This window comes from Myxine glutinosa, chromosome 4 (assembly GCF_964187855.1).
Source record: "Myxine glutinosa chromosome 4, kmMyxGlut1.1, whole genome shotgun sequence".
NCBI classification, from domain to species: domain Eukaryota; kingdom Metazoa; phylum Chordata; class Myxini; order Myxiniformes; family Myxinidae; genus Myxine; species Myxine glutinosa.
In genome coordinates, this window is record NC_136264.1 from 90843700 (window position 1) to 90915788 (window position 72089).

Sequence of the window (72089 nt, forward strand, 5' to 3'; positions counted from 1 at the left end):
AGATGCTCATCCGCCCTTTGACAGGTCTTCTTTTTACTCCTGGCAGGGTGACTGTGACACCCCGCCAGGAGTAAAAAGAACACCTGGCAAAGATGCTCATCCGCCCTTTGCCAGGTGTTCTTTTTACTCCTGGCAGTGTGTCATAGTCACCCTGCCAACCAAGTAAAACTAGTTTCGGGTGAGGGTTTAGTCGCCGATAACCCAACCACGTGGCAGGTAGCAGTGGGTTACTTGTTACCACTGGCAATCCCTCAAGACCTGGCAAAGGGCGGATGTGACCAGACTGATGAATGAAAAACAAGAAGGAAAATAAAGCATCCACAACAATGCCCACCAAAGGGAAAAGTTGACGGGCCCCAACCCCGCCCGTCAAAGTGATGGACATCCATTGTGATTTCCATCAACACTTCAACGATGAAGGAAATTGTTGAGGATGTTTCACCTACCTTGAACCAAAATAAATTTTCCCACCGCAATTGGGTGTTTTTTTTGGAGACACCATCTCTGTGCTGGATGGCCGTTGGCTCCCAAAGGTAGTTCATCCGCCCTTTGCCAGGTCTTCTTTTTACTCCTGGCATGGTGACAGTGACACCCTGCCAGGAGTAAAAAGAACACTTGGCAACGATGCTCATCTGCCCTTTGACAGGTCTTCTTTTTACTCCTGGCAGGGTGAATGTGACATCCTGCCAGGAGTAAAAAGACCACCTGGCAAAGATGCTCATCCGCCCTTTGACAGGTCTTCTTTTTACTCCTGGCAGGGTGACTGTGACAGCCTGCCAGGAGTAAAAAGAACACTTGGTAACGATACTCATCCGCCCTTTGACAGGTCTTCTTTTCACTCCTGGCAGGGTGACTGTGACACCCTGCCAGGAGTAAAAAGTCCACCTGGCAAAGGTAGCTCATCCACCCTTTGACAGGTCTTCTTTTTACTCCTGGCAGGGTGACTGTGACATCCTGCCAGGAGTAAAAAGAACACCTGGCAAAGCTGCTCATCCGCCCTTTGACAGGTCTTCTTTTTACTCCTGGCAGGGTGACTGTGACACCCTCCCAGGAGTAAAAACAACACTTGGCAACGATTCTCATCCGCCGTTTGACAGGTCTTCTTTTTAATCCTAGCAGGGTGACTGTGACACCCCGCCAGGAGTAAAAAGAACACCTGGCAAAGATGCTCATCCGCCCTTTGCCAGGTGTTCTTTTTACTCCTGGCAGTGTGTCACAGTCACCCTGCCAACCAAGTAAAACTAGTTTGGGGTGAGGGTTTAGTCGCCGATAACCCAACCACGTGGCAGGTAGCAGTGGGTTACTTGTTACCACTGGCAATCCCTCAAGACCTGGCAAAGGGCGGATGTGACCTGACTGATGAATGAAAAACAAGAAGGAAAATAAAGCATCCACAACAATGCCCACCAAAGGGAAAAGTTGACGGGCCCCAGCCCCAGCCATCAAAGTGATGGACATCCATTGTGATTTCCATCTCCACTTCAACGATGAAGGAAATTGTTGAGGATGTTTCACCTACCTTGAACCAAAAGAAATTTTCCCACCGCAATTGGGTGTTTTTTTTGGAGACACCATCTCCGTGCTGGATGGCCGTTGGCTCCCAAAGGGAGCTCATCCGCCCTCTGCAAGGTGTACTTTTTACTCCTGGCAGGGTGACTGTGACACCCTGCCAGGAGTAAAAAGAACACTTGGCAAAGATACTCATCCGCCCTTTGACAGGTCTTCTTTTTACTCCTGGCAGGGTGACTGTGACACCCTGCCAGGAGTAAAAAGACCACCTGGCAAAGATACTCATCCGCCCTTTGACAGGTCTTCTTTTTACTCCTGGCAGGGTGACTGTGACACCCTCCCAGGAGTAAAAACAACACTTGGCAACGATTCTCATCCGCCGTTTGACAGGTCTTCTTTTTAATCCTAGCAGGGTGACTGTGACACCCCGCCAGGAGTAAAAAGAACACCTGGCAAAGATGCTCATCCGCCCTTTGCCAGGTGTTCTTTTTACTCCTGGCAGTGTGTCACAGTCACCCTGCCAACCAAGTAAAACTAGTTTGGGGTGAGGGTTTAGTCGCCGATAACCCAACCACGTGGCAGGTAGCAGTGGGTTACTTGTTACCACTGGCAATCCCTCAAGACCTGGCAAAGGGCGGATGTGACCTGACTGATGAATGAAAAACAAGAAGGAAAATAAAGCATCCACAACAATGCGCACCAAAGGGAATAGTTGACGGGCTTGTCAAAGTTGTCAAAAGTTGACAACGCCCGTCAAAGTGATGGACATCCATTGTGATTTTCATCTCCACTTCACCAATTAAGGAATTGTTGAGGATGTTTCACCTACCTTGAACCAAAATACATTTTCCCACCGCAATTGGGTGTTTTTTTTGGAGACACCATCTCTGTGCTGGATGGCCGTTGGCTCCCAAAGGTAGCTCATCCACCCTTTGCCAGGTGTTATTTTTACTCCTGGCAGGGTGTCGCAGTCACCCTGCTAGGATTAAAAAGAAGACCTGTCAAACGGCGGATGAGAATCGTTGCCAAGTGTTGTTTTTACTCCTGGGAGGGTGTCACAGTCACCCTGCGCCCCGAGTAAAGCTAGTTTGGGGTGAGGGTTTAGTCGCCGATAACCCAACCACGTAGCAGGTAGCAGTGGGTTACATGTTACCACTGGCAGTCCCTCAAGACCTGGCAAAGGGCGGATGTGACCTGACTAATGAATGAAAAACAAGAAGGAAAATAAAGCATCCACAACAATGCCCACCAAAGGGAAAAGTTGACGGGCCCCAACTCCGCCGGTCAAAGTGATGGACATCCATTGTGATTTTCATCTCCACTTCACCAATTAAGGAATTGTTGAGGATGTTTCACCTACCTTGAACCAAAATAAATTTTCCCACCGCAATTGGGTGTTTTTTTTGGAGACACCATCTCTGTGCTGGATGGCCGTTGGCTCCCAAAGGTAGCTCATCCACCCTTTGCCAGGTGTTATTTTTACTCCTGGCAGGGTGTCACAGTCACCCTGCGCCCCAAGTAAAAGCTAGTTTGGGGTGACGGTTTAGTCGCCGATAACCCAACCATGTGGCAGGTAGCAGTGGGTTACATGTTAGCACTGGCAGTCCCTTAAGACCTGGCAAAGGGCGGATGTGACCTGACTGATGAATGAAAAACAAGAAGGAAAATAAAGCATCCACAACAATGCGCACCAAAGGGAAAAGTTGACGGGCCCCAACCCCGCCCGTCAAAGTGATGGACATCCATTGTGATTTCCATCTCCACTTCAACGATGAAGGAAATTGTTGAGGATGTTTCACCTACCTTGAACCAAAAGAAATTTTCCCACCGCAATTGGGTGTTTTTTTTGGAGACACCATCTCCGTGCTGGATGGCCGTTGGCTCCCAAAGGGAGCTCATCCGCCCTCTGCAAGGTGTACTTTTTACTCCTGGCAGGGTGACTGTGACACCCTGCCAGGAGTAAAAAGAACACTTGGCAAAGATACTCATCCGCCCTTTGACAGGTCTTCTTTTTACTCCTGGCAGGGTGACTGTGACACCCTGCCAGGAGTAAAAAGACCACCTGGCAAAGATACTCATCCGCCCTTTGACAGGTCTTCTTTTTACTCCTGGCAGGGTGACTGTGACATCCTGCCAGGAGTAAAAAGAACACCTGGCAAAGCTGCTCATCCGCCCTTTGACAGGTCTTCTTTTTACTCCTGGCAGGGTGACTGTGACACCCTCCCAGGAGTAAAAACAACACTTGGCAACGATTCTCATCCGCCGTTTGACAGGTCTTCTTTTTAATCCTAGCAGGGTGACTGTGACACCCCGCCAGGAGTAAAAAGAACACCTGGCAAAGATGCTCATCCGCCCTTTGCCAGGTGTTCTTTTTACTCCTGGCAGTGTGTCACAGTCACCCTGCCAACCAAGTAAAACTAGTTTGGGGTGAGGGTTTAGTCGCCGATAACCCAACCACGTGGCAGGTAGCAGTGGGTTACTTGTTACCACTGGCAATCCCTCAAGACCTGGCAAAGGGCGGATGTGACCTGACTGATGAATGAAAAACAAGAAGGAAAATAAAGCATCCACAACAATGCCCACCAAAGGGAAAAGTTGACGGGCCCCAGCCCCAGCCATCAAAGTGATGGACATCCATTGTGATTTCCATCTCCACTTCAACGATGAAGGAAATTGTTGAGGATGTTTCACCTACCTTGAACCAAAAGAAATTTTCCCACCGCAATTGGGTGTTTTTTTTGGAGACACCATCTCCGTGCTGGATGGCCGTTGGCTCCCAAAGGGAGCTCATCCGCCCTCTGCAAGGTGTACTTTTTACTCCTGGCAGGGTGACTGTGACACCCTGCCAGGAGTAAAAAGAACACTTGGCAAAGATACTCATCCGCCCTTTGACAGGTCTTCTTTTTACTCCTGGCAGGGTGACTGTGACACCCTGCCAGGAGTAAAAAGACCACCTGGCAAAGATACTCATCCGCCCTTTGACAGGTCTTCTTTTTACTCCTGGCAGGGTGACTGTGACACCCTCCCAGGAGTAAAAACAACACTTGGCAACGATTCTCATCCGCCGTTTGACAGGTCTTCTTTTTAATCCTAGCAGGGTGACTGTGACACCCCGCCAGGAGTAAAAAGAACACCTGGCAAAGATGCTCATCCGCCCTTTGCCAGGTGTTCTTTTTACTCCTGGCAGTGTGTCACAGTCACCCTGCCAACCAAGTAAAACTAGTTTGGGGTGAGGGTTTAGTCGCCGATAACCCAACCACGTGGCAGGTAGCAGTGGGTTACTTGTTACCACTGGCAATCCCTCAAGACCTGGCAAAGGGCGGATGTGACCTGACTGATGAATGAAAAACAAGAAGGAAAATAAAGCATCCACAACAATACCCACCAAAGGGAAAAGTTGACGGGCCCCAACCCCAGCCATCAAAGTGATGGACATCCATTGTGATTTCCATCTCCACTTCAACGATGAAGGAAATTGTTGAGGATGTTTCACCTACCTTGAACCAAAATAAATTTTCGCACCGCATTTGGGTGTTTTTTTTGGAGACACCATCTCTGTGCTGGATGGCCGTTGGCTCCCAAAGGTAGCTCATCCACCCTTTGCCAGGTGTTATTTTTACTCCTGGCAGGGTGACTGTGACACCCTGCCAGGAGTAAAAAGAACACTTGGCAAAGATACTCATCCGCCCTTTGACAGGTCTTCTTTTTACTCCTGGCAGGGTGACTGTGACACCCTGCCAGGAGTAAAAAGACCACCTGGCAAAGATACTCATCCGCCCTTTGACAGGTCTTCTTTTTAATCCTAGCAGGGTGACTGTGACACCCCGCCAGGAGTAAAAAGAACACCTGGCAAAGCTGCTCATCCGCCCTTTGCCAGGTGTTCTTTTTACTCCTGGCAGTGTGTCACAGTCACCCTGCCAACCAAGTAAAACTAGTTTGGGGTGAGGGTTTAGTCGCCGATAACCCAACCACGTGGCAGGTAGCAGTGGGTTACTTGTTACCACTGGCAATCCCTCAAGACCTGGCAAAGGGCGGATGTGACCTGACTGATGAATGAAAAACAAGAAGGAAAATAAAGCATCCACAACAATGCGCACCAAAGGGAAAAGTTGACGGGCCCCAACCCCGCCCGTCAAAGTGATGGACATCCATTGTGATTTCCATCAACACTTCAACGATGAAGGAAATTGTTGAGGATGTTTCACCTACCTTGAACCAAAATAAATTTTCCCACCGCAATTGGGTGTTTTTTTTGGAGACACCATCTCCGTGCTGGATGGCCGGTGGCTCCCAAAGGGAGCTCATCCGCCCTCTGCAAGGTGTACTTTTTACTCCTGGCAGGGTGACTGTGACACCCTGCCAGGAGTAAAAAGAACACTTGGCAAAGATACTCATCCGCCCTTTGACAGGTCTTCTTTTTACTCCTGGCAGGGTGACTGTGACACCCTGCCAGGAGTAAAAAGACCACCTGGCAAAGATACTCATCCGCCCTTTGACAGGTCTTCTTTTTACTCCTGGCAGGGTGACTGTGACACCCTCCCAGGAGTAAAAACAACACTTGGCAACGATTCTCATCCGCCGTTTGACAGGTCTTCTTTTTAATCCTAGCAGGGTGACTGTGACACCCCGCCAGGAGTAAAAAGAACACCTGGCAAAGATGCTCATCCGCCCTTTGCCAGGTGTTCTTTTTACTCCTGGCAGTGTGTCACAGTCACCCTGCCAACCAAGTAAAACTAGTTTGGGGTGAGGGTTTAGTCGCCGATAACCCAACCACGTGGCAGGTAGCAGTGGGTTACTTGTTACCACTGGCAATCCCTCAAGACCTGGCAAAGGGCGGATGTGACCTGACTGATGAATGAAAAACAAGAAGGAAAATAAAGCATCCACAACAATGCGCACCAAAGGGAATAGTTGACGGGCTTGTCAAAGTTGTCAAAAGTTGACAACGCCCGTCAAAGTGATGGACATCCATTGTGATTTTCATCTCCACTTCACCAATTAAGGAATTGTTGAGGATGTTTCACCTACCTTGAACCAAAATACATTTTCCCACCGCAATTGGGTGTTTTTTTTGGAGACACCATCTCTGTGCTGGATGGCCGTTGGCTCCCAAAGGTAGCTCATCCACCCTTTGCCAGGTGTTATTTTTACTCCTGGCAGGGTGTCGCAGTCACCCTGCTAGGATTAAAAAGAAGACCTGTCAAACGGCGGATGAGAATCGTTGCCAAGTGTTGTTTTTACTCCTGGGAGGGTGTCACAGTCACCCTGCGCCCCGAGTAAAGCTAGTTTGGGGTGAGGGTTTAGTCGCCGATAACCCAACCACGTAGCAGGTAGCAGTGGGTTACATGTTACCACTGGCAGTCCCTCAAGACCTGGCAAAGGGCGGATGTGACCTGACTAATGAATGAAAAACAAGAAGGAAAATAAAGCATCCACAACAATGCCCACCAAAGGGAAAAGTTGACGGGCCCCAACTCCGCCGGTCAAAGTGATGGACATCCATTGTGATTTTCATCTCCACTTCACCAATTAAGGAATTGTTGAGGATGTTTCACCTACCTTGAACCAAAATAAATTTTCCCACCGCAATTGGGTGTTTTTTTTGGAGACACCATCTCTGTGCTGGATGGCCGTTGGCTCCCAAAGGTAGCTCATCCACCCTTTGCCAGGTGTTATTTTTACTCCTGGCAGGGTGTCACAGTCACCCTGCGCCCCAAGTAAAAGCTAGTTTGGGGTGACGGTTTAGTCGCCGATAACCCAACCATGTGGCAGGTAGCAGTGGGTTACATGTTAGCACTGGCAGTCCCTTAAGACCTGGCAAAGGGCGGATGTGACCTGACTGATGAATGAAAAACAAGAAGGAAAATAAAGCATCCACAACAATGCGCACCAAAGGGAAAAGTTGACGGGCCCCAACCCCGCCCGTCAAAGTGATGGACATCCATTGTGATTTCCATCTCCACTTCAACGATGAAGGAAATTGTTGAGGATGTTTCACCTACCTTGAACCAAAAGAAATTTTCCCACCGCAATTGGGTGTTTTTTTTGGAGACACCATCTCCGTGCTGGATGGCCGTTGGCTCCCAAAGGGAGCTCATCCGCCCTCTGCAAGGTGTACTTTTTACTCCTGGCAGGGTGACTGTGACACCCTGCCAGGAGTAAAAAGAACACTTGGCAAAGATACTCATCCGCCCTTTGACAGGTCTTCTTTTTACTCCTGGCAGGGTGACTGTGACACCCTGCCAGGAGTAAAAAGACCACCTGGCAAAGATACTCATCCGCCCTTTGACAGGTCTTCTTTTTACTCCTGGCAGGGTGACTGTGACATCCTGCCAGGAGTAAAAAGAACACCTGGCAAAGCTGCTCATCCGCCCTTTGACAGGTCTTCTTTTTACTCCTGGCAGGGTGACTGTGACACCCTCCCAGGAGTAAAAACAACACTTGGCAACGATTCTCATCCGCCGTTTGACAGGTCTTCTTTTTAATCCTAGCAGGGTGACTGTGACACCCCGCCAGGAGTAAAAAGAACACCTGGCAAAGATGCTCATCCGCCCTTTGCCAGGTGTTCTTTTTACTCCTGGCAGTGTGTCACAGTCACCCTGCCAACCAAGTAAAACTAGTTTGGGGTGAGGGTTTAGTCGCCGATAACCCAACCACGTGGCAGGTAGCAGTGGGTTACTTGTTACCACTGGCAATCCCTCAAGACCTGGCAAAGGGCGGATGTGACCTGACTGATGAATGAAAAACAAGAAGGAAAATAAAGCATCCACAACAATGCCCACCAAAGGGAAAAGTTGACGGGCCCCAGCCCCAGCCATCAAAGTGATGGACATCCATTGTGATTTCCATCTCCACTTCAACGATGAAGGAAATTGTTGAGGATGTTTCACCTACCTTGAACCAAAAGAAATTTTCCCACCGCAATTGGGTGTTTTTTTTGGAGACACCATCTCCGTGCTGGATGGCCGTTGGCTCCCAAAGGGAGCTCATCCGCCCTCTGCAAGGTGTACTTTTTACTCCTGGCAGGGTGACTGTGACACCCTGCCAGGAGTAAAAAGAACACTTGGCAAAGATACTCATCCGCCCTTTGACAGGTCTTCTTTTTACTCCTGGCAGGGTGACTGTGACACCCTGCCAGGAGTAAAAAGACCACCTGGCAAAGATACTCATCCGCCCTTTGACAGGTCTTCTTTTTACTCCTGGCAGGGTGACTGTGACACCCTCCCAGGAGTAAAAACAACACTTGGCAACGATTCTCATCCGCCGTTTGACAGGTCTTCTTTTTAATCCTAGCAGGGTGACTGTGACACCCCGCCAGGAGTAAAAAGAACACCTGGCAAAGATGCTCATCCGCCCTTTGCCAGGTGTTCTTTTTACTCCTGGCAGTGTGTCACAGTCACCCTGCCAACCAAGTAAAACTAGTTTGGGGTGAGGGTTTAGTCGCCGATAACCCAACCACGTGGCAGGTAGCAGTGGGTTACTTGTTACCACTGGCAATCCCTCAAGACCTGGCAAAGGGCGGATGTGACCTGACTGATGAATGAAAAACAAGAAGGAAAATAAAGCATCCACAACAATACCCACCAAAGGGAAAAGTTGACGGGCCCCAACCCCAGCCATCAAAGTGATGGACATCCATTGTGATTTCCATCTCCACTTCAACGATGAAGGAAATTGTTGAGGATGTTTCACCTACCTTGAACCAAAATAAATTTTCGCACCGCATTTGGGTGTTTTTTTTGGAGACACCATCTCTGTGCTGGATGGCCGTTGGCTCCCAAAGGTAGCTCATCCACCCTTTGCCAGGTGTTATTTTTACTCCTGGCAGGGTGACTGTGACACCCTGCCAGGAGTAAAAAGAACACTTGGCAAAGATACTCATCCGCCCTTTGACAGGTCTTCTTTTTACTCCTGGCAGGGTGACTGTGACACCCTGCCAGGAGTAAAAAGACCACCTGGCAAAGATACTCATCCGCCCTTTGACAGGTCTTCTTTTTAATCCTAGCAGGGTGACTGTGACACCCCGCCAGGAGTAAAAAGAACACCTGGCAAAGCTGCTCATCCGCCCTTTGCCAGGTGTTCTTTTTACTCCTGGCAGTGTGTCACAGTCACCCTGCCAACCAAGTAAAACTAGTTTGGGGTGAGGGTTTAGTCGCCGATAACCCAACCACGTGGCAGGTAGCAGTGGGTTACTTGTTACCACTGGCAATCCCTCAAGACCTGGCAAAGGGCGGATGTGACCTGACTGATGAATGAAAAACAAGAAGGAAAATAAAGCATCCACAACAATGCGCACCAAAGGGAAAAGTTGACGGGCCCCAACCCCGCCCGTCAAAGTGATGGACATCCATTGTGATTTCCATCAACACTTCAACGATGAAGGAAATTGTTGAGGATGTTTCACCTACCTTGAACCAAAATAAATTTTCCCACCGCAATTGGGTGTTTTTTTTGGAGACACCATCTCCGTGCTGGATGGCCGTTGGCTCCCAAAGGGAGCTCATCCGCCCTCTACAAGGTGTACTTTTTACTCCTGGCAGGGTGACTGTGACAGTGTGACACCCTGCCACGAATAAAAAGAACACTTGGCAAAGATACTCATCCGCCCTTTGACAGGTCTTCTTTTTACTCCTGGCAGGGCGACTGTGACACCCTGCCAGGAGTAAAAAGACCACCTGGCAAAGATACTCATCCGCCCTTTGACAGGTCTTCTTTTTACTCCTGGCAGGGTGACTGTGACACCCTCCCAGGAGTAAAAACAACACTTGGCAACGATTCTCATCCGCCGTTTGACAGGTCTTCTTTTTAATCCTAGCAGGGTGACTGTGACACCCCGCCAGGAGTAAAAAGAACACCTGGCAAAGATGCTCATCCGCCTTTTGCCAGGTGTTCTTTTTACTCCTGGCAGTGTGTCACAGTCACCCTGCCAACCAAGTAAAACTAGTTTGGGGTGAGGGTTTAGTCGCCGATAACCCAACCACGTGGCAGGTAGCAGTGGGTTACATGTTACCACTGGCAATCCCTCAAGACCTGGCAAAGGGCGGATGTGACCTGACTGATGAATGAAAAACAAGAAGGAAAATAAAGCATCCACAACAATGCCCACCAAAGGGAAAAGTTGACGGGCCCCAACCCCGCCCGTCAAAGTGATGGACATCCATTGTGATTTCCATCAACACTTCAACGATGAAGGAAATTGTTGAGGATGTTTCACCTACCTTGAACCAAAATAAATTTTCCCACCGCAATTGGGTGTTTTTTTTGGAGACACCATCTCTGTGCTGGATGGCCGTTGGCTCCCAAAGGTAGTTCATCCGCCCTTTGCCAGGTCTTCTTTTTACTCCTGGCAGGGTGACTGTGACACCCTCCCATGAGTAAAAACAACACTTGGCAACGATTCTCATCCGCCGTTTGACAGGTCTTCTTTTTAATCCTGGCAGTGTGTCACAGTCACCCTGCCAACCAAGTAAAACTAGTTTGGGGTGAGGGTTTAGTCGCCGATAACCCAACCACGTGGCAGGTAGCAGTGGGTTACATGTTACCACTGGCAATCCCTCAAGACCTGGCAAAGGGCGGATGTGACCAGACTGATGAATGAAAAACAAGAAGGAAAATAAAGCATCCACAACAATGCCCACCAAAGGGAAAAGTTGACGGGCCCCAACCCCGCCCGTCAAAGTGATGGACATCCATTGTGATTTCCATCAACACTTCAACGATGAAGGAAATTGTTGAGGATGTTTCACCTACCTTGAACCAAAATAAATTTTCCCACCGCAATTGGGTGTTTTTTTTGGAGACACCATCTCTGTGCTGGATGGCCGTTGGCTCCCAAAGGTAGTTCATCCGCCCTTTGCCAGGTCTTCTTTTTACTCCTGGCATGGTGACAGTGACACCCTGCCAGGAGTAAAAAGAACACTTGGCAACGATGCTCATCTGCCCTTTGACAGGTCTTCTTTTTACTCCTGGCAGGGTGACTGTGACATCCTGCCAGGAGTAAAAAGACCACCTGGCAAAGATGCTCATCCGCCCTTTGACAGGTGTTCTTTTTTACTCCTGGCAGGGTGTCACAGTCACCCTGCGCCCCGAGTAAAGCTAGTTTGGGGTGAGGGTTTAGTCGCCGATAACCCAACCACGTAGCAGGTAGCAGTGGGTTACATGTTACCACTGGCAGTCCCTCAAGACCTGGGAAAGGGCGGATGTGACCTGACTAATGAATGAAAAACAAGAAGGAAAATAAAGCATCCACAACAATGCCCACCAAAGGGAAAAGTTGACGGGCCCCAACTCCGCTGGTCAAAGTGATGGACATCCATTGTGATTTTCATCTCCACTTCACCAATTAAGGAATTGTTGAGGATGTTTCACCTACATTGAACCAAAATAAATTTTCCCACCGCAATTGGGTGTTTTTTTTGGAGACACCATCTCTGTGCTGGATGGCCGTTGGCTCCCAAAGGTAGCTCATCCACCCTTTGCCAGGTGTTATTTTTACTCCTGGCAGGGTGTCACAGTCACCCTGCGCCCCAAGTAAAAGCTAGTTTGGGGTGACGGTTTAGTCGCCGATAACCCAACCATGTGGCAGGTAGCAGTGGGTTACATGTTACCACTGGCAGTCCCTTAAGACCTGGCAAAGGGCGGATGTGACCTGACTGATGAATGAAAAACAAGAAGGAAAATAAAGCATCCACAACAATGCGCACCAAAGGGAAAAGTTGACGGGCCCCAACCCCGCCCGTCAAAGTGATGGACATCCATTGTGATTTCCATCTCCACTTCAACGATGAAGGAAATTGTTGAGGATGTTTCACCTACCTTGAACCAAAATAAATTTTCCCACCGCAATTGGGTGTTTTTTTTGGAGACACCATCTCCGTGCTGGATGGCCGTTGGCTCCCAAAGGGAGCTCATCCGCCCTCTGCAAGGTGTACTTTTTACTCCTGGCAGGGTGACTGTGACCCTGCCACGAGTAAAAAGAACACTTGGCAAAGATACTCATCCGCCCTTTGACAGGTCTTCTTTTTACTCCTGGCAGGGTGACTGTGACACCCTGCCAGGAGTAAAAAGAACACCTGGCAAAGATGCTCATCCGCCCTTTGACAGGTCTTCTTTTTACTCCTGGCAGGGTGACTGTGACACCCTCCCAGGAGTAAAAACAACACTTGGCAACGATTCTCATCCGCCGTTTGACAGGTCTTCTTTTTAATCCTAGCAGGGTGACTGTGACACCCCGCCAGGAGTAAAAAGAACACCTGGCAAAGATGCTCATCCGCCTTTTGCCAGGTGTTCTTTTTACTCCTGGCAGTGTGTCACAGTCACCCTGCCAACCAAGTAAAACTAGTTTGGGGTGAGGGTTTAGTCGCCGATAACCCAACCACGTGGCAGGTAGCAGTGGGTTACTTGTTACCACTGGCAATCCCTCAAGACCCTGGCAAAGGGCGGATGTGACCTGACTGATGAATGAAAAACAAGAAGGAAAATAAAGCATCCACAACAATGCCCACCAAAGGGAAAAGTTGACGGGCCCCAACCCCGGCCATCAAAGTGATGGACATCCATTGTGATTTCCATCTCCACTTCAACGATGAAGGAAATTGTTGAGGATGTTTCACCTACCTTGAACCAAAATAAATTTTCCCACCGCATTTGGGTGTTTTTTTTGGAGACACCATCTCTGTGCTGGATGGCCATTGGCTCTCAAAGGTAGCTCATGCGCCCTTTGCCAGGTGTTCTTTTTACTCCTGGCAGGGTGTCACAGTCACCCTGCGCCCCGAGTAAAAGCTAGTTTGGGGTGACGGTTTAGTCGCCGATAACCCAACCATGTGGCAGGTAGCAGTGGGTTACATGTTACCACTGGCAGTCCCTTAAGACCTGGCAAAGGGCGGATGTGACCAGACAGATGAATGAAAAACAAGAAGGAAAATAAAGCATCCACAACAATGCGCACCAAAGGGAAAAGTTGACGGGCCCCAACCCCGCCCGTCAAAGTGATGGACATCCATTGTGATTTCCATCAACACCTCAACGATGAAGGAATTGTTGAGGAAGTTTCACCTACCATGAAGCAAAATAAATTTTTCCCACCGCAATTGGGTGTTTTTTTTGGAGACACCATCTCTGTGCTGGATGGCCGTTGGCTCCCAAAGGTAGCTCATCCGCCCTTTGCCAGGTCTTCTTTTTACTCCTGGCAGGGTGACTGTAACACCCTGCCAGGAGTAAAAAGAACACCTGGCAACGATGCTCATCCGCCCTTTGACAGGTCTTCTTTTTACTCCTGGCATGGTGACTGTGACACCCTGCCAGGTGTAAAAAGACCACCTGGCAAAGATGCTCATCCGCCCTTTGACAGGTGTTCTTTTTACTCCTGGCAGGGTGTCACAGTCACCCTGCGCCCCGAGTACAGCTAGTTTGGGGTGAGGGTTTAGTCGCCGATAACCCAACCACGTAGCAGGTAGCAGTGGGTTACATGTTACCACTGGCAGTCCCTCAAGACCTGGCAAAGGGCGGATGTGACCTGACTAATGAATGAAAAACAAGAAGGAAAATAAAGCATCCACAACAATGCCCACCAAAGGGAAAAGTTGACGGGCCCCAACTCCGCCGGTCAAAGTGATGGACATCCATTGTGATTTTCATCTCCACTTCACCAATTAAGGAATTGTTGAGGATGTTTCACCGACCTTGAACCAAAATAAATTTTCCCACCGCAATTGGGTGTTTTTTTTGGAGACACCATCTCTGTGCTGGATGGCCGTTGGCTCCCAAAGGTAGCTCATCCACCCTTTGCCAGGTGTTATTTTTACTCCTGGCAGGGTGTCACAGTCACCCTGCGCCCCAAGTAAAAGCTAGTTTGGGGTGAGGATTTAGTCGCCGATAACCCAACCATGTGGCAGGTAGCAGTGGGTTACATGTTACCACTGGCAGTCCCTTAAGACCTGGCAAAGGGCGGATGTGACCTGACTGATGAATGAAAAACAAGAAGGGAAAAAAAGCATCCACAACAATGCGCACCAAAGGGAAAAGTTGACGGGCCCCAACCCCACCCGTCAAAGTGATGGACATCTATTGTGATTTCCATCTCCACTTCAACGATGAAGGAAATTGTTGAGGATGTTTCACCTACCTTGAACCAAAATAAATTTTCCCACCGCAATTGGGTGTTTTTTTTGGAGACACCATCTCCGTGCTGGATGGCCGTTGGCTCCCAAAGGGAGCTCATCCGCCCTCTGCAAGGTGTACTTTTTACTCCTGGCAGGGTGACTGTGACACCCTGCCAGGAGTAAAAAGAACACTTGGCAAAGATACTCATCCGCCCTTTGACAGGTCTTCTTTTTACTCCTGGCAGGGTGACTGTGACACCCTGCCAGGAGTAAAAAGAACACCTGGCAAAGATGCTCATCCGCCCTTTGACAGGTCTTCTTTTTACTCCTGGCAGGGTGACTGTGACACCCTCCCATGAGTAAAAACAACACTTGGCAACGATTCTCATCCGCCGTTTGACAGGTCTTCTTTTTAATCCTAGCAGGGTGACTGTGACACCCCGCCAGGAGTAAAAAGAACACCTGGCAAAGATGCTCATCCGCCCTTTGCCAGGTGTTCTTTTTACTCCTGGCAGTTTGTCATAGTCACCCTGCCAACCAAGTAAAACTAGTTTGGGGTGAGGGTTTAGTCGCCGATAACCCAACCACGTGGCAGGTAGCAGTGGGTTACTTGTTACCACTGGCAATCCCTCAAGACCTGGCAAAGGGCGGATGTGACCAGACTGATGAATGAAAAACAAGAAGGAAAATAAAGCATCCACAACAATGCCCACCAAAGGGAAAAGTTGACGGGCCCCAACCCCGCCCGTCAAAGTGATGGACATCCATTGTGATTTCCATCAACACTTCAACGATGAAGGAAATTGTTGAGGATGTTTCACCTACCTTGAACCAAAATAAATTTTCCCACCGCAATTGGGTGTTTTTTTTGGAGACACCATCTCTGTGCTGGATGGCCGTTGGCTCCCAAAGGTAGTTCATCCGCCCTTTGCCAGGTCTTCTTTTTACTCCTGGCATGGTGACAGTGACACCCTGCCAGGAGTAAAAAGAACACTTGGCAACGATGCTCATCTGCCCTTTGACAGGTCTTCTTTTTACTCCTGGCAGGGTGAATGTGACATCCTGCCAGGAGTAAAAAGACCACCTGGCAAAGATGCTCATCCGCCCTTTGACAGGTCTTCTTTTTACTCCTGGCAGGGTGACTGTGACAGCCTGCCAGGAGTAAAAAGAACACTTGGTAACGATACTCATCCGCCCTTTGACAGGTCTTCTTTTCACTCCTGGCAGGGTGACTGTGACACCCTGCCAGGAGTAAAAAGTCCACCTGGCAAAGATACTCATCCGCCCTTTGCCAGGTGTTCTTTTTACTCCTGGCAGGGTATCACAGTCACCCTGTGCCCCGAGTAAAGCTAGTTTGGGGTGACGGTTTAGTCGCCGATAACCCAACCATGTGACAGGTTGCAGTGGGTTACATGTTACCACTGGCAGTCCCTTAAGACCTGGCAAAGGGCGGATGTGAACTGACTGATGAATGAAAAACAAGAGGGGAAATAAAACATCCACAACAATGCCCACCAAAGGGAATAGTTGACGGGCTTGTCAAAGTTGTCAAAAGTTGACAACGCCCGTCAAAGTGATGGACATCCATTGTGATTTTCATCTCCACTTCACCAATTAAGGAATTGTTGAGGATGTTTCACCTACCTTGAACCAAAATAAATTTTCCCACCGCAATTGGGTGTTTTTTTTGGAGACACCATCTCTGTGCTGGATGGGCGTTGGCTCCCAAAGGTAGCTCATCCACCCTTTGCCAGGTGTTCTTTTTACTCCTGGCAGGGTATCACAGTCACCCTGTGCCCCGAGTAAAGCTAGTTTGGGGTGACGGTTTAGTCGCCGATAACCCAACAATGTGGCAGGTAGCAGTGGGTTACATGTTACCACTGGCAGTCCCTTAAGACCTGGCAAAGGGCGGATGTGACCTGACTGATGAATGAAAAACAGGAAGGAAAATAAAGCATCCACAACAATGCGCACCAAAGGGAATAGTTGACGGGCTTGTCAAAGTTGTCAAAAGTTGACAACGCCCGTCAAAGTGATGGACATCCATTGTGATTTTCATCTCCACTTCACCAATTAAGGAATTGTTGAGGATGTTTCACCTACCTTGAACCAAAATAAATTTTCCCACCGCAATTGGGTGTTTTTTTTGGAGACACCATCTCTGTGCTGGATGGGCGTTGGCTCCCAAAGGTAGCTCATCCACCCTTTGCCAGGTGTTATTTTTACTCCTGGCAGGGTGTCACAGTCACCCTGCGCCCCGAGTAAAAGCTAGTTTTGGGTGACGGTTTAGTCGCCGATAACCCAACAATGTGGCAGGTAGCAGTGGGTTACATGTTACCACAGGCAGTCCCTTAAGACCTGGCAAAGGGCGGATGTGACCTGACTGATGAATGAAAAACAAGAAGGAAAATAAAGCATCCACAACAATGCGCACCAAAGGGAAAAGTTGACGGACCCCAACCCCGCCCGTCAAAGTGATGGACATCCATTGTGATTTCCATCTCCACTTCAACGATGAAGGAAATTGTTGAGGATGTTTCACCTACCTTGAACCAAAATAAATTTTCCCACCGCAATTGGGTGTTTTTTTTGGAGACACCATCTCCGTGCTGGATGGCCGTTGGCTCCCAAAGGGAACTCATCCGCCCTCTGCAAGGTGTACTTTTTACTCCTGGCAGGGTGACTGTGACACCCTGCCAGGAGTAAAAAGAACACTTGGCAACGATGCTCATCCGCCCTTTGACAGGTCTTCTTTTTACTCCTGGCATGGTGACTGTGACACCCTGCCAGGAGTAAAAAGACCACCTGGCAAAGATGCTCATCCGCCCTTTGACAGGTCTTCTTTTTACTCCTGGCAGGGTGACTGTGACATCCTGCCAGGAGTAAAAAGAACACCTGGCAAAGCTGCTCATCCGCCCTTTGACAGGTCTTCTTTTTACTCCTGGCAGGGTGACTGTGACACCCTCCCAGGAGTAAAAACAACACTTGGCAACGATTCTCATCCGCCGTTTGACAGGTCTTCTTTTTAATCCTAGCAGGGTGACTGTGACACCCCGCCAGGAGTAAAAAGAACACCTGGCAAAGATGCTCATCCGCCCTTTGCCAGGTGTTCTTTTTACTCCTGGCAGTGTGTCACAGTCACCCTGCCAACCAAGTAAAACTAGTTTGGGGTGAGGGTTTAGTCGCCGATAACCCAACCACGTGGCAGGTAGCAGTGGGTTACTTGTTACCACTGGCAATCCCTCAAGACCTGGCAAAGGGCGGATGTGACCTGACTGATGAATGAAAAACAAGAAGGAAAATAAAGCATCCACAACAATGCCCACCAAAGGGAAAAGTTGACGGGCCCCAGCCCCAGCCATCAAAGTGATGGACATCCATTGTGATTTCCATCTCCACTTCAACGATGAAGGAAATTGTTGAGGATGTTTCACCTACCTTGAACCAAAAGAAATTTTCCCACCGCAATTGGGTGTTTTTTTTGGAGACACCATCTCCGTGCTGGATGGCCGTTGGCTCCCAAAGGGAGCTCATCCGCCCTCTGCAAGGTGTACTTTTTACTCCTGGCAGGGGGACTGTGATACCCTGCCAGGAGTAAAAAGAACACTTGGCAACGATGCTCATCCGCCCTTTGACAGGTCTTCTTTTTACTCCTGGCAGAGTGACTGTGATACCCTGCCAGGAGTAAAAAGAACACGTGGCAAAGATGCTCATCCACCCTTTGCCAGGTGTTCTTTTTACTCCTGGCAGGGTATCACAGTCACCCTGTGCCCCGAGTAAAGCTAGTTTGGGGTGACGGTTTAGTCGCCGATAACCCAACCATGTGACAGGTTGCAGTGGGTTACATGTTACCACTGGCAGTCCCTCAAGACCTGGCAAAGGGCGGATGTGACCTGACTAATGAATGAAAAACAAGAAGGAAAATAAAGCATCCACTACAATGCCCACCAAAGGGAAAAGTTGACGGGCCCCAACTCCGCCGGTCAAAGTGATGGACATCCATTGTGATTTTCATCTCCACTTCACCAATTAAGGAATTGTTGAGGATGTTTCACCTACCTTGAACCAAAATAAATTTTCCCACCGCAATTGGGTGTTTTTTTTGGAGACACCATCTCTGTGCTGGATGGCCGTTGGCTCCCAAAGGTAGCTCATCCACCCTTTGCCAGGTGTTATTTTTACTCCTGGCAGGGTGACTGTGACACCCTGCCAGGAGTAAAAAGAACACTTGGCAAAGATACTCATCCGCCCTTTGACAGGTCTTCTTTTTACTCCTGGCAGGGTGACTGTGACACCCTGCCAGGAGTAAAAAGACCACCTGGCAAAGATACTCATCCGCCCTTTGACAGGTCTTCTTTTTACTCCTGGCAGGGTGACTGTGACACCCTCCCATGAGTAAAAACAACACTTGGCAACGATTCTCATCCGCCGTTTGACAGGTCTTCTTTTTAATCCTAGCAGGGTGACTGTGACACCCCGCCAGGAGTAAAAAGAACACCTGGCAAAGATGCTCATCCGCCTTTTGCCAGGTGTTCTTTTTACTCCTGGCAGTGTGTCACAGTCACCCTGCCAACCAAGTAAAACTAGTTTGGGGTGAGGGTTTAGTCGCCGATAACCCAACCACGTGGCAGGTAGCAGTGGGTTACTTGTTACCACTGGCAATCCCTCAAGACCTGGCAAAGGGCGGATGTGACCTGACTGATGAATGAAAAACAAGAAGGAAAATAAAGCATCCACAACAATGCCCACCAAAGGGAAAAGTTGACGGGCCCCAACCCCGGCCATCAAAGTGATGGACATCCATTGTGATTTCCATCTCCACTTCAACGATGAAGGAAATTGTTGAGGATGTTTCACCTACCTTGAACCAAAATAAATTTTCCCACCGCATTTGGGTGTTTTTTTTGGAGACACCATCTCTGTGCTTGGATGGCCGTTGGCTCCCAAAGGTAGCTCATCCGCCCTTTGCCAGGTCTTCTTTTTACTCCTGGCAGGGTGACTGTAACACCCTGCCAACCAAGTAAAACTAGTTTGGGGTGATGGTTCAGTCGCCAATAACCCAACCGTGTGCAGGCAGCAGTGGGTTACATGTTACCACTGGCAGTCCCTCAAGACCAGGCAAAGGGCGGATGTGACCTGACTGATGAATGAAAAACAAGAAGGAAAATAAAGAATCCACAACAATGCCCACCAAAGGGAAAAGTTGACGGGCCCCAACCCTGCCCGTCAAAGTGATGGACATCCATTGTGATTTTCATCTCCACTTCACCAATTAAGGAATTGCTGAGGATGTATCACCTACCTTGAACCAAAATAAATTTTTCCCACCGCAATTAGGTGTTTTTTTTGGAGACACCATCTCCGTGCTGGATGGCCGTTGGCTCCCAAAGGGAACTCATCTGCCCTCTGCAAGGTGTACTTTTTACTCCTGGCAGGGTGACTGTGACACCCTGCCAGGAGTAAAAAGAACACTTGGCAACGATGCTCATCCGCCCTTTGACAGGTCTTCTTTTTACTCCTGGCATGGTGACTGTGACACCCTGCCAGGTGTAAAAAGACCACCTGGCAAAGATGCTCATCCGCCCTTTGACAGGTGTTCTTTTTACTCCTGGCAGGGTGTCACAGTCACCCTGCGCCCCGAGTACAGCTAGTTTGGGGTGAGGGTTTAGTCGCCGATAACCCAACCACGTAGCAGGTAGCAGTGGGTTACATGTTACCACTGGCAGTCCCTCAAGACCTGGCAAAGGGCGGATGTGACCTGACGAATGAATGAAAAACAAGAAGGAAAATAAAGCATCCACAACAATGCCCACCAAAGGGAAAAGTTGACGGGCCCCAACTCCGCCGGTCAAAGTGATGGACACCCATTGTGATTTTCATCTCCACTTCACCAATTAAGGAATTGTTGAGGATGTTTCACCGACCTTGAACCAAAATAAATTTTCCCACCGCAATTGGGTGTTTTTTTTGGAGACACCATCTCTGTGCTGGATGGCCGTTGGCTCCCAAAGGTAGCTCATCCGCCCTTTGACAGGTCTTCTTTTTACTCCTGGCAGGGTGACTGTGACACCCTCCCATGAGTAAAAACAACACTTGGCAACGATTCTCATCCGCCGTTTGACAGGTCTTCTTTTTAATCCTAGCAGGGTGACTGTGACACCCCGCCAGGAGTAAAAAGAACACCTGGCAAAGATGCTCATCCGCCCTTTGCCAGGTGTTCTTTTTACTCCTGGCAGTGTGTCATAGTCACCCTGCCAACCAAGTAAAACTAGTTTGGGGTGAGGGTTTAGTCGCCGATAACCCAACCACGTGGCAGGTAGCAGTGGGTTACTTGTTACCACTGGCAATCCCTCAAGACCTGGCAAAGGGCGGATGTGACCAGACTGATGAATGAAAAACAAGAAGGAAAATAAAGCATCCACAACAATGCCCACCAAAGGGAAAAGTTGACGGGCCCCAACCCCGCCCGTCAAAGTGATGGACATCCATTGTGATTTCCATCAACACTTCAACGATGAAGGAAATTGTTGAGGATGTTTCACCTACCTTGAACCAAAATAAATTTTCCCACCGCAATTGGGTGTTTTTTTTGGAGACACCATCTCTGTGCTGGATGGCCGTTGGCTCCCAAAGGTAGTTCATCCGCCCTTTGCCAGGTCTTCTTTTTACTCCTGGCATGGTGACAGTGACATCCTGCCAGGAGTAAAAAGACCACCTGGCAAAGATGCTCATCCGCCCTTTGACAGGTCTTCTTTTTACTCCTGGCAGGGTGAATGTGACATCCTGCCAGGAGTAAAAAGACCACCTGGCAAAGATGCTCATCCGCCCTTTGACAGGTCTTCTTTTTACTCCTGGCAGGGTGACTGTGACAGCCTGCCAGGAGTAAAAAGAACACTTGGTAACGATACTCATCCGCCCTTTGACAGGTCTTCTTTTCACTCCTGGCAGGGTGACTGTGACACCCTGCCAGGAGTAAAAAGTCCACCTGGCAAAGATACTCATCCGCCCTTTGCCAGGTGTTCTTTTTACTCCTGGCAGGGTATCACAGTCACCCTGTGCCCCGAGTAAAGCTAGTTTGGGGTGACGGTTTAGTCGCCGATAACCCAACCATGTGACAGGTTGCAGTGGGTTACATGTTACCACTGGCAGTCCCTTAAGACCTGGCAAAGGGCGGATGTGAACTGACTGATGAATGAAAAACAAGAGGGGAAATAAAACATCCACAACAATGCCCACCAAAGGGAATAGTTGACGGGCTTGTCAAAGTTGTCAAAAGTTGACAACGCCCGTCAAAGTGATGGACATCCATTGTGATTTTCATTTCCACTTCACCAATTAAGGAATTGTTGAGGATGTTTCACCTACCTTGAACCAAAATAAATTTTCCCACCGCAATTGGGTGTTTTTTTTGGAGACACCATCTCTGTGCTGGATGGGCGTTGGCTCCCAAAGGTAGCTCATCCACCCTTTGCCAGGTGTTCTTTTTACTCCTGGCAGGGTATCACAGTCACCCTGTGCCCCGAGTAAAGCTAGTTTGGGGTGACGGTTTAGTCGCCGATAACCCAACAATGTGGCAGGTAGCAGTGGGTTACATGTTACCACTGGCAGTCCCTTAAGACCTGGCAAAGGGCGGATGTGACCTGACTGATGAATGAAAAACAGGAAGGAAAATAAAGCATCCACAACAATGCGCACCAAAGGGAATAGTTGACGGGCTTGTCAAAGTTGTCAAAAGTTGACAACGCCCGTCAAAGTGATGGACATCCATTGTGATTTTCATCTCCACTTCACCAATTAAGGAATTGTTGAGGATGTTTCACCTACCTTGAACCAAAATAAATTTTCCCACCGCAATTGGGTGTTTTTTTTGGAGACACCATCTCTGTGCTGGATGGGCGTTGGCTCCCAAAGGTAGCTCATCCACCCTTTGCCAGGTGTTATTTTTACTCCTGGCAGGGTGACTGTGACACCCTGCCAGGAGTAAAAAGAACACTTGGCAACGATGCTCATCCGCCCTTTGACAGGTCTTCTTTTTACTCCTGGCATGGTGACTGTGACACTCTGCCAGGAGTAAAAAGACCACCTGGCAAAGATGCTCATCCGCCCTTTGACAGGTGTTCTTTTTTACTCCTGGCAGGGTGTCACAGTCACCCTGCGCCCCGAGTAAAGCTAGTTTGGGGTGAGGGTTTAGTCGCCGATAACCCAACCACGTAGCAGGTAGCAGTGGGTTACATGTTACCACTGGCAGTCCCTCAAGACCTGGCAAAGGGCGGATGTGACCTGACTAATGAATGAAAAACAAGAAGGAAAATAAAGCATCCACAACAATGCCCACCAAAGGGAAAAGTTGACGGGCCCCAACTCCGCCGGTCAAAGTGATGGACATCCATTGTGATTTTCATCTCCACTTCACCAATTAAGGAATTGTTGAGGATGTTTCACCTACCTTGAACCAAAATAAATTTTCCCACCGCAATTGGGTGTTTTTTTTGGAGACACCATCTCTGTGCTGGATGGCCGTTGGCTCCCAAAGGTAGCTCATCCACCCTTTGCCAGGTGTTATTTTTACTCCTGGCAGGGTGTCACAGTCACCCTGCGCCCCAAGTAAAAGCTAGTTTGGGGTGACGGTTTAGTCGCCGATAACCCAACCATGTGGCAGGTAGCAGTGGGTTACATGTTACCACTGGCAGTCCCTTAAGACCTGGCAAAGGGCGGATGTGACCTGACTGATGAATGAAAAACAAGAACGAAAATAAAGCATCCACAACAATGCGCACCAAAGGGAAAAGTTGACGGGCCCCAACCCCGCCCGTCAAAGTGATGGACATCCATTGTGATTTCCATCTCCACTTCAACGATGAAGGAAATTGTTGAGGATGTTTCACCTACCTTGAACCAAAAGAAATTTTCCCACCGCAATTGGGTGTTTTTTTTGGAGACACCATCTCCGTGCTGGATGGCCGTTGGCTCCCAAAGGGAGCTCATCCGCCCTCTGCAAGGTGTACTTTTTACTCCTGGCAGGGTGACTGTGACACCCTTACAGGAGTAAAAAGAACACTTGGCAAAGATACTCATCCGCCCTTTGACAGGTCTTCTTTTTACTCCTGGCAGGGTGACTGTGACACCCTGCCAGGAGTAAAAAGAACACCTGGCAAAGCTGCTCATCCGCCCTTTGACAGGTCTTCTTTTTACTCCTGGCAGGGTGACTGTGACACCCTCCCAGGAGTAAAAACAACACTTGGCAACGATTCTCATCCGCCGTTTGACAGGTCTTCTTTTTAATCCTAGCAGGGTGACTGTGACACCCCGCCAGGAGTAAAAAGAACACCTGGCAAAGATGCTCATCCGCCCTTTGCCAGGTGTTCTTTTTACTCCTGGCAGTGTGTCACAGTCACCCTGCCAACCAAGTAAAACTAGTTTGGGGTGAGGGTTTAGTCGCCGATAACCCAACCACGTGGCAGGTAGCAGTGGGTTACTTGTTACCACTGGCAATCCCTCAAGACCTGGCAAAGGGCGGATGTGACCTGACTGATGAATGAAAAACAAGAAGGAAAATAAAGCATCCACAACAATGCCCACCAAAGGGAAAAGTTGACGGGCCCCAACCCCAGCCATCAAAGTGATGGACATCCATTGTGATTTCCATCTCCACTTCAACGATGAAGGAAATTGTTGAGGATGTTTCACCTACCTTGAACCAAAATAAATTTTCCCACCGCATTTGGGTGTTTTTTTTGGAGACACCATCTCTGTGCTGGATGGCCATTGGCTCTCAAAGGTAGCTCATCCGCCCTTTGCCAGGTGTTCTTTTTACTCCTGGCAGGGTGACTGTGACACCCTGCCAGGAGTAAAAAGAACACTTGGCAACGATGCTCATCCGCCCTGTGACAGGTCTTCTTTTTACTCCTGGCATGTTGACTGTGACACCCTGCCAGGAGTAAAAAGAACACTTGGCAACGATGCTCATCCGCCCTTTGACAGGTCTTCTTTTTACTCCTGGCAGAGTGACTGTGATACCCTGCCAGGAGTAAAAAGAACACGTGGCAAAGATGCTCATCCACCCTTTGCCAGGTGTTCTTTTTACTCCTGGCAGGGTATCACAGTCACCCTGTGCCCCGAGTAAAGCTAGTTTGGGGTGACGGTTTAGTCGCCGATAACCCAACCACGTGGCAGGTAGCAGTGGGTTACTTGTTACCACTGGCAATCCCTCAAGACCCTGGCAAAGGGCGGATGTGACCTGACTGATGAATGAAAAACAAGAAGGAAAATAAAGCATCCACAACAATGCCCACCAAAGGGAAAAGTTGACGGGCCCCAACCCCGGCCATCAAAGTGATGGACATCCATTGTGATTTCCATCTCCACTTCAACGATGAAGGAAATTGTTGAGGATGTTTCACCTACCTTGAACCAAAATAAATTTTCCCACCGCATTTGGGTGTTTTTTTTGGAGACACCATCTCTGTGCTGGATGGCCATTGGCTCTCAAAGGTAGCTCATGCGCCCTTTGCCAGGTGTTCTTTTTACTCCTGGCAGGGTGTCACAGTCAACCTGCGCCCCGAGTAAAAGCTAGTTTGGGGTGACGGTTTAGTCGCCGATAACCCAACCATGTGGCAGGTAGCAGTGGGTTACATGTTACCACTGGCAGTCCCTTAAGACCTGGCAAAGGGCGGATGTGACCAGACAGATGAATGAAAAACAAGAAGGAAAATAAAGCATCCACAACAATGCGCACCAAAGGGAAAAGTTGACGGGCCCCAACCCCGCCCGTCAAAGTGATGGACATCCATTGTGATTTCCATCAACACCTCAACGATGAAGGAATTGTTGAGGAAGTTTCACCTACCATGAAGCAAAATAAATTTTTCCCACCGCAATTGGGTGTTTTTTTTGGAGACACCATCTCTGTGCTGGATGGCCGTTGGCTCCCAAAGGTAGCTCATCCGCCCTTTGCCAGGTCTTCTTTTTACTCCTGGCAGGGTGACTGTAACACCCTGCCAGGAGTAAAAAGAACACCTGGCAACGATGCTCATCCGCCCTTTGACAGGTGTTCTTTTTACTCCTGGCAGGGTGTCACAGTCACCCTGCGCCCCGAGTACAGCTAGTTTGGGGTGAGGGTTTAGTCGCCGATAACCCAACCACGTAGCAGGTAGCAGTGGGTTACATGTTACCACTGGCAGTCCCTCAAGACCTGGCAAAGGGCGGATGTGACCTGACTAATGAATGAAAAACAAGAAGGAAAATAAAGCATCCACAACAATGCCCACCAAAGGGAAAAGTTGACGGGCCCCAACTCCGCCGGTCAAAGTGATGGACATCCATTGTGATTTTCATCTCCACTTCACCAATTAAGGAATTGTTGAGGATGTTTCACCGACCTTGAACCAAAATAAATTTTCCCACCGCAATTGGGTGTTTTTTTTGGAGACACCATCTCTGTGCTGGATGGCCGTTGGCTCCCAAAGGTAGCTCATCCACCCTTTGCCAGGTGTTATTTTTACTCCTGGCAGGGTGTCACAGTCACCCTGCGCCCCAAGTAAAAGCTAGTTTGGGGTGAGGGTTTAGTCGCCGATAACCCAACCATGTGGCAGGTAGCAGTGGGTTACATGTTACCACTGGCAGTCCCTTAAGACCTGGCAAAGGGCGGATGTGACCTGACTGATGAATGAAAAACAAGAAGGGAAAAAAAGCATCCACAACAATGCGCACCAAAGGGAAAAGTTGACGGGCCCCAACCCCACCCGTCAAAGTGATGGACATCTATTGTGATTTCCATCTCCACTTCAACGATGAAGGAAATTGTTGAGGATGTTTCACCTACCTTGAACCAAAATAAATTTTCCCACCGCAATTGGGTGTTTTTTTTGGAGACACCATCTCCGTGCTGGATGGCCGTTGGCTCCCAAAGGGAGCTCATCCGCCCTCTGCAAGGTGTACTTTTTACTCCTGGCAGGGTGACTGTGACACCCTGCCAGGAGTAAAAAGAACACTTGGCAAAGATACTCATCCGCCCTTTGACAGGTCTTCTTTTTACTCCTGGCAGGGTGACTGTGACACCCTCCCATGAGTAAAAACAACACTTGGCAACGATTCTCATCCGCCGTTTGACAGGTCTTCTTTTTAATCCTAGCAGGGTGACTGTGACACCCTGCCAGGAGTAAAAAGAACACCTGGCAAAGATGCTCATCCGCCCTTTGACAGGTCTTCTTTTTACTCCTGGCAGGGTGACTGTGACACCCTCCCATGAGTAAAAACAACACTTGGCAACGATTCTCATCCGCCGTTTGACAGGTCTTCTTTTTAATCCTAGCAGGGTGACTGTGACACCCCGCCAGGAGTAAAAAGAACACCTGGCAAAGATGCTCATCCGCCCTTTGCCAGGTGTTCTTTTTACTCCTGGCAGTTTGTCATAGTCACCCTGCCAACCAAGTAAAACTAGTTTGGGGTGAGGGTTTAGTCGCCGATAACCCAACCACGTGGCAGGTAGCAGTGGGTTACTTGTTACCACTGGCAATCCCTCAAGACCTGGCAAAGGGCGGATGTGACCAGACTGATGAATGAAAAACAAGAAGGAAAATAAAGCATCCACAACAATGCCCACCAAAGGGAAAAGTTGACGGGCCCCAACCCCGCCCGTCAAAGTGATGGACATCCATTGTGATTTCCATCAACACTTCAACGATGAAGGAAATTGTTGAGGATGTTTCACCTACCTTGAACCAAAATAAATTTTCCCACCGCAATTGGGTGTTTTTTTTGGAGACACCATCTCTGTGCTGGATGGCCGTTGGCTCCCAAAGGTAGTTCATCCGCCCTTTGCCAGGTCTTCTTTTTACTCCTGGCATGGTGACAGTGACACCCTGCCAGGAGTAAAAAGAACACTTGGCAACGATGCTCATCTGCCCTTTGACAGGTCTTCTTTTTACTCCTGGCAGGGTGAATGTGACATCCTGCCAGGAGTAAAAAGACCACCTGGCAAAGATGCTCATCCGCCCTTTGACAGGTCTTCTTTTTACTCCTGGCAGGGTGACTGTGACAGCCTGCCAGGAGTAAAAAGAACACTTGGTAACGATACTCATCCGCCCTTTGACAGGTCTTCTTTTCACTCCTGGCAGGGTGACTGTGACACCCTGCCAGGAGTAAAAAGTCCACCTGGCAAAGATACTCATCCGCCCTTTGCCAGGTGTTCTTTTTACTCCTGGCAGGGTATCACAGTCACCCTGTGCCCCGAGTAAAGCTAGTTTGGGGTGACGGTTTAGTCGCCGATAACCCAACCATGTGACAGGTTGCAGTGGGTTACATGTTACCACTGGCAGTCCCTTAAGACCTGGCAAAGGGCGGATGTGAACTGACTGATGAATGAAAAACAAGAGGGGAAATAAAACATCCACAACAATGCCCACCAAAGGGAATAGTTGACGGGCTTGTCAAAGTTGTCAAAAGTTGACAACGCCCGTCAAAGTGATGGACATCCATTGTGATTTTCATCTCCACTTCACCAATTAAGGAATTGTTGAGGATGTTTCACCTACCTTGAACCAAAATAAATTTTCCCACCGCAATTGGGTGTTTTTTTTGGAGACACCATCTCTGTGCTGGATGGGCGTTGGCTCCCAAAGGTAGCTCATCCACCCTTTGCCAGGTGTTCTTTTTACTCCTGGCAGGGTATCACAGTCACCCTGTGCCCCGAGTAAAGCTAGTTTGGGGTGACGGTTTAGTCGCCGATAACCCAACAATGTGGCAGGTAGCAGTGGGTTACATGTTACCACTGGCAGTCCCTTAAGACCTGGCAAAGGGCGGATGTGACCTGACTGATGAATGAAAAACAGGAAGGAAAATAAAGCATCCACAACAATGCGCACCAAAGGGAATAGTTGACGGGCTTGTCAAAGTTGTCAAAAGTTGACAACGCCCGTCAAAGTGATGGACATCCATTGTGATTTTCATCTCCACTTCACCAATTAAGGAATTGTTGAGGATGTTTCACCTACCTTGAACCAAAATAAATTTTCCCACCGCAATTGGGTGTTTTTTTTGGAGACACCATCTCTGTGCTGGATGGGCGTTGGCTCCCAAAGGTAGCTCATCCACCCTTTGCCAGGTGTTATTTTTACTCCTGGCAGGGTGTCACAGTCACCCTGCGCCCCGAGTAAAAGCTAGTTTTGGGTGACGGTTTAGTCGCCGATAACCCAACAATGTGGCAGGTAGCAGTGGGTTACATGTTACCACAGGCAGTCCCTTAAGACCTGGCAAAGGGCGGATGTGACCTGACTGATGAATGAAAAACAAGAAGGAAAATAAAGCATCCACAACAATGCGCACCAAAGGGAAAAGTTGACGGACCCCAACCCCGCCCGTCAAAGTGATGGACATCCATTGTGATTTCCATCTCCACTTCAACGATGAAGGAAATTGTTGAGGATGTTTCACCTACCTTGAACCAAAATAAATTTTCCCACCGCAATTGGGTGTTTTTTTTGGAGACACCATCTCCGTGCTGGATGGCCGTTGGCTCCCAAAGGGAACTCATCCGCCCTCTGCAAGGTGTACTTTTTACTCCTGGCAGGGTGACTGTGACACCCTGCCAGGAGTAAAAAGAACACTTGGCAACGATGCTCATCCGCCCTTTGACAGGTCTTCTTTTTACTCCTGGCATGGTGACTGTGACACCCTGCCAGGAGTAAAAAGACCACCTGGCAAAGATGCTCATCCGCCCTTTGACAGGTCTTCTTTTTACTCCTGGCAGGGTGACTGTGACATCCTGCCAGGAGTAAAAAGAACACCTGGCAAAGCTGCTCATCCGCCCTTTGACAGGTCTTCTTTTTACTCCTGGCAGGGTGACTGTGACACCCTCCCAGGAGTAAAAACAACACTTGGCAACGATTCTCATCCGCCGTTTGACAGGTCTTCTTTTTAATCCTAGCAGGGTGACTGTGACACCCCGCCAGGAGTAAAAAGAACACCTGGCAAAGATGCTCATCCGCCCTTTGCCAGGTGTTCTTTTTACTCCTGGCAGTGTGTCACAGTCACCCTGCCAACCAAGTAAAACTAGTTTGGGGTGAGGGTTTAGTCGCCGATAACCCAACCACGTGGCAGGTAGCAGTGGGTTACTTGTTACCACTGGCAATCCCTCAAGACCTGGCAAAGGGCGGATGTGACCTGACTGATGAATGAAAAACAAGAAGGAAAATAAAGCATCCACAACAATGCCCACCAAAGGGAAAAGTTGACGGGCCCCAGCCCCAGCCATCAAAGTGATGGACATCCATTGTGATTTCCATCTCCACTTCAACGATGAAGGAAATTGTTGAGGATGTTTCACCTACCTTGAACCAAAAGAAATTTTCCCACCGCAATTGGGTGTTTTTTTTGGAGACACCATCTCCGTGCTGGATGGCCGTTGGCTCCCAAAGGGAGCTCATCCGCCCTCTGCAAGGTGTACTTTTTACTCCTGGCAGGGTGACTGTGATACCCTGCCAGGAGTAAAAAGAACACTTGGCAACGATGCTCATCCGCCCTTTGACAGGTCTTCTTTTTACTCCTGGCAGAGTGACTGTGATACCCTGCCAGGAGTAAAAAGAACACGTGGCAAAGATGCTCATCCACCCTTTGCCAGGTGTTCTTTTTACTCCTGGCAGGGTATCACAGTCACCCTGTGCCCCGAGTAAAGCTAGTTTGGGGTGACGGTTTAGTCGCCGATAACCCAACCATGTGACAGGTTGCAGTGGGTTACATGTTACCACTGGCAGTCCCTCAAGACCTGGCAAAGGGCGGATGTGACCTGACTAATGAATGAAAAACAAGAAGGAAAATAAAGCATCCACTACAATGCCCACCAAAGGGAAAAGTTGACGGGCCCCAACTCCGCCGGTCAAAGTGATGGACATCCATTGTGATTTTCATCTCCACTTCACCAATTAAGGAATTGTTGAGGATGTTTCACCTACCTTGAACCAAAATAAATTTTCCCACCGCAATTGGGTGTTTTTTTTGGAGACACCATCTCTGTGCTGGATGGCCGTTGGCTCCCAAAGGTAGCTCATCCACCCTTTGCCAGGTGTTATTTTTACTCCTGGCAGGGTGACTGTGACACCCTGCCAGGAGTAAAAAGAACACTTGGCAAAGATACTCATCCGCCCTTTGACAGGTCTTCTTTTTACTCCTGGCAGGGTGACTGTGACACCCTGCCAGGAGTAAAAAGACCACCTGGCAAAGATACTCATCCGCCCTTTGACAGGTCTTCTTTTTACTCCTGGCAGGGTGACTGTGACACCCTCCCATGAGTAAAAACAACACTTGGCAACGATTCTCATCCGCCGTTTGACAGGTCTTCTTTTTAATCCTAGCAGGGTGACTGTGACACCCCGCCAGGAGTAAAAAGAACACCTGGCAAAGATGCTCATCCGCCTTTTGCCAGGTGTTCTTTTTACTCCTGGCAGTGTGTCACAGTCACCCTGCCAACCAAGTAAAACTAGTTTGGGGTGAGGGTTTAGTCGCCGATAACCCAACCACGTGGCAGGTAGCAGTGGGTTACTTGTTACCACTGGCAATCCCTCAAGACCTGGCAAAGGGCGGATGTGACCTGACTGATGAATGAAAAACAAGAAGGAAAATAAAGCATCCACAACAATGCCCACCAAAGGGAAAAGTTGACGGGCCCCAACCCCGGCCATCAAAGTGATGGACATCCATTGTGATTTCCATCTCCACTTCAACGATGAAGGAAATTGTTGAGGATGTTTCACCTACCTTGAACCAAAATAAATTTTCCCACCGCATTTGGGTGTTTTTTTTGGAGACACCATCTCTGTGCTGGATGGCCATTGGCTCTCAAAGGTAGCTCATGCGCCCTTTGCCAGGTGTTCTTTTTACTCCTGGCAGGGTGTCACAGTCAACCTGCGCCCCGAGTAAAAGCTAGTTTGGGGTGACGGTTTAGTCGCCGATAACCCAACCATGTGGCAGGTAGCAGTGGGTTACATGTTACCACTGGCAGTCCCTTAAGACCTGGCAAAGGGCGGATGTGACCAGACAGATGAATGAAAAACAAGAAGGAAAATAAAGCATCCACAACAATGCGCACCAAAGGGAAAAGTTGACGGGCCCCAACCCCGCCCGTCAAAGTGATGGACATCCATTGTGATTTCCATCAACACCTCAACGATGAAGGAATTGTTGAGGAAGTTTCACCTACCATGAACCAAAATAAATTTTTCCCACCGCAATTGGGTGTTTTTTTTGGAGACACCATCTCTGTGCTGGATGGCCGTTGGCTCCCAAAGGTAGCTCATCCGCCCTTTGCCAGGTCTTCTTTTTACTCCTGGCAGGGTGACTGTAACACCCTGCCAGGAGTAAAAAGAACACCTGGCAAAGATGCTGATCCGCCCTTTGCCAGGTGTTCTTTTTACTCCTGGCAGTGTGTCACAGTCACCCTGCCAACCAAGTAAAACTAGTTTGGGGTGATGGTTCAGTCGCCAATAACCCAACCGTGTGGCAGGCAGCAGTGGGTTACATGTTACCACTGGCAGTCCCTCAAGACCAGGCAAAGGGCGGATGTGACCTGACTGATGAATGAAAAACAAGAAGGAAAATAAAGAATCCACAACAATGCCCACCAAAGGGAAAAGTTGACGGGCCCCAACCCTGCCCGTCAAAGTGATGGACATCCATTGTGATTTTCATCTCCACTTCACCAATTAAGGAATTGCTGAGGATGTATCACCTACCTTGAACCAAAATAAATTTTTCCCACCGCAATTAGGTGTTTTTTTTGGAGACACCATCTCCGTGCTGGATGGCCGTTGGCTCCCAAAGGGAACTCATCTGCCCTCTGCAAGGTGTACTTTTTACTCCTGGCAGGGTGACTGTGACACCCTGCCAGGAGTAAAAAGAACACTTGGCAACGATGCTCATCCGCCCTTTGACAGGTCTTCTTTTTACTCCTGGCATGGTGACTGTGACACCCTGCCAGGTGTAAAAAGACCACCTGGCAAAGATGCTCATCCGCCCTTTGACAGGTGTTCTTTTTACTCCTGGCAGGGTGTCACAGTCACCCTGCGCCCCGAGTACAGCTAGTTTGGGGTGAGGGTTTAGTCGCCGATAACCCAACCACGTAGCAGGTAGCAGTGGGTTACATGTTACCACTGGCAGTCCCTCAAGACCTGGCAAAGGGCGGATGTGACCTGACTAATGAATGAAAAACAAGAAGGAAAATAAAGCATCCACAACAATGCCCACCAAAGGGAAAAGTTGACGGGCCCCAACTCCGCCGGTCAAAGTGATGGACACCCATTGTGATTTTCATCTCCACTTCACCAATTAAGGAATTGTTGAGGATGTTTCACCGACCTTGAACCAAAATAAATTTTCCCACCGCAATTGGGTGTTTTTTTTGGAGACACCATCTCTGTGCTGGATGGCCGTTGGCTCCCAAAGGTAGCTCATCCGCCCTTTGACAGGTCTTCTTTTTACTCCTGGCAGGGTGACTGTGACACCCTCCCATGAGTAAAAACAACACTTGGCAACGATTCTCATCCGCCGTTTGACAGGTCTTCTTTTTAATCCTAGCAGGGTGACTGTGACACCCCGCCAGGAGTAAAAAGAACACCTGGCAAAGATGCTCATCCGCCCTTTGCCAGGTGTTCTTTTTACTCCTGGCAGTGTGTCATAGTCACCCTGCCAACCAAGTAAAACTAGTTTGGGGTGAGGGTTTAGTCGCCGATAACCCAACCACGTGGCAGGTAGCAGTGGGTTACTTGTTACCACTGGCAATCCCTCAAGACCTGGCAAAGGGCGGATGTGACCAGACTGATGAATGAAAAACAAGAAGGAAAATAAAGCATCCACAACAATGCCCACCAAAGGGAAAAGTTGACGGGCCCCAACCCCGCCCGTCAAAGTGATGGACATCCATTGTGATTTCCATCAACACTTCAACGATGAAGGAAATTGTTGAGGATGTTTCACCTACCTTGAACCAAAATAAATTTTCCCACCGCAATTGGGTGTTTTTTTTGGAGACACCATCTCTGTGCTGGATAGCCGTTGGCTCCCAAAGGTAGTTCATCCGCCCTTTGCCAGGTCTTCTTTTTACTCCTGGCATGGTGACAGTGACACCCTGCCAGGAGTAAAAAGAACACTTGGCAACGATGCTCATCTGCCCTTTGACAGGTCTTCTTTTTACTCCTGGCAGGGTGAATGTGACATCCTGCCAGGAGTAAAAAGACCACCTGGCAAAGATGCTCATCCGCCCTTTGACAGGTCTTCTTTTTACTCCTGGCAGGGTGACTGTGACAGCCTGCCAGGAGTAAAAAGAACACTTGGTAACGATACTCATCCGCCCTTTGACAGGTCTTCTTTTCACTCCTGGCAGGGTGACTGTGACACCCTGCCAGGAGTAAAAAGTCCACCTGGCAAAGATACTCATCCGCCCTTTGCCAGGTGTTCTTTTTACTCCTGGCAGGGTATCACAGTCACCCTGTGCCCCGAGTAAAGCTAGTTTGGGGTGACGGTTTAGTCGCCGATAACCCAACCATGTGACAGGTTGCAGTGGGTTACATGTTACCACTGGCAGTCCCTTAAGACCTGGCAAAGGGCGGATGTGAACTGACTGATGAATGAAAAACAAGAGGGGAAATAAAACATCCACAACAATGCCCACCAAAGGGAATAGTTGACGGGCTTGTCAAAGTTGTCAAAAGTTGACAACGCCCGTCAAAGTGATGGACATCCATTGTGATTTTCATTTCCACTTCACCAATTAAGGAATTGTTGAGGATGTTTCACCTACCTTGAACCAAAATAAATTTTCCCACCGCAATTGGGTGTTTTTTTTGGAGACACCATCTCTGTGCTGGATGGGCGTTGGCTCCCAAAGGTAGCTCATCCACCCTTTGCCAGGTGTTCTTTTTACTCCTGGCAGGGTATCACAGTCACCCTGTGCCCCGAGTAAAGCTAGTTTGGGGTGACGGTTTAGTCGCCGATAACCCAACAATGTGGCAGGTAGCAGTGGGTTACATGTTACCACTGGCAGTCCCTTAAGACCTGGCAAAGGGCGGATGTGACCTGACTGATGAATGAAAAACAGGAAGGAAAATAAAGCATCCACAACAATGCGCACCAAAGGGAAAAGTTGACGGACCCCAACCCCGCCCGTCAAAGTGATGGACATCCATTGTGATTTCCATCTCCACTTCAACGATGAAGGAAATTGTTGAGGATGTTTCACCTACCTTGAACCAAAATAAATTTTCCCACCGCAATTGGGTGTTTTTTTTGGAGACACCATCTCCGTGCTGGATGGCCGTTGGCTCCCAAAGGGAACTCATCCGCCCTCTGCAAGGTGTACTTTTTACTCCTGGCAGGGTGACTGTGACACCCTGCCAGGAGTAAAAAGAACACTTGGCAACGATGCTCATCCGCCCTTTGACAGGTCTTCTATTTACTCCTGGCATGGTGACTGTGACACCCTGCCAGGAGTAAAAAGACCACCTGGCAAAGATGCTCATCCGCCCTTTGACAGGTCTTCTTTTTACTCCTGGCAGGGTGACTGTGACATCCTGCCAGGAGTAAAAAGAACACCTGGCAAAGCTGCTCATCCGCCCTTTGACAGGTCTTCTTTTTACTCCTGGCAGGGTGACTGTGACACCCTCCCAGGAGTAAAAACAACACTTGGCAACGATTCTCATCCGCCGTTTGACAGGTCTTCTTTTTAATCCTAGCAGGGTGACTGTGACACCCCGCCAGGAGTAAAAAGAACACCTGGCAAAGATGCTCATCCGCCCTTTGCCAGGTGTTCTTTTTACTCCTGGCAGTGTGTCACAGTCACCCTGCCAACCAAGTAAAACTAGTTTGGGGTGAGGGTTTAGTCGCCGATAACCCAACCACGTGGCAGGTAGCAGTGGGTTACTTGTTACCACTGGCAATCCCTCAAGACCTGGCAAAGGGCGGATGTGACCTGACTGATGAATGAAAAACAAGAAGGAAAATAAAGCATCCACAACAATGCCCACCAAAGGGAAAAGTTGACGGGCCCCAGCCCCAGCCATCAAAGTGATGGACATCCATTGTGATTTCCATCTCCACTTCAACGATGAAGGAAATTGTTGAGGATGTTTCACCTACCTTGAACCAAAAGAAATTTTCCCACCGCAATTGGGTGTTTTTTTTGGAGACACCATCTCCGTGCTGGATGGCCGTTGGCTCCCAAAGGGAGCTCATCCGCCCTCTGCAAGGTGTACTTTTTACTCCTGGCAGGGTGACTGTGATACCCTGCCAGGAGTAAAAAGAACACTTGGCAACGATGCTCATCCGCCCTTTGACAGGTCTTCTTTTTACTCCTGGCAGAGTGACTGTGATACCCTGCCAGGAGTAAAAAGAACACGTGGCAAAGATGCTCATCCACCCTTTGCCAGGTGTTCTTTTTACTCCTGGCAGGGTATCACAGTCACCCTGTGCCCCGAGTAAAGCTAGTTTGGGGTGACGGTTTAGTCGCCGATAACCCAACCATGTGACAGGTTGCAGTGGGTTACATGTTACCACTGGCAGTCCCTCAAGACCTGGCAAAGGGCGGATGTGACCTGACTAATGAATGAAAAACAAGAAGGAAAATAAAGCATCCACTACAATGCCCACCAAAGGGAAAAGTTGACGGGCCCCAACTCCGCCGGTCAAAGTGATGGACATCCATTGTGATTTTCATCTCCACTTCACCAATTAAGGAATTGTTGAGGATGTTTCACCTACCTTGAACCAAAATAAATTTTCCCACCGCAATTGGGTGTTTTTTTTGGAGACACCATCTCTGTGCTGGATGGCCGTTGGCTCCCAAAGGTAGCTCATCCACCCTTTGCCAGGTGTTATTTTTACTCCTGGCAGGGTGACTGTGACACCCTGCCAGGAGTAAAAAGACCACCTGGCAAAGATACTCATCCGCCCTTTGACAGGTCTTCTTTTTACTCCTGGCAGGGTGACTGTGACACCCTCCCATGAGTAAAAACAACACTTGGCAACGATTCTCATCCGCCGTTTGACAGGTCTTCTTTTTAATCCTAGCAGGGTGACTGTGACACCCCGCCAGGAGTAAAAAGAACACCTGGCAAAGATGCTCATCCGCCTTTTGCCAGGTGTTCTTTTTACTCCTGGCAGTGTGTCACAGTCACCCTGCCAACCAAGTAAAACTAGTTTGGGGTGAGGGTTTAGTCGCCGATAACCCAACCACGTGGCAGGTAGCAGTGGGTTACTTGTTACCACTGGCAATCCCTCAAGACCTGGCAAAGGGCGGATGTGACCTGACTGATGAATGAAAAACAAGAAGGAAAATAAAGCATCCACAACAATGCCCACCAAAGGGAAAAGTTGACGGGCCCCAACCCCGGCCATCAAAGTGATGGACATCCATTGTGATTTCCATCTCCACTTCAACGATGAAGGAAATTGTTGAGGATGTTTCACCTACCTTGAACCAAAATAAATTTTCCCACCGCATTTGGGTGTTTTTTTTGGAGACACCATCTCTGTGCTGGATGGCCATTGGCTCTCAAAGGTAGCTCATGCGCCCTTTGCCAGGTGTTCTTTTTACTCCTGGCAGGGTGTCACAGTCAACCTGCGCCCCGAGTAAAAGCTAGTTTGGGGTGACGGTTTAGTCGCCGATAACCCAACCATGTGGCAGGTAGCAGTGGGTTACATGTTACCACTGGCAGTCCCTTAAGACCTGGCAAAGGGCGGATGTGACCAGACAGATGAATGAAAAACAAGAAGGAAAATAAAGCATCCACAACAATGCGCACCAAAGGGAAAAGTTGACGGGCCCCAACCCCGCCCGTCAAAGTGATGGACATCCATTGTGATTTCCATCAACACCTCAACGATGAAGGAATTGTTGAGGAAGTTTCACCTACCATGAACCAAAATAAATTTTTCCCACCGCAATTGGGTGTTTTTTTTGGAGACACCATCTCTGTGCTGGATGGCCGTTGGCTCCCAAAGGTAGCTCATCCGCCCTTTGCCAGGTCTTCTTTTTACTCCTGGCAGGGTGACTGTAACACCCTGCCAGGAGTAAAAAGAACACCTGGCAAAGATGCTGATCCGCCCTTTGCCAGGTGTTCTTTTTACTCCTGGCAGTGTGTCACAGTCACCCTGCCAACCAAGTAAAACTAGTTTGGGGTGATGGTTCAGTCGCCAATAACCCAACCGTGTGGCAGGCAGCAGTGGGTTACATGTTACCACTGGCAGTCCCTCAAGACCAGGCAAAGGGCGGATGTGACCTGACTGATGAATGAAAAACAAGAAGGAAAATAAAGAATCCACAACAATGCCCACCAAAGGGAAAAGTTGACGGGCCCCAACCCTGCCCGTCAAAGTGATGGACATCCATTGTGATTTTCATCTCCACTTCACCAATTAAGGAATTGCTGAGGATGTATCACCTACCTTGAACCAAAATAAATTTTTCCCACCGCAATTAGGTGTTTTTTTTGGAGACACCATCTCCGTGCTGGATGGCCGTTGGCTCCCAAAGGGAACTCATCTGCCCTCTGCAAGGTGTACTTTTTACTCCTGGCAGGGTGACTGTGACACCCTGCCAGGAGTAAAAAGAACACTTGGCAACGATGCTCATCCGCCCTTTGACAGGTCTTCTTTTTACTCCTGGCATGGTGACTGTGACACCCTGCCAGGTGTAAAAAGACCACCTGGCAAAGATGCTCATCCGCCCTTTGACAGGTGTTCTTTTTACTCCTGGCAGGGTGTCACAGTCACCCTGCGCCCCGAGTACAGCTAGTTTGGGGTGAGGGTTTAGTCGCCGATAACCCAACCACGTAGCAGGTAGCAGTGGGTTACATGTTACCACTGGCAGTCCCTCAAGACCTGGCAAAGGGCGGATGTGACCTGACTAATGAATGAAAAACAAGAAGGAAAATAAAGCATCCACAACAATGCCCACCAAAGGGAAAAGTTGACGGGCCCCAACTCCGCCGGTCAAAGTGATGGACACCCATTGTGATTTTCATCTCCACTTCACCAATTAAGGAATTGTTGAGGATGTTTCACCGACCTTGAACCAAAATAAATTTTCCCACCGCAATTGGGTGTTTTTTTTGGAGACACCATCTCTGTGCTGGATGGCCGTTGGCTCCCAAAGGTAGCTCATCCGCCCTTTGACAGGTCTTCTTTTTACTCCTGGCAGGGTGACTGTGACACCCTCCCATGAGTAAAAACAACACTTGGCAACGATTCTCATCCGCCGTTTGACAGGTCTTCTTTTTAATCCTAGCAGGGTGACTGTGACACCCCGCCAGGAGTAAAAAGAACACCTGGCAAAGATGCTCATCCGCCCTTTGCCAGGTGTTCTTTTTACTCCTGGCAGTGTGTCATAGTCACCCTGCCAACCAAGTAAAACTAGTTTGGGGTGAGGGTTTAGTCGCCGATAACCCAACCACGTGGCAGGTAGCAGTGGGTTACTTGTTACCACTGGCAATCCCTCAAGACCTGGCAAAGGGCGGATGTGACCAGACTGATGAATGAAAAACAAGAAGGAAAATAAAGCATCCACAACAATGCCCACCAAAGGGAAAAGTTGACGGGCCCCAACCCCGCCCGTCAAAGTGATGGACATCCATTGTGATTTCCATCAACACTTCAACGATGAAGGAAATTGTTGAGGATGTTTCACCTACCTTGAACCAAAATAAATTTTCCCACCGCAATTGGGTGTTTTTTTTGGAGACACCATCTCTGTGCTGGATGGCCGTTGGCTCCCAAAGGTAGTTCATCCGCCCTTTGCCAGGTCTTCTTTTTACTCCTGGCATGGTGACAGTGACACCCTGCCAGGAGTAAAAAGAACACTTGGCAACGATGCTCATCTGCCCTTTGACAGGTCTTCTTTTTACTCCTGGCAGGGTGAATGTGACATCCTGCCAGGAGTAAAAAGACCACCTGGCAAAGATGCTCATCCGCCCTTTGACAGGTCTTCTTTTTACTCCTGGCAGGGTGACTGTGACAGCCTGCCAGGAGTAAAAAGAACACTTGGTAACGATACTCATCCGCCCTTTGACAGGTCTTCTTTTCACTCCTGGCAGGGTGACTGTGACACCCTGCCAGGAGTAAAAAGTCCACCTGGCAAAGATACTCATCCGCCCTTTGCCAGGTGTTCTTTTTACTCCTGGCAGGGTATCACAGTCACCCTGTGCCCCGAGTAAAGCTAGTTTGGGGTGACGGTTTAGTCGCCGATAACCCAACCATGTGACAGGTTGCAGTGGGTTACATGTTACCACTGGCAGTCCCTTAAGACCTGGCAAAGGGCGGATGTGAACTGACTGATGAATGAAAAACAAGAGGGGAAATAAAACATCCACAACAATGCCCACCAAAGGGAATAGTTGACGGGCTTGTCAAAGTTGTCAAAAGTTGACAACGCCCGTCAAAGTGATGGACATCCATTGTGATTTTCATTTCCACTTCACCAATTAAGGAATTGTTGAGGATGTTTCACCTACCTTGAACCAAAATAAATTTTCCCACCGCAATTGGGTGTTTTTTTTGGAGACACCATCTCTGTGCTGGATGGGCGTTGGCTCCCAAAGGTAGCTCATCCACCCTTTGCCAGGTGTTCTTTTTACTCCTGGCAGGGTATCACAGTCACCCTGTGCCCCGAGTAAAGCTAGTTTGGGGTGACGGTTTAGTCGCCGATAACCCAACAATGTGGCAGGTAGCAGTGGGTTACATGTTACCACTGGCAGTCCCTTAAGACCTGGCAAAGGGCGGATGTGACCTGACTGATGAATGAAAAACAGGAAGGAAAATAAAGCATCCACAACAATGCGCACCAAAGGGAATAGTTGACGGGCTTGTCAAAGTTGTCAAAAGTTGACAACGCCCGTCAAAGTGATGGACATCCATTGTGATTTTCATCTCCACTTCACCAATTAAGGAATTGTTGAGGATGTTTCACCTACCTTGAACCAAAATAAATTTTCCCACCGCAATTGGGTGTTTTTTTTGGAGACACCATCTCTGTGCTGGATGGGCGTTGGCTCCCAAAGGTAGCTCATCCACCCTTTGCCAGGTGTTATTTTTACTCCTGGCAGGGTGACTGTGACACCCTGCCAGGAGTAAAAAGAACACTTGGCAACGATGCTCATCCGCCCTTTGACAGGTCTTCTTTTTACTCCTGGCATGGTGACTGTGACACTCTGCCAGGAGTAAAAAGACCACCTGGCAAAGATGCTCATCCGCCCTTTGACAGGTGTTCTTTTTTACTCCTGGCAGGGTGTCACAGTCACCCTGCGCCCCGAGTAAAGCTAGTTTGGGGTGAGGGTTTAGTCGCCGATAACCCAACCACGTAGCAGGTAGCAGTGGGTTACATGTTACCACTGGCAGTCCCTCAAGACCTGGCAAAGGGCGGATGTGACCTGACTAATGAATGAAAAACAAGAAGGAAAATAAAGCATCCACAACAATGCCCACCAAAGGGAAAAGTTGACGGGCCCCAACTCCGCCGGTCAAAGTGATGGACATCCATTGTGATTTTCATCTCCACTTCACCAATTAAGGAATTGTTGAGGATGTTTCACCTACCTTGAACCAAAATAAATTTTCCCACCGCAATTGGGTGTTTTTTTTGGAGACACCATCTCTGTGCTGGATGGCCGTTGGCTCCCAAAGGTAGCTCATCCACCCTTTGCCAGGTGTTATTTTTACTCCTGGCAGGGTGACTGTGACACCCTGCCAGGAGTAAAAAGAACACTTGGCAAAGATACTCATCCGCCCTTTGACAGGTCTTCTTTTTACTCCTGGCAGGGTGACTGTGACACCCTGCCAGGAGTAAAAAGACCACCTGGCAAAGATACTCATCCGCCCTTTGACAGGTCTTCTTTTTACTCCTGGCAGGGTGACTGTGACACCCTCCCATGAGTAAAAACAACACTTGGCAACGATTCTCATCCGCCGTTTGACAGGTCTTCTTTTTAATCCTAGCAGGGTGACTGTGACACCCCGCCAGGAGTAAAAAGAACACCTGGCAAAGCTGCTCATCCGCCCTTTGCCAGGTGTTCTTTTTACTCCTGGCAGTGTGTCACAGTCACCCTGCCAACCAAGTAAAACTAGTTTGGGGTGAGGGTTTAGTCGCCGATAACCCAACCACGTGGCAGGTAGCAGTGGGTTACTTGTTACCACTGGCAATCCCTCAAGACCTGGCAAAGGGCGGATGTGACCAGACTGATGAATGAAAAACAAGAAGGAAAATAAAGCATCCACAACAATGCCCACCAAAAGGGAATAGTTGACGGGCTTGTCAAAGTTGTCAAAAGTTGACAACGCCCGTCAAAGTGATGGACATCCATTGTGATTTTCATCTCCACTTCACCAATTAAGGAATTGTTGAGGATGTTTCACCTACCTTGAACCAAAATAAATTTTCCCACCGCAATTGGGTGTTTTTTTTGGAGACACCATCTCTGTGCTGGATGGCCGTTGGCTCCCAAAGGTAGCTCATCCACCCTTTGCCAGGTGTTATTTTTACTCCTGGCAGGGTGTCACAGTCACCCTGCGCCCCGAGTAAAAGCTAGTTTGGGGTGACGGTTTAGTCGCCGATAACCCAACAATGTGGCAGGTAGCAGTGGGTTACATGTTACCACAGGCAGTCCCTTAAGACCTGGCAAAGGGCGGATGTGACCTGACTGATGAATGAAAAACAAGAAGGAAAATAAAGCATCCACAACAATGCGCACCAAAGGGAAAAGTTGACGGGCCCCATCCCCGCCCGTCAAAGTGATGGACATCCATTGTGATTTCCATCTCCACTTCAACGATGAAGGAAATTGTTGAGGATGTTTCACCTACCTTGAACCAAAATAAATTTTCCCACCGCAATTGGGTGTTTTTTTTGGAGACACCATCTCCGTGCTGGATGGCCGTTGGCTCCCAAAGGGAGCTCATCCGCCCTCTGCAAGGTGTACTTTTTACTCCTGGCAGGGTGACTGTGACACCCTGCCACGAGTAACAAGAACACTTGGCAAAGATACTCATCCGCCCTTTGACAGGTCTTCTTTTTACTCCTGGCAGGGTGACTGTGACACCCTGCCAGGAGTAAAAAGACCACCTGGCAAAGATACTCATCCGCCCTTTGACAGGTCTTCTTTTTACTCCTGGCAGGGTGACTGTGACACCCTGCCAGGAGTAAAAAGAACACCTGGCAAAGATGCTCATCCGCCCTTTGACAGGTCTTCTTTTTACTCCTGGCAGGGTGACTGTGACACCCTCCCAGGAGTAAAAACAACACTTGGCAACGATTCTCATCCGCCGTTTGACAGGTCTTCTTTTTAATCCTAGCAGGGTGACTGTGACACCCCGCCAGGAGTAAAAAGAACACCTGGCAAAGATGCTCATCCGCCCTTTGCCAGGTGTTCTTTTTACTCCTGGCAGTGTGTCACAGTCACCCTGCCAACCAAGTAAAACTAGTTTGGGGTGAGGGTTTAGTCGCCGATAACCCAACCACGTGGCAGGTAGCAGTGGGTTACTTGTTACCACTGGCAATCCCTCAAGACCTGGCAAAGGGCGGATGTGACCTGACTGATGAATGAAAAACAAGAAGGAAAATAAAGCATCCACAACAATGCCCACCAAAGGGAAAAGTTGACGGGCCCCAACCCCGGCCATCAAAGTGATGGACATCCATTGTGATTTCCATCTCCACTACAACGATGAAGGAAATTGTTGAGGATGTTTCACCTACCTTGAACCAAAATAAATTTTCCCACCGCATTTGGGTGTTTTTTTTGGAGACACCATCTCTGTGCTGGATGGCCATTGGCTCTCAAAGGTAGCTCATCCGCCTTTTGCCAGGTGTTCTTTTTACTCCTGGCAGGGTGACTGTGACACCCTGCCAGGAGTAAAAAGAACACTTGGCAACGATGCTCATCCGCCCTGTGACAGGTCCTCTTTTTACTCCTGGCAGGGTGACTGTGACACCCTGCCAGGAGTAAAAAGAACACCTGGCAAAGATGCTCATCCGCCCTTTGCCAGGTGTTCTTTTTACTCCTGGCAGGGTGTCACAGTCACCCTGCGCCCCGAGTAAAGCTAGTTTGGGGTGAGGGTTTAGTCGCCGATAACCCAACCACGTAGCAGGTAGCAGTGGGTTACATGTTACCACTGGCAGTCCCTCAAGACCTGGCAAAGGGCGGATGTGACCTGACTAATGAATGAAAAACAAGAAGGAAAATAAAGCATCCACTACAATGCCCACCAAAGGGAAAAGTTGACGGGCCCCAACTCCGCCCGTCAAAGTGATGGACATCCATTGTGATTTTCATCTCCACTTCACCAATTAAGGAATTGTTGAGGATGTTCACCTACCTTGAACCAAAATAAATTTTCCCACCGCAATTGGGTGTTTTTTTTGGAGACACCATCTCTGTGCTGGATTGGCGTTGGCTCCCAAAGGTAGCTCATGCGCCCTTTGCCAGGTGTTCTTTTTACTCCTGGCAGGGTGTCACAGTCACCCTGCGCCCCGAGTAAAAGCTAGTTTGGGGTGACGGTTTAGTCGCCGATAACCCAACCATGTGGCAGGTAGCAGTGGGTTACATGTTACCACTGGCAGTCCCTTAAGACCTGGCAAAGGGCGGATGTGACCAGACAGATGAATGAAAAACAAGAAGGAAAATAAAGCATCCACAACAATGCGCACCAAAGGGAAAAGTTGACGGGCCCCAACCCCGCCCGTCAAAGTGATGGACATCCATTGTGATTTCCATCAACACCTCAACGATGAAGGAATTGTTGAGGAAGTTTCACCTACCATGAACCAAAATAAATTTTTCCCACCACAATTGGGTGTTTTTTTTGGAGACACCATCTCTGTGCTGGATGGCCGTTGGCTCCCAAAGGTAGCTCATCCGCCCTTTGCCAGGTCTTCTTTTTACTCCTGGCAGGGTGACTGTAACACCCTGCCAGGAGTAAAAAGAACACCTGGCAAAGATGCTCATCCGCCCTTTGCCAGGTGTTCTTTTTACTCCTGGCAGTGTGTCACAGTCACCCTGCCAACCAAGTAAAACTAGTTTGGGGTGATGGTTCAGTCGCCAATAACCCAACCGTGTGGCAGGCAGCAGTGGGTTACATGTTACCACTGGCAGTCCCTCAAGACCAGGCAAAGGGCGGATGTGACCTGACTGATGAATGAAAAACAAGAAGGAAAATAAAGAATCCACAACAATGCCCACCAAAGGGAAAAGTTGACGGGCCCCAACCCCGCCCGTCAAAGTGATGGACATCCATTGTGATTTTCATCTCCACTTCACCAATTAAGGAATTGCTGAGGATGTTTCACATACCTTGAACCAAAATAAATTTTTCCCACCGCAATTAGGTGTTTTTTTTGGAGACACCATCTCTGTGCTGGATGGCCGTTGGCTCCCAAAGGTAGCTCATCCGCCCTTTGCCAGGTCTTCTTTTTACTCCTGGCAGGGTGACTGTGACACCCTGCCAGGAGTAAAAAGAACACTTTGCAACGATGCTCATCCGCCCTTTGCCAGGTCCTCTTTTTACTCCTGGCAGGGTGACTGTGACACCCTGCCAGGAGTAAAAAGGCCACCTGGCAAAGATACTCATCCGCCCTTTGACAGGTCTTCTTTTTAATTCTGGCAGGGTGACTGTGATACCCTGCCAGGAGTAAAAAGAACTCCTGGCAAAGATGCTCATCCGCCCTTTGACAGGTGTTCTTTTTACTCCTTGCAGGGTATCACAGTCACCCTGCGCCCAGAGTAAAGCTAGTTTGGGGTGAGGGTTTAGTCGCCGATAACCCAACCACGTGGCAGGTAGCAGTGGGTTACATATTACAACTGGCAGTCCCTCAAGACCTGGCAAAGGGCGGATGTGACCTGACTGATGAATGAAAAACAAGAAGGAAAATAAAGCATCCACAACAATGCCCACCAAAGGGAAAAGTTGACGGGCCCCAACCCCGCCCGTCAAAGTGATGGACATCCATTGTGATTTTCATCTCCACTTCACCAATGAAGGAATTGTTGAGGATGTTTCACCTACCTTGAACCAAAATAAATTTTTCCCACCGCAATTGGGTGTTTTTTTTGGAGACACCATCTCTGTGCTGGATGGCCGTTGGCTCCCAAAGGTACCTCATCCGCCCTTTGCCAGGTCTTCTTTTTACTCCTGGCAGGGTGACTGTGACACCCTGCCAGGAGTAAAAAGACCACCTGGCAAAGATACTCTTCCGCCCTTTGACAGGTCTTCTTTTTACTCCTGGCAGGGTGACTGTGATACCCTGCCAGGAGTAAAAAGAACTCCTGGCAAAGATGCTCATCCGCCCTTTGCCAGGTCTTCTTTTTACTCCTGGCAGGGTGACTGTGACACCCCGCCAGGAGTAAAAAGAACACTTGGCAACGATGCTCATCCGCCGTTTGACAGGTCTTCTTTTTACTCCTGGCAGGGTGACTGTGACACCCCGCCAGTAGTAAAAAGAACACCTGGCAAAGATTCTCATCCGCTCTTTGCCAGGTGTTCTTTTTACTCCTGGCTGTGTGTCAGTCACCCTGCCAACCAAGTAAAACTAGTTTGGGGTGATGGATCAGTCGCCGATAACCCAACCGTGTGGCAGACAGCAGTGGGTTACATGTTACCACTGGCAGTCCCTCAAGACCTGGCAAAGGGCGGATGTGACCTGACTGATGAATGAAAAACAAGAAGGAAAATAAAGCATCCACAACAATTCCCACCAAAGGGAAAAGTTGACGGGCCCCAACCCCGCCCGTCAAAGTGATGGACATCCATTGTGATTTCCATCTCCACTTCAACGATGAAGGAAATTGTTGAGGATGTTTCACCTACCTTGAACCAAAATAAATTTTCCCACCGCAATTGGGTGTTTTTTTTGGAGACACCTTCTCCGTGCTGGATGGCCGTTGGCTCCCAAAGGGAACTCATCTGCCCTCTGCAAGGTGTACTTTTTACTCCTGGCAGGGTGACTGTGACACCCTGCCAGGAGTAAAAAGAACACTTGGCAACGATGCTCATCTGCCCTTTAACAGGTCTTCTTTTTACTCCTGGCAGGGTGACTGTGACATCCTGCCAGGAGTAAAAAGACCACCTGGCAAAGATGCTCATCCGCCCTTTGACAGGTCTTCTTTTTACTCCTGGCAGGGTGACTGTGACACGCTGCCAGGAGTAAAAAGTACACCTGGCAAAGATGCTCATCCGCACTTTGCCAGGTGTTCTTTTTACTCCTGGCAGGGTATCACAGTTACCCTGCGCCCCGAGTAAAGCTAGTTTGGGGTGAGGGTTTAGTCGCCGATAACCCAACCACGTGGCAGGCAGCAGTGGTTTACATGTTACCACTGGCAGTCCCTCAAGACCTGGCAAAGGGCGGATGTGACCTGACTGATGAATGAAAAACAAGAAGGAAAATAAAGCATCCACAACAATGCCCACCAAAGGGAAAAGTTGACGGGCCCCAACCCCGCCCGTCAAAGTGATGGACATCCATTGTGATTTTCATCTCCACTTCACCAATGAAGGAATTGTTGAAGATGTTCACCTACCTTGAACCAAAATAAATTTTCCCACCGCAATTGGGTGTTTTTTTTGGAGACACCCTCTCTGTGCTGGATGGCCATTGGCTCTCAAATGTAGCTCATCCGCCCTTTGCCAGGTGTTCTTTTTACTCCTGGCAGGGTGTCACAGTCACCCTGCGCCCCGAGTAAAAGCTGGTTTGGGGTGACGGTTTAGTCGCCGATAACCCAACCACGTGGCAGGCAGCAGTGGGTTACATGTTACCACTGGCAGTCCCTTAAGACCTGGCAAAGGGCGGATGTGACCAGACTGATGAATGAAAAACAAGAAGGAAAATAAAGCATCCACAACAATGCGCACCAAAGGGATAAGGTGACGGGCCCCAACCCCGCCCGTCAAAGTGATGGACATCCATTGTGATTTCCATCAACACTTCAACGATGAAGGAATTGTTGAGGATGTTTCACCTACCTTGAACCAAAATAAATTTTTCCCACCGCAATTGGGTGTTTTTTTTGGAGACACCATCTCTGTGCTGGATGGCCGTTGGCTCCCAAAGGTAGCTCATCCGCCCTTTGCCAGGTCTTCTTTTTACTCCTGGCAGGGTGACTGTGACACCCTGCCAGGAGTAAAAAGAACACTTGGCAACGATGCTCATCCGCCCTTTGCCAGGTCCTCTTTTTACTCCTGGCAGGGTGACTGTGACACCCTGCCAGGAGTAAAAAGGCCACCTGGCAAAGATACTCATCCGCCCTTTGACAGGTCTTCTTTTTAATTCTGGCAGGGTGACTGTGATACCCTGCCAGGAGTAAAAAGAACTCCTGGCAAAGATGCTCATCCGCCCTTTGACAGGTGTTCTTTTTACTCCTGGCAGGGTGTCCGTGACACCCTGCCAGGAGTAAAAAGTACACCTGGCAAAGATGCTCATCCGCCCTTTGACAGGTGTTCTTTTTACTCCTTGCAGGGTATCACAGTCACCCTGCGCCCAGAGTAAAGCTAGTTTGGGGTGAGGGTTTAGTCGCCGATAACCCAACCACGTGGCAGGTAGCAGTGGGTTACATATTACCACTGGCAGTCCCTCAAGACCTGGCAAAGGGCGGATGTGACCTGACTGATGAATGAAAAACAAGAAGGAAAATAAAGCATCCACAACAATGCCCACCAAAGGGAAAAGTTGACGGGCCCCAACCCCGCCCGTCAAAGTGATGGACATCCATTGTGATTTTCATCTCCACTTCACCAATGAAGGAATTGTTGAGGATGTTTCACCTACCTTGAACCAAAATAAATTTTTCCCACCGCAATTGGGTGTTTTTTTTGGAGACACCATCTCTGTGCTGGATGGCCGTTGGCTCCCAAAGGTACCTCATCCGCCCTTTGCCAGGTCTTCTTTTTACTCCTGGCAGGGTGTCACAGTCACCCTGCGCTAGTTTGGGGTGACGGTTTAGTCGCCGATAACCCAACCATGTGGCAGGTAGCAGTGGGTTATATGTTACCACTGGCAGTCCCTTAAGACCTGGCAAAGGGCGGATGTGACCAGACTGATGAATGAAAAACAAGAAGGAAAATAAAGCATCCACAACAATGCGCACCAAATGGAAAAGTTGACGGGCCCCAACCCCGCCCGTCAAAGTGATGGACATCCATTGTGATTTCCATCAACACTTCAACGATGAAGGAATTGTTGAGGATATTTCACCTACCTTGAACCAAAATAAATTTTTCCCACCGCAATTGGGTGTTTTTTTTGGAGACACCATCTATGTGCTGAATGGCCGTTGGCTCCCAAAGGTAGCTCATCCGCCCTTTGCCAGGTCTTCTTTTTACTCCTGGCAGGGTGTCACAGTCACCCTGCGCTAGTTTGGGGTGACGGTTTAGTCGCCGATAACCCAACCATGTGGCAGGTAGCAGTGGGTTACATGTTACCACTGGCAGTCCCTTAAGACCTGGCAAAGGGCGGATGTGACCAGACTGATGAATGAAAAACAAGAAGGAAAATAAAGCATCCACAACAATGCGCACCAAATGGAAAAGTTGACGGGCCCCAACCCCGCCCGTCAAAGTGATGGACATCCATTGTGATTTCCATCAACACTTCAACGATGAAGGAATTGTTGAGGATATTTCACCTACCTTGAACCAAAATAAATTTTTCCCACCGCAATTGGGTGTTATTTTTGGAGACACCATCTATGTGCTGAATGGCCGTTGGCTCCCAAAGGTAGCTCATCCGCCCTTTGCCAGGTCTTCTTTTTACTCCTGGCAGGGTGACTGTGACACCCTGCCAGGAGTAAAAAGACCACCTGGCAAAGATACTCATCCGCCCTTTGACAGGTCTTCTTTTTACTCCTGGCAGGGTGACTGTGATACCCTGCCAGGAGTAAAAAGAACTCCTGGCAAAGATGCTCATCCGCCCTTTGCCAGGTCTTCTTTTTACTCCTGGCAGGGTGACTGTGACACCCCGCCAGGAGTAAAAAGAACACTTGGCAACGATGCTCATCCGCCGTTTGACAGGTCTTCTTTTTACTCCTGGCAGGGTGACTGTGACACCCCGCCAGTAGTAAAAAGAACACCTGGCAAAGATTCTCATCCGCTCTTTGCCAGGTGTTCTTTTTACTCCTGGCTGTGTGTCAGTCACCCTGCCAACCAAGTAAAACTAGTTTGGGGTGATGGATCAGTCGCCGATAACCCAACCGTGTGGCAGACAGCAGTGGGTTACATGTTACCACTGGCAGTCCCTCAAGACCTGGCAAAGGGCGGATGTGACCTGACTGATGAATGAAAAACAAGAAGGAAAATAAAGCATCCACAACAATTCCCACCAAAGGGAAAAGTTGACGGGCCCCAACCCCGCCCGTCAAAGTGATGGACATCCATTGTGATTTCCATCTCCACTTCAACGATGAAGGAAATTGTTGAGGATGTTTCACCTACCTTGAACCAAAATAAATTTTCCCACCGCAATTGGGTGTTTTTTTTGGAGACACCTTCTCCGTGCTGGATGGCCGTTGGCTCCCAAAGGGAACTCATCTGCCCTCTGCAAGGTGTACTTTTTACTCCTGGCAGGGTGACTGTGACACCCTGCCAGGAGTAAAAAGAACACTTGGCAACGATGCTCATCTGCCCTTTAACAGGTCTTCTTTTTACTCCTGGCAGGGTGACTGTGACATCCTGCCAGGAGTAAAAAGACCACCTGGCAAAGATGCTCATCCGCCCTTTGACAGGTCTTCTTTTTACTCCTGGCAGGGTGACTGTGACACCCTGCCAGGAGTAAAAAGTACACCTGGCAAAGATGCTCATCCGCACTTTGCCAGGTGTTCTTTTTACTCCTGGCAGGGTATCACAGTTACCCTGCGCCCCGAGTAAAGCTAGTTTGGGGTGAGGGTTTAGTCGCCGATAACCCAACCACGTGGCAGGCAGCAGTGGTTTACATGTTACCACTGGCAGTCCCTCAAGACCTGGCAAAGGGCGGATGTGACCTGACTGATGAATGAAAAACAAGAAGGAAAATAAAGCATCCACAACAATGCCCACCAAAGGGAAAAGTTGACGGGCCCCAACCCCGCCCGTCAAAGTGATGGACATCCATTGTGATTTTCATCTCCACTTCACCAATGAAGGAATTGTTGAAGATGTTCACCTACCTTGAACCAAAATAAATTTTCCCACCGCAATTGGGTGTTTTTTTTGGAGACACCCTCTCTGTGCTGGATGGCCATTGGCTCTCAAATGTAGCTCATCCGCCCTTTGCCAGGTGTTCTTTTTACTCCTGGCAGGGTGTCACAGTCACCCTGCGCCCCGAGTAAAAGCTGGTTTGGGGTGACGGTTTAGTCGCCGATAACCCAACCACGTGGCAGGCAGCAGTGGGTTACATGTTACCACTGGCAGTCCCTTAAGACCTGGCAAAGGGCGGATGTGACCAGACTGATGAATGAAAAACAAGAAGGAAAATAAAGCATCCACAACAATGCGCACCAAAGGGATAAGGTGACGGGCCCCAACCCCGCCCGTCAAAGTGATGGACATCCATTGTGATTTCCATCAACACTTCAACGATGAAGGAATTGTTGAGGATGTTTCACCTACCTTGAACCAAAATAAATTTTTCCCACCGCAATTGGGTGTTTTTTTTGGAGACACCATCTCTGTGCTGGATGGCCGTTGGCTCCCAAAGGTAGCTCATCCGCCCTTTGCCAGGTCTTCTTTTTACTCCTGGCAGGGTGACTGTGACACCCTGCCAGGAGTAAAAAGAACACTTGGCAACGATGCTCATCCGCCCTTTGCCAGGTCCTCTTTTTACTCCTGGCAGGGTGACTGTGACACCCTGCCAGGAGTAAAAAGGCCACCTGGCAAAGATACTCATCCGCCCTTTGACAGGTCTTCTTTTTAATTCTGGCAGGGTGACTGTGATACCCTGCCAGGAGTAAAAAGAACTCCTGGCAAAGATGCTCATCCGCCCTTTGACAGGTGTTCTTTTTACTCCTGGCAGGGTGTCCGTGACACCCTGCCAGGAGTAAAAAGTACACCTGGCAAAGATGCTCATCCGCCCTTTGACAGGTGTTCTTTTTACTCCTTGCAGGGTATCACAGTCACCCTGCGCCCAGAGTAAAGCTAGTTTGGGGTGAGGGTTTAGTCGCCGATAACCCAACCACGTGGCAGGTAGCAGTGGGTTACATATTACCACTGGCAGTCCCTCAAGACCTGGCAAAGGGCGGATGTGACCTGACTGATGAATGAAAAACAAGAAGGAAAATAAAGCATCCACAACAATGCCCACCAAAGGGAAAAGTTGACGGGCCCCAACCCCGCCCGTCAAAGTGATGGACATCCATTGTGATTTTCATCTCCACTTCACCAATGAAGGAATTGTTGAAGATGTTCACCTACCTTGAACCAAAATAAATTTTCCCACCGCAATTGGGTGTTTTTTTTGGAGACACCCTCTCTGTGCTGGATGGCCATTGGCTCTCAAATGTAGCTCATCCGCCCTTTGCCAGGTGTTCTTTTTACTCCTGGCAGGGTGTCACAGTCACCCTGCGCCCCGAGTAAAAGCTGGTTTGGGGTGACGGTTTAGTCGCCGATAACCCAACCACGTGGCAGGCAGCAGTGGGTTACATGTTACCACTGGCAGTCCCTTAAGACCTGGCAAAGGGCGGATGTGACCAGACTGATGAATGAAAAACAAGAAGGAAAATAAAGCATCCACAACAATGCGCACCAAAGGGATAAGGTGACGGGCCCCAACCCCGCCCGTCAAAGTGATGGACATCCATTGTGATTTCCATCAACACTTCAACGATGAAGGAATTGTTGAGGATGTTTCACCTACCTTGAACCAAAATAAATTTTTCCCACCGCAATTGGGTGTTTTTTTTGGAGACACCATCTCTGTGCTGGATGGCCGTTGGCTCCCAAAGGTAGCTCATCCGCCCTTTGCCAGGTCTTCTTTTTACTCCTGGCAGGGTGACTGTGACACCCTGCCAGGAGTAAAAAGAACACTTGGCAACGATGCTCATCCGCCCTTTGCCAGGTCCTCTTTTTACTCCTGGCAGGGTGACTGTGACACCCTGCCAGGAGTAAAAAGGCCACCTGGCAAAGATACTCATCCGCCCTTTGACAGGTCTTCTTTTTAATTCTGGCAGGGTGACTGTGATACCCTGCCAGGAGTAAAAAGAACTCCTGGCAAAGATGCTCATCCGCCCTTTGACAGGTGTTCTTTTTACTCCTGGCAGGGTGTCCGTGACACCCTGCCAGGAGTAAAAAGTACACCTGGCAAAGATGCTCATCCGCCCTTTGACAGGTGTTCTTTTTACTCCTTGCAGGGTATCACAGTCACCCTGCGCCCAGAGTAAAGCTAGTTTGGGGTGAGGGTTTAGTCGCCGATAACCCAACCACGTGGCAGGTAGCAGTGGGTTACATATTACCACTGGCAGTCCCTCAAGACCTGGCAAAGGGCGGATGTGACCTGACTGATGAATGAAAAACAAGAAGGAAAATAAAGCATCCACAACAATGCCCACCAAAGGGAAAAGTTGACGGGCCCCAACCCCGCCCGTCAAAGTGATGGACATCCATTGTGATTTTCATCTCCACTTCACCAATGAAGGAATTGTTGAGGATGTTTCACCTACCTTGAACCAAAATAAATTTTTCCCACCGCAATTGGGTGTTTTTTTTGGAGACACCATCTCTGTGCTGGATGGCCGTTGGCTCCCAAAGGTACCTCATCCGCCCTTTGCCAGGTCTTCTTTTTACTCCTGGCAGGGTGTCACAGTCACCCTGCGCTAGTTTGGGGTGACGGTTTAGTCGCCGATAACCCAACCATGTGGCAGGTAGCAGTGGGTTATATGTTACCACTGGCAGTCCCTTAAGACCTGGCAAAGGGCGGATGTGACCAGACTGATGAATGAAAAACAAGAAGGAAAATAAAGCATCCACAACAATGCGCACCAAATGGAAAAGTTGACGGGCCCCAACCCCGCCCGTCAAAGTGATGGACATCCATTGTGATTTCCATCAACACTTCAACGATGAAGGAATTGTTGAGGATATTTCACCTACCTTGAACCAAAATAAATTTTTCCCACCGCAATTGGGTGTTTTTTTTGGAGACACCATCTATGTGCTGAATGGCCGTTGGCTCCCAAAGGTAGCTCATCCGCCCTTTGCCAGGTCTTCTTTTTACTCCTGGCAGGGTGTCACAGTCACCCTGCGCTAGTTTGGGGTGACGGTTTAGTCGCCGATAACCCAACCATGTGGCAGGTAGCAGTGGGTTACATGTTACCACTGGCAGTCCCTTAAGACCTGGCAAAGGGCGGATGTGACCAGACTGATGAATGAAAAACAAGAAGGAAAATAAAGCATCCACAACAATGCGCACCAAATGGAAAAGTTGACGGGCCCCAACCCCGCCCGTCAAAGTGATGGACATCCATTGTGATTTCCATCAACACTTCAACGATGAAGGAATTGTTGAGGATATTTCACCTACCTTGAACCAAAATAAATTTTTCCCACCGCAATTGGGTGTTATTTTTGGAGACACCATCTATGTGCTGAATGGCCGTTGGCTCCCAAAGGTAGCTCATCCGCCCTTTGCCAGGTCTTCTTTTTACTCCTGGCAGGGTGACTGTGACACCCTGCCAGGAGTAAAAAGACCACCTGGCAAAGATACTCATCCGCCCTTTGACAGGTCTTCTTTTTACTCCTGGCAGGGTGACTGTGATACCCTGCCAGGAGTAAAAAGAACTCCTGGCAAAGATGCTCATCCGCCCTTTGCCAGGTCTTCTTTTTACTCCTGGCAGGGTGACTGTGACACCCCGCCAGGAGTAAAAAGAACACTTGGCAACGATGCTCATCCGCCGTTTGACAGGTCTTCTTTTTACTCCTGGCAGGGTGACTGTGACACCCCGCCAGTAGTAAAAAGAACACCTGGCAAAGATTCTCATCCGCTCTTTGCCAGGTGTTCTTTTTACTCCTGGCTGTGTGTCAGTCACCCTGCCAACCAAGTAAAACTAGTTTGGGGTGATGGATCAGTCGCCGATAACCCAACCGTGTGGCAGACAGCAGTGGGTTACATGTTACCACTGGCAGTCCCTCAAGACCTGGCAAAGGGCGGATGTGACCTGACTGATGAATGAAAAACAAGAAGGAAAATAAAGCATCCACAACAATTCCCACCAAAGGGAAAAGTTGACGGGCCCCAACCCCGCCCGTCAAAGTGATGGACATCCATTGTGATTTCCATCTCCACTTCAACGATGAAGGAAATTGTTGAGGATGTTTCACCTACCTTGAACCAAAATAAATTTTCCCACCGCAATTGGGTGTTTTTTTTGGAGACACCTTCTCCGTGCTGGATGGCCGTTGGCTCCCAAAGGGAACTCATCTGCCCTCTGCAAGGTGTACTTTTTACTCCTGGCAGGGTGACTGTGACACCCTGCCAGGAGTAAAAAGAACACTTGGCAACGATGCTCATCTGCCCTTTAACAGGTCTTCTTTTTACTCCTGGCAGGGTGACTGTGACATCCTGCCAGGAGTAAAAAGACCACCTGGCAAAGATGCTCATCCGCCCTTTGACAGGTCTTCTTTTTACTCCTGGCAGGGTGACTGTGACACCCTGCCAGGAGTAAAAAGTACACCTGGCAAAGATGCTCATCCGCACTTTGCCAGGTGTTCTTTTTACTCCTGGCAGGGTATCACAGTTACCCTGCGCCCCGAGTAAAGCTAGTTTGGGGTGAGGGTTTAGTCGCCGATAACCCAACCACGTGGCAGGCAGCAGTGGTTTACATGTTACCACTGGCAGTCCCTCAAGACCTGGCAAAGGGCGGATGTGACCTGACTGATGAATGAAAAACAAGAAGGAAAATAAAGCATCCACAACAATGCCCACCAAAGGGAAAAGTTGACGGGCCCCAACCCCGCCCGTCAAAGTGATGGACATCCATTGTGATTTTCATCTCCACTTCACCAATGAAGGAATTGTTGAAGATGTTCACCTACCTTGAACCAAAATAAATTTTCCCACCGCAATTGGGTGTTTTTTTTGGAGACACCCTCTCTGTGCTGGATGGCCATTGGCTCTCAAAGGTAGCTCATCCGCCCTTTGCCAGGTGTTCTTTTTACTCCTGGCAGGGTGTCACAGTCACCCTGCGCCCCGAGTAAAAGCTGGTTTGGGGTGACGGTTTAGTCGCCGATAACCCAACCACGTGGCAGGCAGCAGTGGGTTACATGTTACCACTGGCAGTCCCTTAAGACCTGGCAAAGGGCGGATGTGACCAGACTGATGAATGAAAAACAAGAAGGAAAATAAAGCATCCACAACAATGCGCACCAAAGGGATAAGGTGACGGGCCCCAACCCCGCCCGTCAAAGTGATGGACATCCATTGTGATTTCCATCAACACTTCAACGATGAAGGAATTGTTGAGGATGTTTCACCTACCTTGAACCAAAATAAATTTTTCCCACCGCAATTGGGTGTTTTTTTTGGAGACACCATCTCTGTGCTGGATGGCCGTTGGCTCCCAAAGGTAGCTCATCCGCCCTTTGCCAGGTCTTCTTTTTACTCCTGGCAGGGTGACTGTGACACCCTGCCAGGAGTAAAAAGAACACTTGGCAACGATGCTCATCCGCCCTTTGCCAGGTCCTCTTTTTACTCCTGGCAGGGTGACTGTGACACCCTGCCAGGAGTAAAAAGGCCACCTGGCAAAGATACTCATCCGCCCTTTGACAGGTCTTCTTTTTAATTCTGGCAGGGTGACTGTGATACCCTGCCAGGAGTAAAAAGAACTCCTGGCAAAGATGCTCATCCGCCCTTTGACAGGTGTTCTTTTTACTCCTGGCAGGGTGTCCGTGACACCCTGCCAGGAGTAAAAAGTACACCTGGCAAAGATGCTCATCCGCCCTTTGCCAGGTGTTCTTTTTACTCCTTGCAGGGTATCACAGTCACCCTGCGCCCAGAGTAAAGCTAGTTTGGGGTGAGGGTTTAGTCGCCGATAACCCAACCACGTGGCAGGTAGCAGTGGGTTACATATTACCACTGGCAGTCCCTCAAGACCTGGCAAAGGGCGGATGTGACCTGACTGATGAATGAAAAACAAGAAGGAAAATAAAGCATCCACAACAATGCCCACCAAAGGGAAAAGTTGACGGGCCCCAACCCCGCCCGTCAAAGTGATGGACATCGATTGTGATTTTCATCTCCACTTCACCAATGAAGGAATTGTTGAGGATGTTTCACCTACCTTGAACCAAAATAAATTTTTCCCACCGCAATTGGGTGTTTTTTTTGGAGACACCATCTCTGTGCTGGATGGCCGTTGGCTCCCAAAGGTACCTCATCCGCCCTTTGCCAGGTCTTCTTTTTACTCCTGGCAGGGTGTCACAGTCACCCTGCGCTAGTTTGGGGTGACGGTTTAGTCGCCGATAACCCAACCATGTGGCAGGTAGCAGTGGGTTACATGTTACCACTGGCAGTCCCTTAAGACCTGGCAAAGGGCGGATGTGACCAGACTGATGAATGAAAAACAAGAAGGAAAATAAAGCATCCACAACAATGCGCACCAAATGGAAAAGTTGACGGGCCCCAACCCCGCCCGTCAAAGTGATGGACATCCATTGTGATTTCCATCAACACTTCAACGATGAAGGAATTGTTGAGGATATTTCACCTACCTTGAACCAAAATAAATTTTTCCCACCGCAATTGGGTGTTTTTTTTGGAGACACCATCTATGTGCTGAATGGCCGTTGGCTCCCAAAGGTAGCTCATCCGCCCTTTGCCAGGTCTTCTTTTTACTCCTGGCAGGGTGACTGTGACACCCTGCCAGGAGTAAAAAGACCACCTGGCAAAGACACTCATCCGCCCTTTGACAGGTCTTCTTTTTACTCCTGGCAGGGTGACTGTGATACCCTGCCAGGAGTAAAAAGAACTCCTGGCAAAGATGCTCATCCGCCCTTTGCCAGGTCTTCTTTTTACTCCTGGCAGGGTGACTGTGACACCCCGCCAGGAGTAAAAAGAACACTTGGCAACGATGCTCATCCGCCGTTTGACAGGTCTTCTTTTTACTCCTGGCAGGGTGACTGTGACACCCCGCCAGTAGTAAAAAGAACACCTGGCAAAGATTCTCATCCGCTCTTTGCCAGGTGTTCTTTTTACTCCTGGCTGTGTGTCAGTCACCCTGCCAACCAAGTAAAACTAGTTTGGGGGTGATGGATCAGTCGCCGATAACCCAACCGTGTGGCAGGCAGCAGTGGGTTACATGTTACCACTGGCAGTCCCTCAAGACCTGGCAAAGGGCGGATGTGACCTGACTGATGAATGAAAAACAAGAAGGAAAATAAAGCATCCACAACAATTCCCACCAAAGGGAAAAGTTGATGGGCCCCAACCCCGCCCGTCAAAGTGATGGACATCCATTGTGATTTCCATCTCCACTTCAACGATGAAGGAAATTGTTGAGGATGTTTCACCTACCTTGAACCAAAATAAATTTTCCCACCGCAATTGGGTGTTTTTTTTGGAGACACCTTCTCCGTGCTGGATGGCCGTTGGCTCCCAAAGGGAACTCATCTGCCCTCTGCAAGGTGTACTTTTTACTCCTGGCAGGGTGACTGTGACACCCTGCCAGGAGTAAAAAGAACACTTGGCAACGATGCTCATCTGCCCTTTAACAGGTCTTCTTTTTACTCCTGGCAGGGTGACTGTGACATCCTGCCAGGAGTAAAAAGACCACCTGGCAAAGATGCTCATCCGCCCTTTGACAGGTCTTCTTTTTACTCCTGGCAGGGTGACTGTGACACCCTGCCAGGAGTAAAAAGTACACCTGGCAAAGATGCTCATCCGCACTTTGCCAGGTGTTCTTTTTACTCCTGGCAGGGTATCACAGTTACCCTGCGCCCCGAGTAAAGCTAGTTTGGGGTGAGGGTTTAGTCGCCGATAACCCAACCACGTGGCAGGCAGCAGTGGTTTACATGTTACCACTGGCAGTCCCTCAAGACCTGGCAAAGGGCGGATGTGACCTGACTGATGAATGAAAAACAAGAAGGAAAATAAAGCATCCACAACAATGCCCACCAAAGGGAAAAGTTGACGGGCCCCAACCCCGCCCGTCAAAGTGATGGACATCCATTGTGATTTTCATCTCCACTTCACCAATGAAGGAATTGTTGAGGATGTTCACCTACCTTGAACCAAAATAAATTTTCCCACCGCAATTGGGTGTTTTTTTTGGAGACACCCTCTCTGTGCTGGATGGCCATTGGCTCTCAAAGGTAGCTCATCCGCCCTTTGCCAGGTGTTCTTTTTACTCCTGGCAGGGTGTCACAGTCACCCTGCGCCCCGAGTAAAAGCTGGTTTGGGGTGACGGTTTAGTCGCCGATAACCCAACCACGTGGCAGGCAGCAGTGGGTTACATGTTACCACTGGCAGTCCCTTAAGACCTGGCAAAGGGCGGATGTGACCAGACTGATGAATGAAAAACAAGAAGGAAAATAAAGCATCCACAACAATGCGCACCAAAGGGATAAGTTGACGGGCCCCAACCCCGCCCGTCAAAGTGATGGACATCCATTGTGATTTCCATCAACACTTCAACGATGAAGGAATTGTTGAGGATGTTTCACCTACCTTGAACCAAAATAAATTTTTCCCACCGCAATTGGGTGTTTTTTTTGGAGACACCATCTCTGTGCTGGATGGCCGTTGGCTCCCAAAGGTAGCTCATCCGCCCTTTGCCAGGTCTTCTTTTTACTCCTGGCAGGGTGACTGTAACACCCTGCAAGGAGTAAAGAGAACACTTGGCAACGATGCTCATCCGCCCTTTGACAGGTCTTGTTTTTACTCCTGGCAGGGTGACTGTGACACCCCGCCAGGAGTAAAAAGAACACCTGGCAAAGATTCTCATCCGCCCTTTGCCAGGTGTTCTTTTTACTCCTGGCAGTGTGTCACAGTCACCCTGCCAACCAAGTAAAACTAGTTTGGGGTGATGGTTCAGTCGCCAATAACCCAACCGTGTGGCAGGCAGCAGTGGGTTACATGTTCCCACTGGCAGTCCCTCAATACCAGGCAAAGGGCGGATGTGACCTGACTGATGAATGAAAAACAAGAAGGAAAATAAAGAATCCACAACAATGCCCACCAAAGGGAAAAGTTGACGGGCCCCAACCCCGCCCGTCAAAGTGATGGACATCACATCACATCATCACTTCAATGATGGACATCCATTGTGATTTTCATCTCCACTTCACCAATGAAGGAATTGTTGAAGATGTTCACCTACCTTGAACCAAAATAAATTTTCCCACCGCAATTGGGTGTTTTTTTTGGAGACACCCTCTCTGTGCTGGATGGCCATTGGCTCTCAAAGGTAGCTCATCCGCCCTTTGCCAGGTGTTCTTTTTACTCCTGGCAGGGTGTCACAGTCACCCTGCGCCCCGAGTAAAAGCTGGTTTGGGGTGACGGTTTAGTCGCCGATAACCCAACCACGTGGCAGGCAGCAGTGGGTTACATGTTACCACTGGCAGTCCCTTAAGACCTGGCAAAGGGCGGATGTGACCAGACTGATGAATGAAAAACAAGAAGGAAAATAAAGCATCCACAACAATGCGCACCAAAGGGATAAGGTGACGGGCCCCAACCCCGCCCGTCAAAGTGATGGACATCCATTGTGATTTCCATCAACACTTCAACGATGAAGGAATTGTTGAGGATGTTTCACCTACCTTGAACCAAAATAAATTTTTCCCACCGCAATTGGGTGTTTTTTTTGGAGACACCATCTCTGTGCTGGATGGCCGTTGGCTCCCAAAGGTAGCTCATCCGCCCTTTGCCAGGTCTTCTTTTTACTCCTGGCAGGGTGACTGTGACACCCTGCCAGGAGTAAAAAGAACACTTGGCAACGATGCTCATCCGCCCTTTGCCAGGTCCTCTTTTTACTCCTGGCAGGGTGACTGTGACACCCTGCCAGGAGTAAAAAGGCCACCTGGCAAAGATACTCATCCGCCCTTTGACAGGTCTTCTTTTTAATTCTGGCAGGGTGACTGTGATACCCTGCCAGGAGTAAAAAGAACTCCTGGCAAAGATGCTCATCCGCCCTTTGACAGGTGTTCTTTTTACTCCTGGCAGGGTGTCCGTGACACCCTGCCAGGAGTAAAAAGTACACCTGGCAAAGATGCTCATCCGCCCTTTGACAGGTGTTCTTTTTACTCCTTGCAGGGTATCACAGTCACCCTGCGCCCAGAGTAAAGCTAGTTTGGGGTGAGGGTTTAGTCGCCGATAACCCAACCACGTGGCAGGTAGCAGTGGGTTACATATTACCACTGGCAGTCCCTCAAGACCTGGCAAAGGGCGGATGTGACCTGACTGATGAATGAAAAACAAGAAGGAAAATAAAGCATCCACAACAATGCCCACCAAAGGGAAAAGTTGACGGGCCCCAACCCCGCCCGTCAAAGTGATGGACATCCATTGTGATTTTCATCTCCACTTCACCAATGAAGGAATTGTTGAGGATGTTTCACCTACCTTGAACCAAAATAAATTTTTCCCACCGCAATTGGGTGTTTTTTTTGGAGACACCATCTCTGTGCTGGATGGCCGTTGGCTCCCAAAGGTACCTCATCCGCCCTTTGCCAGGTCTTCTTTTTACTCCTGGCAGGGTGTCACAGTCACCCTGCGCTAGTTTGGGGTGACGGTTTAGTCGCCGATAACCCAACCATGTGGCAGGTAGCAGTGGGTTACATGTTACCACTGGCAGTCCCTTAAGACCTGGCAAAGGGCGGATGTGACCAGACTGATGAATGAAAAACAAGAAGGAAAATAAAGCATCCACAACAATGCGCACCAAATGGAAAAGTTGACGGGCCCCAACCCCGCCCGTCAAAGTGATGGACATCCATTGTGATTTCCATCAACACTTCAACGATGAAGGAATTGTTGAGGATATTTCACCTACCTTGAACCAAAATAAATTTTTCCCACCGCAATTGGGTGTTTTTTTTGGAGACACCATCTATGTGCTGAATGGCCGTTGGCTCCCAAAGGTAGCTCATCCGCCCTTTGCCAGGTCTTCTTTTTACTCCTGGCAGGGTGTCACAGTCACCCTGCGCTAGTTTGGGGTGACGGTTTAGTCGCCGATAACCCAACCATGTGGCAGGTAGCAGTGGGTTACATGTTACCACTGGCAGTCCCTTAAGACCTGGCAAAGGGCGGATGTGACCAGACTGATGAATGAAAAACAAGAAGGAAAATAAAGCATCCACAACAATGCGCACCAAATGGAAAAGTTGACGGGCCCCAACCCCGCCCGTCAAAGTGATGGACATCCATTGTGATTTCCATCAACACTTCAACGATGAAGGAATTGTTGAGGATATTTCACCTACCTTGAACCAAAATAAATTTTTCCCACCGCAATTGGGTGTTATTTTTGGAGACACCATCTATGTGCTGAATGGCCGTTGGCTCCCAAAGGTAGCTCATCCGCCCTTTGCCAGGTCTTCTTTTTACTCCTGGCAGGGTGACTGTGACACCCTGCCAGGAGTAAAAAGACCACCTGGCAAAGATACTCATCCGCCCTTTGACAGGTCTTCTTTTTACTCCTGGCAGGGTGACTGTGATACCCTGCCAGGAGTAAAAAGAACTCCTGGCAAAGATGCTCATCCGCCCTTTGCCAGGTCTTCTTTTTACTCCTGGCAGGGTGACTGTGACACCCCGCCAGGAGTAAAAAGAACACTTGGCAACGATGCTCATCCGCCGTTTGACAGGTCTTCTTTTTACTCCTGGCAGGGTGACTGTGACACCCCGCCAGTAGTAAAAAGAACACCTGGCAAAGATTCTCATCCGCTCTTTGCCAGGTGTTCTTTTTACTCCTGGCTGTGTGTCAGTCACCCTGCCAACCAAGTAAAACTAGTTTGGGGTGATGGATCAGTCGCCGATAACCCAACCGTGTGGCAGACAGCAGTGGGTTACATGTTACCACTGGCAGTCCCTCAAGACCTGGCAAAGGGCGGATGTGACCTGACTGATGAATGAAAAACAAGAAGGAAAATAAAGCATCCACAACAATTCCCACCAAAGGGAAAAGTTGACGGGCCCCAACCCCGCCCGTCAAAGTGATGGACATCCATTGTGATTTCCATCTCCACTTCAACGATGAAGGAAATTGTTGAGGATGTTTCACCTACCTTGAACCAAAATAAATTTTCCCACCGCAATTGGGTGTTTTTTTTGGAGACACCTTCTCCGTGCTGGATGGCCGTTGGCTCCCAAAGGGAACTCATCTGCCCTCTGCAAGGTGTACTTTTTACTCCTGGCAGGGTGACTGTGACACCCTGCCAGGAGTAAAAAGAACACTTGGCAACGATGCTCATCTGCCCTTTAACAGGTCTTCTTTTTACTCCTGGCAGGGTGACTGTGACAGTGTGACATCCTGCCAGGAGTAAAAAGACCACCTGGCAAAGATGCTCATCCGCCCTTTGACAGGTCTTCTTTTTACTCCTGGCAGGGTGACTGTGACACCCTGCCAGGAGTAAAAAGTACACCTGGCAAAGATGCTCATCCGCACTTTGCCAGGTGTTCTTTTTACTCCTGGCAGGGTATCACAGTTACCCTGCGCCCCGAGTAAAGCTAGTTTGGGGTGAGGGTTTAGTCGCCGATAACCCAACCACGTGGCAGGCAGCAGTGGTTTACATGTTACCACTGGCAGTCCCTCAAGACCTGGCAAAGGGCGGATGTGACCTGACTGATGAATGAAAAACAAGAAGGAAAATAAAGCATCCACAACAATGCCCACCAAAGGGAAAAGTTGACGGGCCCCAACCCCGCCCGTCAAAGTGATGGACATCCATTGTGATTTTCATCTCCACTTCACCAATGAAGGAATTGTTGAAGATGTTCACCTACCTTGAACCAAAATAAATTTTCCCACCGCAATTGGGTGTTTTTTTTGGAGACACCCTCTCTGTGCTGGATGGCCATTGGCTCTCAAAGGTAGCTCATCCGCCCTTTGCCAGGTGTTCTTTTTACTCCTGGCAGGGTGTCACAGTCACCCTGCGCCCCGAGTAAAAGCTGGTTTGGGGTGACGGTTTAGTCGCCGATAACCCAACCACGTGGCAGGCAGCAGTGGGTTACATGTTACCACTGGCAGTCCCTTAAGACCTGGCAAAGGGCGGATGTGACCAGACTGATGAATGAAAAACAAGAAGGAAAATAAAGCATCCACAACAATGCGCACCAAAGGGATAAGGTGACGGGCCCCAACCCCGCCCGTCAAAGTGATGGACATCCATTGTGATTTCCATCAACACTTCAACGATGAAGGAATTGTTGAGGATGTTTCACCTACCTTGAACCAAAATAAATTTTTCCCACCGCAATTGGGTGTTTTTTTTGGAGACACCATCTCTGTGCTGGATGGCCGTTGGCTCCCAAAGGTAGCTCATCCGCCCTTTGCCAGGTCTTCTTTTTACTCCTGGCAGGGTGACTGTGACACCCTGCCAGGAGTAAAAAGAACACTTGGCAACGATGCTCATCCGCCCTTTGCCAGGTCCTCTTTTTACTCCTGGCAGGGTGACTGTGACACCCTGCCAGGAGTAAAAAGGCCACCTGGCAAAGATACTCATCCGCCCTTTGACAGGTCTTCTTTTTAATTCTGGCAGGGTGACTGTGATACCCTGCCAGGAGTAAAAAGAACTCCTGGCAAAGATGCTCATCCGCCCTTTGACAGGTGTTCTTTTTACTCCTGGCAGGGTGTCCGTGACACCCTGCCAGGAGTAAAAAGTACACCTGGCAAAGATGCTCATCCGCCCTTTGACAGGTGTTCTTTTTACTCCTTGCAGGGTATCACAGTCACCCTGCGCCCAGAGTAAAGCTAGTTTGGGGTGAGGGTTTAGTCGCCGATAACCCAACCACGTGGCAGGTAGCAGTGGGTTACATATTACCACTGGCAGTCCCTCAATACCTGGCAAAGGGCGGATGTGACCTGACTGATGAATGAAAAACAAGAAGGAAAATAAAGCATCCACAACAATGCCCACCAAAGGGAAAAGTTGACGGGCCCCAACCCCGCCCGTCAAAGTGATGGACATCCATTGTGATTTTCATCTCCACTTCACCAATGAAGGAATTGTTGAGGATGTTTCACCTACCTTGAACCAAAATAAATTTTTCCCACCGCAATTGGGTGTTTTTTTTGGAGACACCATCTCTGTGCTGGATGGCCGTTGGCTCCCAAAGGTACCTCATCCGCCCTTTGCCAGGTCTTCTTTTTACTCCTGGCAGGGTGTCACAGTCACCCTGCGCTAGTTTGGGGTGACGGTTTAGTCGCCGATAACCCAACCATGTGGCAGGTAGCAGTGGGTTACATGTTACCACTGGCAGTCCCTTAAGACCTGGCAAAGGGCGGATGTGACCAGACTGATGAATGAAAAACAAGAAGGAAAATAAAGCATCCACAACAATGCGCACCAAATGGAAAAGTTGACGGGCCCCAACCCCGCCCGTCAAAGTGATGGACATCCATTGTGATTTCCATCAACACTTCAACGATGAAGGAATTGTTGAGGATATTTCACCTACCTTGAACCAAAATAAATTTTTCCCACCGCAATTGGGTGTTATTTTTGGAGACACCATCTATGTGCTGAATGGCCGTTGGCTCCCAAAGGTAGCTCATCCGCCCTTTGCCAGGTCTTCTTTTTACTCCTGGCAGGGTGACTGTGACACCCTGCCAGGAGTAAAAAGACCACCTGGCAAAGATACTCATCCGCCCTTTGACAGGTCTTCTTTTTACTCCTGGCAGGGTGACTGTGATACCCTGCCAGGAGTAAAAAGAACTCCTGGCAAAGATGCTCATCAGCCCTTTGCCAGGTCTTCTTTTTACTCCTGGCAGGGTGACTGTGACACCCCGCCAGGAGTAAAAAGAACACTTGGCAACGATGCTCATCCGCCGTTTGACAGGTCTTCTTTTTACTCCTGGCAGGGTGACTGTGACACCCCGCCAGTAGTAAAAAGAACACCTGGCAAAGATTCTCATCCGCTCTTTGCCAGGTGTTCTTTTTACTCCTGGCTGTGTGTCAGTCACCCTGCCAACCAAGTAAAACTAGTTTGGGGTGATGGATCAGTCGCCGATAACCCAACCGTGTGGCAGACAGCAGTGGGTTACATGTTACCACTGGCAGTCCCTCAAGACCTGGCAAAGGGCGGATGTGACCTGACTGATGAATGAAAAACAAGAAGGAAAATAAAGCATCCACAACAATTCCCACCAAAGGGAAAAGTTGACGGGCCCCAACCCCGCCCGTCAAAGTGATGGACATCCATTGTGATTTCCATCTCCACTTCAACGATGAAGGAAATTGTTGAGGATGTTTCACCTACCTTGAACCAAAATAAATTTTCCCACCGCAATTGGGTGTTTTTTTTGGAGACACCTTCTCCGTGCTGGATGGCCGTTGGCTCCCAAAGGGAACTCATCTGCCCTCTGCAAGGTGTACTTTTTACTCCTGGCAGGGTGACTGTGACACCCTGCCAGGAGTAAAAAGAACACTTGGCAACGATGCTCATCTGCCCTTTAACAGGTCTTCTTTTTACTCCTGGCAGGGTGACTGTGACATCCTGCCAGGAGTAAAAAGACCACCTGGCAAAGATGCTCATCCGCCCTTTGACAGGTCTTCTTTTTACTCCTGGCAGGGTGACTGTGACACCCTGCCAGGAGTAAAAAGTACACCTGGCAAAGATGCTCATCCGCACTTTGCCAGGTGTTCTTTTTACTCCTGGCAGGGTATCACAGTTACCCTGCGCCCCGAGTAAAGCTAGTTTGGGGTGAGGGTTTAGTCGCCGATAACCCAACCACGTGGCAGGCAGCAGTGGTTTACATGTTACCACTGGCAGTCCCTCAAGACCTGGCAAAGGGCGGATGTGACCTGACTGATGAATGAAAAACAAGAAGGAAAATAAAGCATCCACAACAATGCCCACCAAAGGGAAAAGTTGACGGGCCCCAACCCCGCCCGTCAAAGTGATGGACATCCATTGTGATTTTCATCTCCACTTCACCAATGAAGGAATTGTTGAAGATGTTCACCTACCTTGAACCAAAATAAATTTTCCCACCGCAATTGGGTGTTTTTTTTGGAGACACCCTCTCTGTGCTGGATGGCCATTGGCTCTCAAAGGTAGCTCATCCGCCCTTTGCCAGGTGTTCTTTTTACTCCTGGCAGGGTGTCACAGTCACCCTGCGCCCCGAGTAAAAGCTGGTTTGGGGTGACGGTTTAGTCGCCGATAACCCAACCACGTGGCAGGCAGCAGTGGGTTACATGTTACCACTGGCAGTCCCTTAAGACCTGGCAAAGGGCGGATGTGACCAGACTGATGAATGAAAAACAAGAAGGAAAATAAAGCATCCACAACAATGCGCACCAAAGGGATAAGGTGACGGGCCCCAACCCCGCCCGTCAAAGTGATGGACATCCATTGTGATTTCCATCAACACTTCAACGATGAAGGAATTGTTGAGGATGTTTCACCTACCTTGAACCAAAATAAATTTTTCCCACCGCAATTGGGTGTTTTTTTTGGAGACACCATCTCTGTGCTGGATGGCCGTTGGCTCCCAAAGGTAGCTCATCCGCCCTTTGCCAGGTCTTCTTTTTACTCCTGGCAGGGTGACTGTGACACCCTGCCAGGAGTAAAAAGAACACTTGGCAACGATGCTCATCCGCCCTTTGCCAGGTCCTCTTTTTACTCCTGGCAGGGTGACTGTGACACCCTGCAAGGAGTAAAAAGGCCACCTGGCAAAGATACTCATCCGCCCTTTGACAGGTCTTCTTTTTAATTCTGGCAGGGTGACTGTGATACCCTGCCAGGAGTAAAAAGAACTCCTGGCAAAGATGCTCATCCGCCCTTTGACAGGTGTTCTTTTTACTCCTGGCAGGGTGTCCGTGACACCCTGCCAGGAGTAAAAAGTACACCTGGCAAAGATGCTCATCCGCCCTTTGACAGGTGTTCTTTTTACTCCTTGCAGGGTATCACAGTCACCCTGCGCCCAGAGTAAAGCTAGTTTGGGGTGAGGGTTTAGTCGCCGATAACCCAACCACGTGGCAGGTAGCAGTGGGTTACATATTACCACTGGCAGTCCCTCAATACCTGGCAAAGGGCGGATGTGACCTGACTGATGAATGAAAAACAAGAAGGAAAATAAAGCATCCACAACAATGCCCACCAAAGGGAAAAGTTGACGGGCCCCAACCCCGCCCGTCAAAGTGATGGACATCCATTGTGATTTTCATCTCCACTTCACCAATGAAGGAATTGTTGAGGATGTTTCACCTACCTTGAACCAAAATAAATTTTTCCCACCGCAATTGGGTGTTTTTTTTGGAGACACCATCTCTGTGCTGGATGGCCGTTGGCTCCCAAAGGTACCTCATCCGCCCTTTGCCAGGTCTTCTTTTTACTCCTGGCAGGGTGTCACAGTCACCCTGCGCTAGTTTGGGGTGACGGTTTAGTCGCCGATAACCCAACCATGTGGCAGGTAGCAGTGGGTTATATGTTACCACTGGCAGTCCCTTAAGACCTGGCAAAGGGCGGATGTGACCAGACTGATGAATGAAAAACAAGAAGGAAAATAAAGCATCCACAACAATGCGCACCAAATGGAAAAGTTGACGGGCCCCAACCCCGCCCGTCAAAGTGATGGACATCCATTGTGATTTCCATCAACACTTCAACGATGAAGGAATTGTTGAGGATATTTCACCTACCTTGAACCAAAATAAATTTTTCCCACCGCAATTGGGTGTTATTTTTGGAGACACCATCTATGTGCTGAATGGCCGTTGGCTCCCAAAGGTAGCTCATCCGCCCTTTGCCAGGTCTTCTTTTTACTCCTGGCAGGGTGACTGTGACACCCTGCCAGGAGTAAAAAGACCACCTGGCAAAGATACTCATCCGCCCTTTGACAGGTCTTCTTTTTACTCCTGGCAGGGTGACTGTGATACCCTGCCAGGAGTAAAAAGAACTCCTGGCAAAGATGCTCATCAGCCCTTTGCCAGGTCTTCTTTTTACTCCTGGCAGGGTGACTGTGACACCCCGCCAGGAGTAAAAAGAACACTTGGCAACGATGCTCATCCGCCGTTTGACAGGTCTTCTTTTTACTCCTGGCAGGGTGACTGTGACACCCCGCCAGTAGTAAAAAGAACACCTGGCAAAGATTCTCATCCGCTCTTTGCCAGGTGTTCTTTTTACTCCTGGCTGTGTGTCAGTCACCCTGCCAACCAAGTAAAACTAGTTTGGGGTGATGGATCAGTCGCCGATAACCCAACCGTGTGGCAGACAGCAGTGGGTTACATGTTACCACTGGCAGTCCCTCAAGACCTGGCAAAGGGCGGATGTGACCTGACTGATGAATGAAAAACAAGAAGGAAAATAAAGCATCCACAACAATTCCCACCAAAGGGAAAAGTTGACGGGCCCCAACCCCGCCCGTCAAAGTGATGGACATCCATTGTGATTTCCATCTCCACTTCAACGATGAAGGAAATTGTTGAGGATGTTTCACCTACCTTGAACCAAAATAAATTTTCCCACCGCAATTGGGTGTTTTTTTTGGAGACACCTTCTCCGTGCTGGATGGCCGTTGGCTCCCAAAGGGAACTCATCTGCCCTCTGCAAGGTGTACTTTTTACTCCTGGCAGGGTGACTGTGACACCCTGCCAGGAGTAAAAAGAACACTTGGCAACGATGCTCATCTGCCCTTTAACAGGTCTTCTTTTTACTCCTGGCAGGGTGACTGTGACATCCTGCCAGGAGTAAAAAGACCACCTGGCAAAGATGCTCATCCGCCCTTTGACAGGTCTTCTTTTTACTCCTGGCAGGGTGACTGTGACACCCTGCCAGGAGTAAAAAGTACACCTGGCAAAGATGCTCATCCGCACTTTGCCAGGTGTTCTTTTTACTCCTGGCAGGGTATCACAGTTACCCTGCGCCCCGAGTAAAGCTAGTTTGGGGTGAGGGTTTAGTCGCCGATAACCCAACCACGTGGCAGGCAGCAGTGGTTTACATGTTACCACTGGCAGTCCCTCAAGACCTGGCAAAGGGCGGATGTGACCTGACTGATGAATGAAAAACAAGAAGGAAAATAAAGCATCCACAACAATGCCCACCAAAGGGAAAAGTTGACGGGCCCCAACCCCGCCCGTCAAAGTGATGGACATCCATTGTGATTTTCATCTCCACTTCACCAATGAAGGAATTGTTGAAGATGTTCACCTACCTTGAACCAAAATAAATTTTCCCACCGCAATTGGGTGTTTTTTTTGGAGACACCCTCTCTGTGCTGGATGGCCATTGGCTCTCAAAGGTAGCTCATCCGCCCTTTGCCAGGTGTTCTTTTTACTCCTGGCAGGGTGTCACAGTCACCCTGCGCCCCGAGTAAAAGCTGGTTTGGGGTGACGGTTTAGTCGCCGATAACCCAACCACGTGGCAGGCAGCAGTGGGTTACATGTTACCACTGGCAGTCCCTTAAGACCTGGCAAAGGGCGGATGTGACCAGACTGATGAATGAAAAACAAGAAGGAAAATAAAGCATCCACAACAATGCGCACCAAAGGGATAAGGTGACGGGCCCCAACCCCGCCCGTCAAAGTGATGGACATCCATTGTGATTTCCATCAACACTTCAACGATGAAGGAATTGTTGAGGATGTTTCACCTACCTTGAACCAAAATAAATTTTTCCCACCGCAATTGGGTGTTTTTTTTGGAGACACCATCTCTGTGCTGGATGGCCGTTGGCTCCCAAAGGTAGCTCATCCGCCCTTTGCCAGGTCTTCTTTTTACTCCTGGCAGGGTGACTGTGACACCCTGCCAGGAGTAAAAAGAACACTTGGCAACGATGCTCATCCGCCCTTTGCCAGGTCCTCTTTTTACTCCTGGCAGGGTGACTGTGACACCCTGCCAGGAGTAAAAAGGCCACCTGGCAAAGATACTCATCCGCCCTTTGACAGGTCTTCTTTTTAATTCTGGCAGGGTGACTGTGATACCCTGCCAGGAGTAAAAAGAACTCCTGGCAAAGATGCTCATCCGCCCTTTGACAGGTGTTCTTTTTACTCCTGGCAGGGTGTCCGTGACACCCTGCCAGGAGTAAAAAGTACACCTGGCAAAGATGCTCATCCGCCCTTTGCCAGGTGTTCTTTTTACTCCTTGCAGGGTATCACAGTCACCCTGCGCCCAGAGTAAAGCTAGTTTGGGGTGAGGGTTTAGTCGCCGATAACCCAACCACGTGGCAGGTAGCAGTGGGTTACATATTACCACTGGCAGTCCCTCAAGACCTGGCAAAGGGCGGATGTGACCTGACTGATGAATGAAAAACAAGAAGGAAAATAAAGCATCCACAACAATGCCCACCAAAGGGAAAAGTTGACGGGCCCCAACCCCGCCCGTCAAAGTGATGGACATCGATTGTGATTTTCATCTCCACTTCACCAATGAAGGAATTGTTGAGGATGTTTCACCTACCTTGAACCAAAATAAATTTTTCCCACCGCAATTGGGTGTTTTTTTTGGAGACACCATCTCTGTGCTGGATGGCCGTTGGCTCCCAAAGGTACCTCATCCGCCCTTTGCCAGGTCTTCTTTTTACTCCTGGCAGGGTGTCACAGTCACCCTGCGCTAGTTTGGGGTGACGGTTTAGTCGCCGATAACCCAACCACGTGGCAGGTAGCAGTGGGTTACTTGTTACCACTGGCAATCCCTCAAGACCTGGCAAAGGGCGGATGTGACCAGACTGATGAATGAAAAACAAGAAGGAAAATAAAGCATCCACAACAATGCCCACCAAAGGGAAAAGTTGACGGGCCCCAACCCCGCCCGTCAAAGTGATGGACATCCATTGTGATTTCCATCAACACTTCAACGATGAAGGAAATTGTTGAGGATGTTTCACCTACCTTGAACCAAAATAAATTTTCCCACCGCAATTGGGTGTTTTTTTTGGAGACACCATCTCTGTGCTGGATGGCCGTTGGCTCCCAAAGGTAGTTCATCCGCCCTTTGCCAGGTCTTCTTTTTACTCCTGGCATGGTGACAGTGACACCCTGCCAGGAGTAAAAAGAACACTTGGCAACGATTCTCATCTGCCCTTTGACAGGTCTTCTTTTTACTCCTGGCAGGGTGAATGTGACATCCTGCCAGGAGTAAAAAGACCACCTGGCAAAGATGCTCATCCGCCCTTTGACAGGTCTTCTTTTTACTCCTGGCAGGGTGACTGTGACAGCCTGCCAGGAGTAAAAAGAACACTTGGTAACGATACTCATCCGCCCTTTGACAGGTCTTCTTTTCACTCCTGGCAGGGTGACTGTGACACCCTGCCAGGAGTAAAAAGTCCACCTGGCAAAGATACTCATCCGCCCTTTGCCAGGTGTTCTTTTTACTCCTGGCAGGGTATCACAGTCACCCTGTGCCCC